The 72,089-nt window shown below is 37.6% G+C and overlaps 1 protein-coding gene and 1 long non-coding RNA gene across 3 annotated transcripts; one reads left to right on the top strand and one right to left on the bottom strand.

Annotated features, from left to right (window-relative positions):
- Positions 1-27,722: 27,722 nt before the first annotated feature.
- Positions 27,723-51,012, bottom strand: LOC148222346 (uncharacterized). The gene is made up of 5 exons (XR_015806198.1): positions 50,604-51,012; positions 38,019-38,278; positions 33,896-33,948; positions 31,660-32,034; positions 27,723-30,081 (listed from the first exon to the last, which is right to left on the bottom strand). It is a non-coding gene; the product is annotated as an uncharacterized LOC148222346 (long non-coding RNA).
- On the top strand, positions 50,250-70,521 carry ZNF507 (zinc finger protein 507). Of its 2 annotated transcripts, XM_014882148.2 has the most exons (7): positions 50,250-50,328; positions 52,940-55,068; positions 56,182-56,287; positions 60,719-60,833; positions 63,075-63,179; positions 66,233-66,367; positions 66,495-70,521. In XM_014882148.2, the coding sequence occupies exons 2-7, from the start codon at positions 52,945-52,947 to the stop codon at positions 66,856-66,858; spliced, it is 2,949 nt and encodes a 982-aa protein (XP_014737634.2). In that variant the 5' UTR covers positions 50,250-50,328; positions 52,940-52,944; the 3' UTR covers positions 66,859-70,521. The 2 variants fall into 2 exon arrangements, with proteins under 2 accessions (XP_014737634.2, XP_014737642.2); XM_014882156.2 differs by lacking the exon at positions 63,075-63,179.
- Positions 70,522-72,089: the final 1,568 nt, after the last annotated feature.

Genomic DNA, 72,089 nt, shown 5'->3' with positions numbered 1-72,089 from the left:
GCATTATTTTATTAATGCTCACCCAAATAGGTTCTGAACAAGTCCAGTGTGATAAATTCTCATTATTCCATGTTTCAATCATGTATGGCCCACTGTGCCTACAGAATGGAGTAACTCAGAACCCTTTCAGATACCACTCCTACCATACCTCTTTTTTTATATACCTCAGGTGGAATATCTGCTTAGTTTGCATTATAAGCCATGTACTTTACCCAAAGACATATTGTACACAGTCATTAAGTGAAATGCCACAAATGCTAATATCTAGACTACAATATATAGGGAGACAAAAACATGCTAAACTAAAGGAAAAAATATTCCAGGCTGTGAAGTGTAACAAAAAAGGCCCATGATGACAGTTTCATCTGAAAATAGCAGACTGAGACATATTAAAATTGGTTTATTGTCTCCCTAATGAGGCAATGTATGTAAAGCCCCAAATACTCTATAATCAAAGTTACCAGCTAGTGTAAGCTTTGAAAAACAAGAAGCAAACCTATAGCTGATAATTAACAACTTCCTTCATTGTTGACTACCCAGGAAGGAGAAGGGTGTTTTTACTGCTGCTCTTCTCTGCTTTACTGCATGATGCTGCTCTAGTGTGAAGTATAACACTGTGGGCAGTGAAACCCAGCTCAGAACACAGGAACTGCTTCATTTTTTCCCCAAAACTCTTGAGAGCTGCAGTCAGGAAGGCCTACTTTTTGTACCCTAAAATGCTAATGTCATTTCTTTAGTTAGACAGAATAATCTGCATAATTAGAACAGATCATAAGGTTCCAAGGTTATCTGTAGCGTCATGAAGACATCAAGTTCTTTCTTATCAGAGTCTGTTTTCCCAGGCTAAGTATAACTCTTCCTTGTGCAAACATAAACCCTTAAATACTGCTTATCACACCTTAATAACAGAAAAAAAGCCACATGCAAAAAGCTCCACACCACCATGTACCAATAACATCTATTTAATAATGAGAGGGAATCTAAGATAAACATCTCCATTACCTTATTTTAATTCTTCCAAATTCCAAACAGAGATTTATAGCCACATTTTTCTGACCACACTGAAAAAATTAAGAGTAAAGAAGACTTTTCCAGCAAAGCCTGTGGAAGCTACAATACTCAGGTATATATATATATATGATTCAGGTCACCCTCTAGGTGACAACCTAAAGGACAGAATTTACAGATATTTTATCTGAACCCAGCTGCTTCCTACTGAAGGACATGACAACAATCACTTGGACTCCAATCTCCTACCAGGCAGCTACATCCAGAGCATCCTTTCATTCAAATCAGCTACTAACACTGCAGGTTTTATCAGTGTTCTTGGAATGTTTTCACAGCCTCAAAAAATCACACATGAACCTACACCAAATTAACAAAAAACATGGGGAACAAGATGTGAGCCATTGATTAAATTAACTATGTGGAGATTTTTTTTTTCCCCTAAGATGCAAGGGTTTTCAAAAATCCAGAATTATCTCTGGCTGTATATTCCTAGCTGGATGTATTCACTGCTGTGAGGGGTTTTTTACTTTGCCTTAAAACACCTCACATTTAAACTAGATTTGCAAAAGTGCCTACATGCAAATCAAAATACTACTTACTCATTTGCCCAGGGCAATAATTATATTTTATAAACTTGTCAAATATCCTTTGTTTCTTAATCAATCTTCAGGGCCTGTAGCAGACAAGCAGGTTTTGTGACTTCTAAAAGTAAAATTTCAGGACTATTTTTAAATATTTACATTAAAGAATGTGCATGGTCGTATCAACTGAGTATTTCAAGGCTCCAAAGAAAACTCTAAAACACTAATAAATAGTACAGAAAACTTAAATACAAATCCACCCAATCCAAACCTGAAAATCACTGGGAAAACCACGAAATATCTGAATATCTACTGATAATATCCCTTTTATTACTGATGAGAAATAATACATTGAATTCCGACATAAAAGCTTATATTTGAGACCTAGTGTTCACTGAAGAAATAATAGCATTCCCATGCTTCTGACTCTGAAACCTACATGATTTTGAGCTTTGGAAAGCACAAACTACAAAAAAAATAAACCATGTATTCAAAAAGAACTTGCACATCTCTGTTAAAACACATATATACAAATATATGTATTCATTCCGTGCTGGATCTAGCCATTATTAACATTAGAGAAAAAAATGCTTCACATTCTGTAAAACTTCATAAGATCAGTGGCTATTCATCCAGAGTTATGACCAAAGGATAGCACAACCAAAACTCTGTCATTGTGGATCCTCAGATATTTTCATATTCTGGACACCATCTAAATGGAAAGATTACCTCATGGATCTTATCATCTGCACTTTCACAGACCGAGTTCCCTCATGCTCATAATCCTGACTCATATCCATCACCATTTGGGAGCAAGTGTGGATCTTTCCAGGGCTTCAGAATTCCATCTGTCCTGCCTGAGACTTCCTGAAGTACAGATAAATTCCACTGAATAACACTGCAATATGGAGAATGTATACATTTAGAGCAGCATATGGAAAAGCAATATTTAAAAGTACTTCTCATATATTAAAAATATACATGTGATTTAGAAATTAAAAAAGTAAACTAGGGAGGAGGAAAACATCATCATTAGACTACAAAAATCTATGGCAAAAGTTTATGATTCAGATACAGGCTCAGTTGGGCAGAATATTCTGCAACACTTTATTACTTCAAAAGTATGTCCAAAGTACAAGAGACCATCTGTACAAGCAAATACGTATGGAACACACTCCGAAAACAAACAAAGCACCCCCATCCCCTGCACCCCCCTCCAGCTGGCCACTCTGGGCTCTTTTCCACAAGGAATAAAGTGCTGGCTTCAGCACAGAGCCCCCAGCGTGGTATTGGGCAGCTGATGCACAAGGAATCAGCAGAATGAACAGAACCTTTACTGTTTCCTGTGCACTCCTACTGCTTGGACTACACCTAAATCCAACATTTAAATCCTGATGTGGGCAAGCAGCTTCACTGCACAGTCCATTCTTGGCTGTTCTGTGATGTTTGCAGAGCCACCCTCACAACCTCCAGTTCCAGCCATCCTTGGTTAACATTTATCCTTGGTTTTTCACACCCATTCTTTTCACAGCAAATCACAGAATTACTGAGGTTGGAAAAGATCTCAAAGACCAGGGCTCAACCTGTGCTTGATCCCCACCTTCCCACCCAGATCAGAGCACTGAGTGCCATGCCCAGTCATTCCCTGGACACCTCCAGGGGTGGGGATTCCACCACCTCCCTGGTCAGTCCATTCTAATCCGAGCTCTAATGATCCTTTTGTGAAGAAATCCCTCCTGATGTCCAACCTAAACCTCCCCTGCTGCAGCTTTACTGTGTCCTCTCCTCCTGTCCCTGTTCCCTGCAGCAGATCCCAAATCCCCCCGGCTGTCCCCTCCTGTCAGGGAGTTGTGCAGAGCCACAAGGGCCCCCCTGAGCCTCCTTTTCTCCAGGCTGAGCCCCTGCCCAGCTCCCTCAGCCCCTCCTGGGGCTCCATTCCCTTCCCCAGCTCTGTTCCCTTCCCTTCTCCAGCCCCTCCAGGTCTCTACCATGAGGAGCCCAGAACTGGACAAAACCCTCAAGGTGTCTCACCACTGCCAAGTATTATGTGACAGAAGATATGGATATATCCTTTGCCTTCTTCAAATAAAGCATCTTCTTTAAAATTTTTTCCATCAACATACAATTTTCCCAGTTACCACATCTGTGGAATACTGAAGAGGACTCTCTCCAAAGAGTTTTAAATAAAGTACAATTTTATTTGGGGATTATTTTTTTTAAAACAATTTCTGGTTTTAAAGAAACCAAACACTTCTGAGACATATTTTTTGCCTGGATTGTCTAAAAAAAATACAATGAGAAATCCTGATGAATAAACATTCTCACACGAGAACTTGTAAAACATTTTCCAAATTCATCCCCTGTTGTCATGGACTCAACTCAAAGAGCATTGCACTTAATAGACAGCAGGGGAAAGATATGTTGAGGGGGGAAAAAAAAAAGAAAATCAAAAAAACACAAATTAAAAGCATACAATCAAAAACATACACATTTTTACATTAGAACTCAATCCCCAGGGCCTGTTGCAATAAACATTCAAATATCTGAAAATACAACACCAATCTTCCAGGAAAACACCCTCAATTCTATTTTGTCTGTTCTGATGTCACAAAAAATTCAAACTTGATATAAACTGCAAGTTTCATTCATTCAGCTTCATACTATTTTAAGTAGCCAATTTTTTTCTGCTGTTGTGTTTTTGGGGTGATCCAGTCACAGTTAACATTGCAGGTAGCACTGTCTTCAAAGCTGTAAAAACCTTTACTAGCACAAAGAAATTGCAAAGCAGGAAAAAAGTTTAAATTATTGCAGAAATAAACCTAGAATATAAATGGTGCTATAAAACCCTACTTGTTTCAGCACTTTTTTTTTGTACTGCACTGTCACTATCATGTGGCAATCACAGGAAATCTATTCTTCAAGAACGAGCTCTTAGCCACTCTTGAAGAGCTAAAAATGCCTTTTTTCCAGATGGCCTAATGATAATGGCTTTTCACAGATCAGCTGCAAAAGTTGGTTGTTTTGTTCTCACTTCAGTTAAGTAAAATTCCAGAAATGCCACAGTCGAGTTAATCTCAAAGGAAACAGATATAATGAACACAGAATCGGGGGACTTGTGGAAACTGTGACTTCAGTGGGAACGTTCTATTCCCTTCTGCAACCCCCAAACCTCGTGCTGTGAGGTCTTGCAGAGCTGCTCTGGCCAAAGTCAGGACTTAGTCAGGACTGCCTAGGACCAGGACCAAGCCTAGACCACACACAGACCCCGCTGGGAGCAGCTTTTTGTTACTGACCACGAGCTCAGCATCTCGGCTGAAGCCAAGTCCTGCCCTGCGAAGGGGGACACGAGGAAAAGGAGCCTCGTGCTTTAATTACAGCTCAGTAATTGTGCTCCAGGCTCTGAGCAGTCAGGGCACTTCCCTACAGGCAGCTGTGGGAATTTCCTGCAGGAAAAGCCTGAGCTCTGCCGTGCTCTCGAGCCTTTTTGCCCTCCTCCAGCAGAGATCCCCAACACTGGTGTCCTGACTGCATTTCTGCAAAGAGAACAACAGAACCACAAAGGGCACTGGTGACAAGAAACCAGGGTCGTCAGGAGCATCAAAGGACAGGTCATAAATTCCACATTCCAGAAACAGGGAGCGCAAATTTGGGAAAATATAACCCAACTTGTGCTGTGCAGCTTCCACTTCTTCCCTGTAAATCCTTCAGTGGCCAATGTCACAAAAAGGACACAAAAAGTGTCCTGGAAGGCTTCTGCTCTCTGTGTGTTGGTCTAATGGTCATAAATCTGAAGGTGTGAGGGAGCACTGCAGAACCGATTCCCACTTCAGGAAATTTCAGCTGGTCACACCAAAATCAGCAAACTGAGGTCACTGGGTTTGATCTGCAGCCCCACACTAAGTACATAAACCTTTAAAATACCCTCAGAGAACCTGACGTGTCTTGATGGGCATTTCCAGATTCACATCACATGTCTATTGCAAATAAGGAATAAAAGAAAAATCTCAGAGAGCCTTGGACTTCAACAGAAACAGAATCAGTTCATCCTACTAGCACTCGGTTGAAAAATCTTATTGACTCTATAACATTCAATTGCATCCAGATTAAAAATTAACTGAATTTTTTTTTAAGCAGGAGTAACACCAACAGCAATAAGGGGAATTCAGTACATCAGTGGTTTAATGCACTTAAAACACAAAACAAAAAGTAAGATTTTTTTTTCTTATATTCCAGAAAGCTTAACAAACCCCCCTTATTTTCTGTTTAAAGTTTCCTCTACTTTTAACAGAATAATTTTACTTGATTCTCATTCCATCAAATCCCTAGTTATCGTAAGGAAACATAGCTACATTTTCACCTGACTTAAAACACACAGCTCAATATTTCAAGTCAGATATAATAAAGTTGTATAAACCCAATATAGAAAGCTAAAACTATGTCAGAAAAACTGCTTAGAATATCTAAAGAACAAAAATTATAAAACACAGCTTGCCATTTCTATTAATCCTTCTCTTTATATTGCAATGTTTTTGAAAGCTTTTTAACAAAAATAATATAAGTACCCAATCAGTGATATATATATTGTGTTTAATATATTTAAATACTCAGTGTACAGTCTTTAAGGAGAATCAATTCTATTAACGCAAAATTTTAACAATATTTAATGTGGGTTTTCCCCATCCAAACTCTTCATGTACGTGTTTGCTTGTTTAAGCACAAAATCCTGATAAAATCACATCTTTTTTTTTTCTGATAATTCCATCATTAAGCACACTTTAAATGCCTGATACTGAACATAAGAAAAAGCAGAACTAACACAGGAAGAAGCAGAAGCAGAAATAAATTTCAGCTGGAAGATTCCTTCCCTGAAAAACCATTTCTTTCCCAAAAAATAGACACTATATAAATGAAATTCATATCTGAATATACTTGCAATACATCAGTATTTTCAACAACAAAATGCAAAGGCAACTTATTATACCAAACCCTAATCTAGGAAAGACTGAAGCACTAAAAAAATTCCCGACAAAACGAAGAAAACATAAAAGATGCTGAAAAATATCAGAGTTCTGCAAAGGCAAAAATCAGTTTGGGAGGACTTGGAGCAAAGCAGCCGGGCCAGAGGAGAGAGCTGGAACACCTGAATCCAGCTGTGCAGCCTGGAGCAGCAGCAGCTCCTCTGCAGACACAGAGCCCTTCCCTGCAGCACACCACAGGCTGCCTGCTGCTGCTCGCCCTCTCTCCTCTCACAAATGTTATTTTAACTTCTCAGCATAAAAAAGATATGATTCCAATGTTTATACTATGAGCTACATTTATCTTTAAGAGCAAGATGTTGAGTTTAGCTCTAATGATGAAAAAGGCCTTTGAAAAGGAAAACTCATCACAACTCATTATGTACTATAAAGGCCACAATTTAAGGATTCTGTAACTCCAATGATGACCATTTTAAAAGTAGATTTATAGCAGAAAATAGTTAGATACTTTTACTTCAGTTATAATTTTCCATTTTGTAATTTAACACTCCTTTAGTTTATATTTGCACATTAAAAATATAGCTTGAGGAGTCCATCATTAAATACTTTTAATAAGTGCAATAAATAAATTTTACAGTGTGCATAAATCTAAGAACAAAACACAGTTTAAATTGTTAATCTTACACTTTTTCTCATTAATTGCAATACATAAACATATGTTTTATACAAAGATATTTGCTACAAAATAAGTATAATAAATACAGTTTACCACATGTATTAATCTTAATAGTTACAAGCTGTTAATCTTATATATTAGGTAATAATTGCAATAAATAATTGTTTATTATCTTGATGTCTGCTTGTCTTGGGTTTTAGCAATATGCAATAAAGAAATGCAATTTTGAATAATTTGATTGTAAGACTGCTGGGAAAATACTGTAAGTTATAATTAGCTGAGGGAGGATTTTGTTCACTAGATGAACCATAGAGATATAGTTCAATAACAGAAATATGCATTATTGCTAACATAAATAATTTAAAAAGTTAACTTCAGTTTCAAGCAATAAGATTTTTTAAAAGTTAAATGCAAATAAAATTAGCAAAATATTTCACATTCTTTACTTCTTTTATCATTTTGAGTTCACTGAAAGCAGCAACAAAAACCAGAGAAGCATTTCAGCCTCTTATGATTTTTGGCACAACCCACAAATATCTGTCTGCCACCATCAATATTCACCTGCTCAAAAGCAAATCATATTTCAGTATCAAACCATCTTCTGTCCACTTCTAGTGTAACACATCCTCTCATATTTACTAATCTTAATATTGTTTCTCTTATACAGAGCTGGTAATAATTTGTCACAAATATTTGTTCATCGTCTTAGTATTTTCTCACTTTGGAATTTGGTAACTTGCAATAAAGAAATGCAATTTTGAATAATTCAATTTCAAGACTGCAGGGAAAAAGGGTAAATTCTAATTATCTGAGCAAGGACCCAGTTGTCTCAGAAGGAGATTGGTGCTTCTTTTCAGTAACTTTAAAAGTTTGCTTTTTAGCAATTAAATTTCCTCTCAAATTAGGCTAAGAACTACAGTAAATGCATTTCAAACACATCCCTTTTATATAAACAAAAAGACAGACACAGAAACAAATTAAATATAGGTCCTGAAATCCCAAGGTGCTTGTGTAGGCATTAAAAACAGGATACATCGAGCATTTTTATGCAACAGGATTTTGTACACCTTTTTTTGGCTTACATATCCTAATAGAGATAAATAGAGAAATCAAATCTGCCTGTAAAATATATACCAAAAAACTAGGTAAAGCTGCTTCTGCACTCTAATCTGCCTCTGTTTTCAATCTGTAAAGTATTTCAAATGCAATCAGTACAGTAGAAAAATAAAATCCAGAGATCATAGTACTTCATGTTTATTACCAAAGTTACTGTCGTATACCTATACTATCTCTGAAAAATATCTACTGATAAATATTGATAAAAATACCAGTATTTGTAAAGAAATGCCATTTACTATTAAGAGGAGTCAAGCATTTCTGAGTTTTATAATATGTAAATTCCAAACACTCTAATACTGTAATAGTTGTTCTACCTATTCACCTGCTCCAGTTGTGCAAACAAATTGCTTGCATTTTGTTTAAGTGTAATCTAAAAATTATCAGTAAACCACCAGAATTTGCTGAGATAAGGAGAGAAATTTCTCATTTAATGATCAGAATCTCATGTGTGTATATATCCCCACTCGAATCTGCAAAGATGAAGCAAATAATTTAACTTTCTAGAAATTTTAATTGAAATAAATGCTAAGGTATTGAGCATTATAACGCAGTTTGATAAAATTGCCAATGCTAAGATCCCGTAAAACAGTGGTGAAAGAATTTATATGTAGGCAGATTTGCACAAGTGTACGGATATTTAAAGACCAGAAGCTAACAAAATTCAGAAAAGGAGTGTTAAAAATCAGAAAATATTAGAAGCGTAATCATTACAGAAGTTGAGACATGATGAAAACAACTAAGCCATAGTGAGGGGAAAAAAACCAAAAATACTCGAATTAAAACCTTGCTCCCACTTGCCTTACTGACACGAATAATGCCATTGATTTTAATGGGACCACGTGAATAAATAAAGCATGGAAGAGAACAGGAGAAGAGTGTCAGACCTATGACGGAATAAATGCAGAGCCCCTTTGCATCATGTCCAGAACACATTTCCACATTTCCGTCTAGAACTCGACTGGGTACGAGTACTTCAGGTACTTCACTGGATTTGTGCCCAGCGCTAACAGGAGAAAAGAAAGCGGGATCCTCTGCTCACCAAGGATAAAAGCAAAAGACCCTTAAAACAAAAGTGGAGTTTTTACATCAGATGAAAGGCATTTGTTAAACAAAGAGCTGAAGAAGTCTGCTATTCAAATGAAACACTGTACTACAAAAACACAGCGAGACAGGCATTATTAGAGGCTTCACAGCAGATGGAAAAGCTACTTTGTTGTAGCCTAAAGATGTAAAACGCAATACCAGTCCCTAAGTGGCACTGGTACAACTGTGGAAATCACACAGCCAGATGAAGCACATAAATTTCCCCCATGAACAATTGTTTTCATTTCCCTCCCACGGCACCGGGCACTGCGGGCGGGGAGCGCGGCGCGGCCGGGGCGCGCTCCCGCGGCGGGCACGCGCGCGGGGCTGCGCGGGGCTCTGCTGCCACCGCCCGGCCGCGCCCGGGACTGCAGCCCGCGGCGCCAAGCCCAATTCACACCCTGAGCAGGGCCTGGAGTTCAGTTCCTTACACGCCAATCGGAGCCAAAAACGGGCTCGTGCGCACCTCGGAATAATTATTTATTCCTCTCAGAGCAAATGAGGGTTTTTTTGGTTTTTTTTTTTACTATCTGTTCATGTCCGGAGTGTCCCTAACCAGATATGGATCGGAGCTACATTTCCAAATTCACATACGCTTGAACTTAAAATTAACCCAACTCGGGCTGCACGCTCAAGGACTGAATATTCAGTCACGGCCATGGACAAGTACTTGGAATTAAGGCAAAATAAATATGGGCTTGGATAAAAACGTGTATGCAAGAGAGAAAAAAAAAATCATTGATGGAGTTGGAAATCGGTTTGTGCAGCTCTGGGTTCATCCCTGTTTCCAGCTCCAGCACACGCCCTAAGAGGTCTCTTCCCCCAGCTGTTGGCACCACAGCCTCATCTCCTGAGGTTGTGTCTTCAGCAGTGGCTACAAGTGCTGCTCTCCACAAACCCAAACATACAGCAGCTCTCTAAAGCAACCTTCTTAAAACTAATAAATGCATTGAACAACTCTATACAATCCTCATCCAGTTCTACCATAGTAATAGAAAAGGTTTTGGTGAGGTTCATCATCTCAGTTTTTAGACACCTGCCAAAAATTTCTATTCCTATAACTAATTGATCGATTGTATTCCCAATTACATCAGCAAAAGTGGCATTTAAAAAACCAACACGTTTTTACCAAATCCCTTTTATCTGATGTAAATAAAGAGCTAAAGTCTGCTTTTCAAATGAAGGCCAGTGTCCTCTTCTGGACAATTAATTTCATGTTATAAATCTAATATTATTCATTTTACAGTAATGTAGTTATTAGTGGGAAACTCCATGAAGAGGATTTTTTTTTAATATAAAAAATTTACCCATTACTATTGTGTTTCTTAAGGAGAAAATGCTGTAATAAATTTAAAATTGTGTTGGGTAAAAACAAAAATGCGAGCAGAATTTCAGAAATCTGAATACGTCTCATAGAATAGTTAGATGTTTCATTATTCCATTTTCTTGTTTAACAAAATACCTTAAAATTCTCACTCATGTATAAATAAAACATACACCCTAGAAGTGGTGAAAGGCAGAAATGGCAGTGAGGTACCTCCAAGTAATTGAAGAGGTCACAGATGTCTAATTCTCATTTATGTTCTTAATTAGAGCCAGTTTACAGCTCCTTGTGAATAACAAGGCAATGGACTCATTTTTAGTTCGTATGGATGACACAAACTCCTCAGCTCTGAATAACTGCTCCTGAGTCAGCAATAGCAATTTCCCTGTGTCCCCAAAATAACACAGGAAGATCATCCTAGATAGCGACAGGAACATAAATGGAACACAATTACGTGGTGCCATTGATATGGTATTGGACATTTTCATCTCTTTGGGCAGCTCATGGCACCATCTCCAGCACCTTCTCAAAATTTGGCAACTATGTTTTTAAAAAGCAGATCGTGTGTATTTCCAAGTTCCCAAACCTGCTTCTATGCCACTTTTTTAAACCTCAAGCTCACAGAATACGTCAGATATTTCTGGCAAAGTAGCCAACAAAAGAGGGAAGCAATCTTATGCACTCCAAATTAAAACAGAAACAAGGAGAAGAGGAAGGAGTACACAGATCCTTGAAAAGCTAAAAATATCTTTAATTAAGGATGATATTCCATAAAAAGTGAATGACAACACCCTAAGTAAGTTGTACCACAGAAACCTCACTTCCTATTACAGGGCTGACTGCCTGTGTCCAAATTACTCCTCCTGGGTTTGATGAACAAAGGAAATACCTGCAGAGAAGCTGTCAGAACTGCTGCTCCCTTCATCAAGAAGGGACAGAGTAGAGAAAAATCACCCTACACTGGCTCTGAGAGCTCTGCTCTGACAAACAGCCACTGCAGGACAGGACTCTGCTCTGGCTTTTCTCCCTCCTTCCTTGCAGACAGGCTGGCTGGGCATGGACTGCAGAGAGTTCCTTGCAGAACTGCACAGAAATGGGACATTAGGGACAATCCTCCCAGCCTGGTCAGGTGCTGAGCCACGGTGCACACCCTGCATGGGATTCCTTTGGTTCCTTTCTGTCCTGCTTCCAGGGCTAACGAGAAAAATTTAACAGGGTTTCCACGTAGCAATGGCTAAAGCAGAGACAAATTCTAGATGTAAAACTCCGAGAGTTTAATTTTAGAAAAATTACCTAAAAATTCCTATTTTTAGCTAAGAAGTCACACGTGTCAGGTCTCATCTTGCATGCTACGTTGAGTGAAGCTGCTCCTTGGTCACAAGTTTTTGTTTTGGAATGTGCTTCACTACCTGTACTCCCTCCTCCTCCTCCTCCTGACCCATCTCTTTCCCCTTCACCCCACTGCCTCCTGCCACTGCCAGCTGCTGGCTCCTTGTCCCCAACCCTTCACTCCCCTGGCCCCCTTGTCCCCACCCTCCTGGCCCAGCTGCAGTGCCAGCACAGGGCACAGCCTAATAATCCTGAAGGAGTTGATTAATTCATTAATTTAGGCTTCAGGCCATTCCTGCTGTATATCCCTGGTTTCTGGGAACCAACACGTAGAGCCAAACTCCAGTCTGCGGTGTCAAATTCAAACATTTCAGGATCAGAAAACGAATTGACAATTTCAAAGATATTTATTCTGTAGGCAGGGAAATTTGAGTGTCAATTTCTGTCCACATTCCTCTAAGACATGTGAAACTACAGAAGTTCCTGTTCCCCCAGATCACAGTAATCAAAATGCTTTATTATCCACGTTCAGGATGTTTCATCTTCCCACTGTGTGGGTTTCACACAGTTTACTTCACCAACTCCCCAGCTACTTCAGGTCTACCTACAAAAGGATTTCTATACATGTGAAAAACATCACAATTTTATTGCACAGAAAAGCTGCCGGGGAAACCTTGCTATACACAAAAAAAATATAACTTTTTTTGAAAAAATGGTATTTTTTTCCCCGCTTTTAATGCTGTATGGACACATATGGTCTAGAAAAAAAATTCTTATGATAAAAATGGAAACCATGAATAACATGGCACAGCTATTAAGCAGCATATTACAGATCAGCTTGTACTGGCAAACCTGATACTGTTTATATATTTTCTATACCTTATTTTACCAACATCATTTGCTCTTCATTAACACTCCTTTATTAATTCTTAATCTCATTTTGATATAAAAAAACTCTACTGACTCTGCCAAAAAAATACTAAATACAATGTTAATATGATACAATGGAAAATAGCTAAAAAATAAAATTGAGCTCTAAGAAAGTTTTATATAGATTTCCTGTAGTTTCTTTGCACTATTTTCAACCCTTTTCACAAGGGATATAGCAAAATGGCAATGAAAAGTGAATTTCCTGCTGTTACAGCTACTTTGGATGCTCATGCTTCTGCTCCTGTGGAGCCAGCTAGGATCAATTTCAGGAAAATAGCCTTTATCTATACTTTTGCACAGAAAACACATTCCTGTTTTCAGGAGATGCAATATTTGTCTATGGACAGTATTTTGATCTGCAGCATATCATTATTGTAACTTGCATATAATTAAAGCATCCCATACTATCAGAGAAAGATTTACAAAGCAATTGAGGAAAATTATTTTTGCATTATATAGAACAGGTAGAGAACTATCTAGTTGAGAATATTTAAGAACATTTATGCACCATACACAGACCTGTCCATACACGTAGTAAAGTTTTATCTGCTGCAGGAGAAAGTGAGTTATCTGAAAATTAGTATTGTCACAACATTGGGCCTGAAGATGCTTGCACTGATTTGTGGATCATTCAAATTTTCCGAGCTGGTCAGGATTTTGGAACTGTTGCAGTTAATCCTAACCCAGTTACCAGGTGTGACAACAGAAGGTTACAGCCCACTCTTGTCAGCAGGAAGACAATGAAAGAAATCACTTGATTTGTTTTGGGGCACAGACACTAAAGCCAATTAACACATGAAGCAGCAGCACACAAATTTCCTTACTCCTCTTTCACTGAAGAGTTGGTAGTAACTGATGGGCTGCAATCTCTCAGCAAGAGTGTAAAGGCACATGTACACATTCATGCCAGACTTAATCTCATCACAGCTTGTATTTAAATAGCCTTAATAAAAAATAAATAAAATCCCACAGACTTCAAGGGTCCAAAAGCAGACCCATTTCAGTTTGAAAAAACACCAGACAAGATGCCAATGACATTTGAATCAGCTGCCTTTCATTCTATTCTATTCTATGCACCTTTTACTATTTCAGCTTTGTTGAATAAATGTGGACAGGCATTATATAAATTGCACATTCTAAATAGACATATCTGTTCTATAACAAATCACTGCATCTCTGCTGCAAAAGAACCATTAAATCAGAATTTGAGCTCAGCCTTACACGTCTGCAGCAGACCTGAGAGTAGATGGAGAGCAGCCTGGCAAGGTCTTTGTTTCAGTACAAATATAAACCAAAGGTGCACCAGGACAGACAGAAAAATTCCTAAGCTGCATTTCTTATCTCTTGAACTTCGATACACTCTACCAAAAGCATGGTTCCCATTTTGGATGCCACCTCTGAAGTGACTGCACAACATGAGCACCATTCTCAAATTCAGAGCTCTGAGCTGTGGCACAGAAACAGCCAAAAAGCAACTGCTACAGCTCATTTTGTACAACTTCACACCAATTTCCAGATATTTAAAAGGAAAAACGGCAGAAAATATTTACTTTTATCATTTTTAGAAGGTAGATGTGGCTCTTAATAAGGACTTCAAGTAGCAAGTATAGCAGGTGCAGCTTCCTCTCTATACACTCCATAAATCTGCTGCTTCAATATACAATTCAAAAAAGCCCCAAATTGCTATTGCTATCATGATAAACATTGGAAAGTTCTGCTTGACCTTTTATTAACATTTTTCTATACCAATATGGTTCTTGTGCTACAAGCACCCTAAGGAATTATGAAAAATACTTTTTTCTCTAGTTTAGCCCATGTGCACTTAATAGGCTCACAAATATAATACCATTATAAAAAAGAAAAACTGCCAACACTGCTAAAAAAATTGTCATAACACTAAATTATTATATAAATATAAAAGGAGTATGTCTGTAAAATATTCACTCAATGAACATCCCAAGGTGATGATTTTGCTATGTTGTTTTTATTCCTGGGAGATCCATAACACATTTGGATATGCCACATGTCACCACATGAATCAGGCAGTTAATGCATGTGCTTTTTAGAAGCAGAGATGTCTTCCCAATAGAATGTGCTATAAAAAAATGTTGAGATTCTGCTGCTTTGTCTGATAGGCATAATTTAATGTCTTGCTTATAATGCTGCATCTTAAGGAAAAATGTGCACTGTCCCATGTAGTTATTTACAATATATTACTAAATCTATGCAAATATATTTCCCTGAGCTTGGTATTATATAAGAAAGGTCAACAATGTTTGAAATATTTTGAAACACATTCCAAATATATTTTGTGTATAGCACTAATGTCCAATGTAAAAATATATATATCTTAATATATTTTCAGATATTTCTATTCATTTTATCTTGCTGTAGATTACTACAATAAATACGTGGGGTTTTTTGCTTTAAGTCTATAGAAATTGGCCTATCAAGCTATGGCTTTTCATTAAGAATGCTAATTATACATTTGTTAAAAATGCAGCATTTAAATTGCCACATGACAGCACTATTAAACAAAATAAATTTTAATAGTACTATTCAATACCATTCAATATTAAGCAGATACTCATTTAAGAAAAAATAAAGGAAAAATTTTGAGGTCTGTTTCCCATGCGATTTTTTTCACTATTTCTTCTATTCATATATTTTTCCACTAACATTTAAACATAATATCTTCAAATACTATTTACCTGTCCCGTTTTGGGATAAATACTTGTCCCAGGGGACAAGTGCCTTTTGTGAAAGTGTGGACATTTTATTTCATTTACATAACCCCTTGTTCATTTCTACCTTTACATCCTGATTAACATGAACAGGTTTTTTCCTACAAATGAAATTGTATCAGTGATGAGCAGGTTATAAAAACTTGTGCATATCAGAAAGCAGGAGTAGGAGTTATAAAGGGAATATGATGATTTTTTCTTTTTTTCTCTCCAGTGCACATGTATTTTATCTGCAGAAATAGCTTTTTTTTTTTTAATTCAGGACTTACAAGTTGTAATATAAAGTGTTCCTAAAGTTTATAAAATATCACTGAAATACTGCACTATTCCTATATTGCCCTATCAAGCAACTGACATATTTCCAAATTTTACATATCTGTGATTTCAAAATAAAGGTTCTGAAAATTCAGCATAGTCAAGTTGTATATATTAATGAAATTTTTAATATCTTTAAGTTAATTCTGTATCGTGTCATTTTTACAGAGAACCAAATCAATTCTGACATTCATTAGTGGCCTTACCATTTATTACCCAACATACCTAAAGAAGATCCATAGGTTTTCAAGAGCAAAAGGAATCTCCCCTTCTACCTATTCCAACTTCAAGTGCCACAAACTTGACCAAGCAATTCCCAGCTGGCTGAACGACTCCAAGCAGTGAAGAAAAAGCCACTTAAAAATCAGCCATTAATGCTAAACACAGCACTTGGCTCTCCAATACCCAGCACAGTCAGCTCGAGCAAACAGGGACCAGCAGATTCTCCAGCATCATATCCCATGGCCACATCCCAACTCCAGTCCTAAAACCAGGCCAGATAAAGCTGAACTCACGGGTTCAGCTCCAGGGTGGTTTCATTTTGTGTCCTGTGTCCAGCCCTGGGTGTAAGCCACCCATGGCCAGGGTGAGACACTTCCCTCTCACCTTCTCCCAGCTCAGAATTTCCTGTATCTACATTTCTGCTGAAGCATTCTACTGCCACTCTGTATCTTTTCCAAGCATTGCTAGGTATCTTATGAAATATTTAAGGCATGTAATGTCATTACTCTGTTGATGTTTTCAATCTCTGTGTGCAGCGCTGGTTATTAGAATTAATATTTTAATTTCTAACATGTTTCGGTCATCTCTGATGGGTTTTTACTCAACTGGTTCACATCCATTCTTACCTATTTCATTTATTTCAATATTAACCACGTTAATATTACTCATTTTTATGTTTCAACTAGTGATAAATTCATTTCAAAAATTAATTATATAGTTGATTTTTAATTCCAATTCCACCAAAGTGTAATAACTGTTATTCTGAAAGTATTCAGGGCCATATTTTCCATAGAAAAGTCCCTGACTTTTGTGATTGCTATACAGTCTGCATTTACAAATCAAATAATATAGTGTGCATGTAATTACTTAATCAAAACTACATACACAGCCACTGGGTCTGGTAATATAATGGAGCTTAATCCTGTTTTCAGCATAGGTATTCCTTACATTGTCTGCAAGTCTTCCTGTTTTCCCCCTTAGAATGCTCATGAGTAGTTTGTTTCTTTTTCTTTTTCCATGCTTAGCATGGTCTACACTGCATTGGATCTCCTACATTCTCATTCCTCTGAATTAGGCAATAACACAATCCTTTGAATTGATAAAATACACATGAAGCTGTGTTTAGATCTGGGATAGTCCTAGTCAAAAATTGTAATTAAGTCCCACTGCATGTTTAAACAAATCAAAACTGTACAGAACACTGATAAAAAAGTTGATGTTTAATACCACAGCAAGCACTATCAATTCAGCATACTAACAAAAGAAAGCTCTCAAAAGTTAAAATATACTCCAAAAAAGCCCTCAAAAAGCAACACTGCAGCAGGAACAAGCTATGAATATTGCCTACAACTGGCAGACTTTCTTTATGAAATTGTTTCTGGGAAAATATTTTGAATTGTGCCCATAATGTTTGCCAATAAGAACAAGATCTCCATTCAAGATTGGAGTTATTTTCTCAGCATTATCCTTCTCTCACATGTACATCTACATCACCACAATTCCACGAGGCTCACTGTCTGCATTTATCAAAGGCTGGAATTTTCTTTTGACGCCAGGGAGATCCACTGCCAACCCTGGCTCTCCTCATGCTGTTCACCCAATTCCGATCAACACAGCCAGCTCCTCTGGAATGTCACATCCCTCACCCTGTGAATGCTCACACAGCACATGGAAGGGATGTTTAATCCATTGGCTGCACATTTCAGAAACAATCTGCCCCTCAACTCCTATAGCCCCAATAAAGCTCTTTTGCCTTGATTCTCTCTTTGACACATCCTATTTCAGAAGGGGTACAAAGGCATCCTTTTCCTTCCTCCTTCAGTACCAAATCCACCCCACCTATTCCAACACTTTCACTCTGCTGTCTGTAAAGGACATAAAAAAATCTGCAAAGATTCCAGATATTCAACGAAGATATTCAAACCTAAACATTAGGAATTTCTGCAGAGGGCTTTAACCAACATCATCAAAAGCAACACATTGCCTTCCCATAGGAAAGTATAATTTTCATACTCTCAGAATAAATCTGCCAAATATGAACTTGATGTTGCAACATTTCTTGGTGAAGGTATGGTGACCAGAATCTATCGGTATATTTAAATAGCAAGTTACTTTGATATTATACTTCAAAATTAAACTAATTTAGTCAACTAATCTTGTTTATTTCCTAAATATTGTTGGTTTCTATCAGTCCGATGATTTTTCCAGACACTTACATAACAAGCATTAAAAAGATACATTTAGCAGCTACAACTGTTAACATAACAAAGGCTACAGAATCCAGAGGTTATTGCATTCTCCCAAAAGTACTTAAATAATAGCCTAAAATCTGAAGAATTACTTTAATACTTCAATAAAAATAACCCAATTCAAAACATTTTCAAGGAAACATAGCTCCTTGCTCTAGGCTACCGAATAATGGCTGAAAGAAAGTATATAGCTTGTCACTTCTGATTAGAGAACTGTGCCTCTGTGCTTTGAATGAGAGGCATGTCTGGTAATAGGAAGTGCAGATATTAAATTTAATAAAATAACGTGGAATACGATATATATGAAACTTGACCAAGTATAGCACAAAATGTAACATACATTACCCTGCTCAGTCAACTACTGTGGCCTAGCATCTAATGACAGACTTAATTTCTATTTTCCAAGGAGAGTACTACAAAAATATAATTTTCAGATTATACAAATATTTTATCAGACTACACAAAAAAACGTAACAAAAATTGCCTTACATATCTACATGAATACAGAACAGCAGTAGAAATTTGTTAGACTACAAAATGTTCAGCCTTAAAATTTCACAGAAAGTCATTAGGTCTGGTAAATAATTAGTTACAAAGACTCTGATGATAATGCATTACAGCATCATATGACCCACAGCATATTTCTTTCTTTCCAGGTTTAAGGATCCACTCAGTTTAAGGATTTATTTGTTGGGTCTTCTTCAGTTGTTTTTTTAACACACAATCAGGATACAGCATTTACATATTGCTTATACAAAAGGAAATGCCTTATCTCTGCTTTTGTCTTAATTCCGACATTCCAATGCAAATCCTAACAGCTTTGTCTTTCAATACATTAACCCTCAACATGTTTTTTCACAATTAAATAAGCTCCACACTGTATTTTCCATTTCCTTTCTAGCACAGAACTATGCTACCTGTGATATGACACATAAGGGATTTCAAAACAATTCCAAGAGCTAATCCCAGTAAACCCAGAATTAAAGTTCTTGTTTTCATATTTCACTTTCAAAATATTTAGAACTTTGACAGATATGACATTATGTTTTCATTAAAACAGTTGATTTCAAAATGCTGCACTGTGCAAAAACACCATAAACAGTTTATGATGAACTGCCACACTCTTAATTAAAACAATAAATCCAGTGCACAATATTTGTGCAGCCTCTGGTTTGACCTTTGCCTCTTGCTATCCACTACCAAAGCTGCTGCCTCATTCTGTGCACCAGATGTAGAAGGTTTTAAACCATGATCTGAAAGGCAGTAAAGATAAAATAAGAGAAAATGTGCCATTACTCTTTGCAGTTATGATTAATTCAGTTCATATTTTACAATCTGGTTATGGAGTAAAACTGCAGACTTTACATCAAGCATTTGCCATTCAATATACCAAATGTATAAAAATGCCTGATACTTTAGGAAATGGCACAAAGCTAATTCACAACCACCACATGAAGGACAGAAATAGGAATAATAAAAAAAAGGACAGTAATTAGCTATCCATCTAAAATAATGAAGCTATTTCAGCCACTTGGTCAGTCTTGGCAAGAAACACATCTGTTACAACAAAACAAACTAATGCTCCCTTATCTCACTACTATTTGATTTTAGATTAAAATATCCTTTAAAACAATCAGGTCTGCTCCACAAAGAGAAAACAAAGGTTATTAATTACTATGACATGCTGTAATGATCACAGATTTGTTGTATTTTCCTGGAAACGAGTCGAATGTAGAAACAACTCCAAGACCCAAATACAGGAAATGAGCTGGGATCCCGGAGTGCAAGCTGGTATAGGCAGAAATCTTGCAGACAAGAAGATACATTGAAAATCGCTTGTTCTGAAAATACTTATAGACTTATCAGTTTGTTACTTTAATCCTCTAGCTTTGTATACAGTAAAGCCTCCAGGAGCAAACATCTGTTTGGTAGATTCAAACATGACTATTCTATTGTATCCTTAATATTTCCCTTTTCTGACAAAAGAAATCAATTGGCCAAACGAATCCAATATAGTTCATTCTCAAATTTACAGGAAATTGGCACAAAAAATATTTCTGCCTTAGGATGAAAGGGAGAAAACACTCTATGTGGCCATATTAAGAAATTCAGGATTCAAATGCAAGTTCATTGATGGCCCAAGTAGTTAAAATTTCCTCTCATAGAATAATCCCCCACATAGCATTCTAGAGAAGGAGAACCTTGTCTTTGTTAGTTCTTTGATTTACCCACAGTCACAAAGAAACACCTCTCCCCATGGTTAACTCCCTGAGACAAGGTAACAAGACACCAGGTGTTTGAGGAGGTAGGGCAGTTCTCAGGAGCAGATTTTGAGTATTTCTTTTACTCCTCAATTTCATTTACAAATCGAGGGGGGAAAAATATAGGAACACACATAAAACTTTCCCCAGCTTTGTTTTCTCACACAATAGCCATTATGCATTCAAAATCCAAGCACATTGCTGTAGAAAGCCATATATCACTTTTCTACATCATTCAAAAACAACACAAAAGCTCACTTTCAATGCATGAGTTCTGCAAGGACACAAGAGGAAACACATATATCTACTTTCCTGCCCACTGAGAAATTGGAAAATAAATTTCAAAAGGCAAAACATTATAAAAAAAAATCCACTGGCTTAAGAACTCTGATATCTTTGTTAGCATTGGTAACTCTTCCTTGGATTAACATTTTTTTAAAGAGACACACAAAACAATTGCAACAAAAAGAACAAAAAACCCAAACAACCCCAACTAGAAACAATTTTAACTCCACAAAAATAGCTTCCAAGTACTTCTTTAGGGAAAAACATGCAGTTAGCACAGACTTCAAAGTTGTTAAGAAGTATTTTGCTGTGAGAGGTTCACTTGTTTTATTTCTATTATCAGAGGTCCTACAGAAGCAAATCTAAAACATTTGAGGAACATTAATAACATGAAATAACAGTTTTATATTTTAAAGATTCTTGTCTATCTTAAGCAAATTATTCTTCCAGATCAACATTTTCCTATTTTTCTTGTTTCTAAAGAGATGGTGGGGGATGCAATGATGCTTCTGCATTATTTTGAATTGTCAGCTAATTTCTGTGAAGCATAAAACACCCTTACAGACTAAGTATGCAACAGGAAAAGTTTTAAAGACTTCCCTTTATGAGATAGATATACTGCTATACTTCTTAAAAACAGCAACCAAGAAGGGAAGTGTTTGCACACTTTCACATTTACCCGAGTTCTCCTGTGTAAAATATGCAATTTATTTTAAAGGGCTGCAAATTCCTCTCCATTTTCTTTTGGTTGCTTCATCCAAATACATATCATGTTTTAACAAGGCCTCTCTAGCTAAAGAGCTGACATTTTTGCCAGCTTGTTGCTTTATATGTACTCTATTCTGAAAACTACAGACCACTCTGCCATAGCTTTCACAGGAATTTTCAAAGATAAGCAGAAGTCTAACTCATCACCAAATAAACGCTATTGTATCAAACGCTCCTCTCTAAATCTCTCACAAAAAGTAGATTATTTTTATATCAGCCATACATATTCATGAGCTGCATGCACATACCTTTTCTGGCAGGAAGGACTGAATGCTTTCCACAGACAGGTAAAAAGAAGCACAAAGAGCTCAGCAGAGCTGAGACACCCCCCTTACAAATCCTGTTCCCAGGTGGGCTGGGGCAGCACCAGTTGCACCCACTTAACCTGACGAGGTTCTAGAGCAGGTGTGGCATGGATGGGGAGGGGAGAAGTGTTGGGGAAAGGGGAATTTGAAGGTTGAGACTTTTATCTTAGTATTAAGATTGTGTGATTTGGTTATTGTAGTTTCACCTGAAACCTTTCAACTGTGCCCTGTGACCCAGCAGGATCCCATCAACCAGCTTGGCTGTGCAGGTGAAACCCATGCCAGAGTCCCAGAGCTCCTGCAACCACTCAGCCAAAAATGACCTGCAGCCAGAATACTGCACAGCTGCTGGGACAACTTCCAAATTACTAATTAATCCTTAATGCTTTCACAATACTCAACTTGTTCCTACAGTGTATGATGCTCTATGAACAAATATTAAAATTGCAGGAGATCACGGTCAAAATGTAATTTCAATTTAATGTAGCACTTTCCAAAGCAGAAATCTTGACCCTGACAAACTCACCCCTAGAGCTAAAACTTTCTAATGAACACCTGTAAACATATGCAAGTGATGACTGGGTTTTTTAATGTGGTCACCAAAATGCAAAACAAACAAACGTGCCCTCCTGCTATAAATCTATAGCAAAGAAAGCAAAAGTCAAAGCTTCCAAAAAAGAGCTGCAAGAACATTGAACATTAGCCAATAGCACATTTCCTGTAAAAGAGTTCTCAAAAACACTTCAGTTAAAAACTAAAACATGTTCGTTGAAACAGCAATTTCATGAACTTTCAAGTTTTAGCCCATAAAAATAGGTGATATTTGACAAATTTTCAAGACACTGAAAACCATTTTTTTTAATTGCAAAGGTTAGGCAAACTCAAATCAAGGGTGATGCATATATTGCTCTAACAGTATTTGCATGCCTACAGGACAAGAGTCCCTCCTTTTGGAAGAAAACATTTCTCCACAGAGTATATTGCATAGGGAGTATAATTTAAATAAGCTTTAAATAGGAATTTTGCCTTAAGATCTACTCCAGGTTCTGGTAGATGTTTTTCTGAAGAATATGGTCTTTATTCTGCATAACAATTAATTTGCCTTCCTTTTCCTTCCTGGAAGAAGGAGTTGGCCAGTTGTTGTAAGATTTGTGGTGCAAGCACCTTCACATTAAAAGGCTTTACCTTGCCAATTAAAGTTGTGGAGCTCTGATTTGGAGAGAGCACTGAACACATAACAGAAATTAATACTGGCACATCTGTACACAGCATACACATGAACATAGGGAAGTTAAAAAACAGGCAACAAAACCCTCTCCATCCTTTCCAACCATGAAACACCTGCACTGGTTATCTCCTGCTGGCTGCCATTAACCTGTGCAGAGAGAAGTTATGGCCAGAAGGATAAAAGAGCCAAGCCCAGCCATGAGCAGCCTGGGCTCATGGCAAATGCTGAACCAACCATGATTAGCCAAACTTCCAGCCCAGCCACCTGAGGAGCTGAATGAAGTCAGACAAAAGGAATGAAGCCCCTACAGGGAATTTCCATCAGGTCAGCTGACAGTCAACCAGCTGCAAAGGATAAATTATAAATTCAGCATGATGCAAGACCACATTCTTGCAACTCTTTGAATGATCCTGTGAAAAGAATGATGAGAGAATGGAGAGAAAAATACAAATTCACCTTCTTGTTCAAAATACTCACTTTTCTACTCAGTATTATCTTTCCCATAGCAAATTACTCTAACACTTCAATTAAGAGATATTAAATTTCATTCTAAATGAAAGTGTAAGGAATTCACATCCAGCAAAAGAATCAGCACAAAATATTTAAAGCTTCCAATTTTCATAACTGCCCATCTCTTCAGGATTTTATTTCAGTGGAACCTGCAGATGCTCAGATCCTTGAAACAAACAGGCTCTTTTCTCCATGTTATATTGAAATTAGAGATGGAGTCTGGATTACACAGTGCCCGACTTTGCCTCTAAATCAAGAGACCTTAAAAGTAATCACTGACAGATTTCTAAATTTAGAATAAGCATGATCCCAACTGGCTGAATAAACCAGTTCACAAATGTTACTTCAGTCCACAGATTCTGAAAGATGGCATCTGTTGGTCTTCAGCAGAGAAACATTCTGTGCTTTAAAAGGCCAATACATACAGTGCACTAATAACATTGGCAGAAACTAATCTATAACAGCAGGCTTTAAAATTTCTCATGGAACTAAAAAGATTAGGAATTTTTCTTTAAAATAAAAATTAATTCCTTAGGGGGGGTGCCAGGGACATATTAGCATTTATGTAAAATCATTGGGCAAATATTAAATGTGCTCACTAGCACACCATTTCTGAATTATGTATTTACAAAGTTCTTCTATGAGCTGAACTTTCCTATTATCTTCTTTATCCTGACTTGAATAGCAAAGGTTTAAAGAACTGGAGAAAATTAGATTAAGAAAAATAAAATACATGCTTGAGTCACAATGTTCTTTAACCTTCAATCAGAGACCTTGCAAGAAAACTGGGCATGTGAAGATCAGCATGTGAAAGATAGCATCCATTAAGGTTTATGCTGCAATGGCTTTAGGGTTCATGAATAACAAAAAATGAGCTCAGTCAGGAAAAGTGGTTGAATAAAACTGAGAAGAAATACAGTATCCACAGAAGGCCTAAGACTTCCACCTTCCTGTGAACTCAGTTAATGCTGTTCTCCTGTTAGAAAAGTAAGAAATTACTATTTGTTTAATTTTAAAGCAGATAAGTGAGGGAAATCTACATTTTATGGACTATTATAGTCTGTAAAATAGCAATCAAGTAGTACCTTCAGTGAATTCTAGTTCAGTAAACACACAAGTATCTGTCACATAGGGCTAAGAAATTCCTATTGCCACAAAGGAATAGGAAGAAAAAACCTGGCAATTTTTACATCTTATATAACCAAGTATTTATTTGACATTCAATAGGTGAACCCCAACATTCAGTGAATGTAAACAGGATAAATGCTCTAAAATATATACAAAATACTAGGTAGCAAATGAGTATAAGCCTCTCTGCCTTCCTGCTCAATTGTCAGCTTTAGGAACAGTCTGGGATCAACTAAAGGTCCTTGCACATCTGCATGCCCAGGAAGTCTTCAGGGGTCCCAAACATCAACTCATGGCAGCTGGTCCATGATTACTTGGTAGATGTTAGTGACTGATTTAAAAACACAGCTCTGAGGAAAGTATGTGAATGAAAAATAACCTTGAATTACATCAGGTAACAGCCAAGAGTCTTTGTAAAAGAAAGAGATATGCTTTGCTGATAATGTCAGAATATAATCTCCCTTTTTAAGACTGCAGAAAAGGACTCCTGTTTGCTAAAATGACTAAACAAATAATGAATTATTTTCCAGTGTTTTCATAACTTTTGTTTGAAAATATACATCAGACATTGAAGCTCCAGCAGTTATAAATAACAAGACAAGAATCTTGCAATAGCAATGTAACTAAAACTCTCCCTGAATGAATAATCTATATCTTTATGAGGCCGACCCAAGAAATCCCAAATACCAAACCTGGAACTACAGAAAACCTTTAATAACTATATTATCTTTGTAGGTAAAAGGAAACATTTTATATACCTCATGTGAAAGAGGTTGATCCCACTCAATATTTATATGTGAAAAAAATAAGTTATCATAGAGAATCACAATGAAGTAAATAAATTTCACTCTGAATCTTTGTGTTTTCTTTTTCTAACAGCTAGGTTTTTCCAATCTCATTTGATTCTTTTTTGTATCAATGTGGAAATGCAGAGCTGTCACCCAAAAGAATTGCAGAGAAACTGTTTAAAACACAGACAATTGGCCTAAGCACTGAATCCCTGAGACACTGAATGGTTTGGATTGTGAACCTTAATTCGTACTGCATCACCCAAAAACAGTGCCAAATGTGGACAATTCAATACAAGTTGCACTGACCTTCTGAAAATTTTGAATTTTAGTTTGAATTCTGTGAGCATTGTTTAAGAAAACATATCCATATTTCATGAGGAATTCTTCTTGATTTATCCCTGAAAAAAAAAATCTCCTCTTAAACAAATTAGCAGAGGCTTTAACTAAATTAAGTTACCTGAAAAATCAGTGCCACAACAAATAAATAAACATTGCTTTTAAAAATCATACAGAACGAACTGTATTTCATCTTTTTAAGTGTGTCTTACTAAGTTCCATCGCTGGGACAGTAGAAAAAAATAATAGTGATACATCTCCATCTAATTTTTTATGTCTTTCTCAGTGTCATTATAGGACTAACATATTCTCCCTCTCAACTTTTTTTTAATTGTGGTAGCACCACTGGGAGCAGGTGCCTTGAAGTGGGGGCACATACTAAGCCTGACCTCCCTATGAACAGCTCTGAATTCCCTGATCTTGTTATGAATATTTTTTCTTCAAATGCAAAGCTGCAAAATGCATGAAAGCTAAAGTAATTCAATTAAGTATCTATTCTGAGCTGGAAAAGACCATTTTGTTAGAAGCAGTGGAGCACTAGTTTAACCCTGGTGCTCAGAATTCCCAAGCAAGTCAGCACATTAAGCCAGCTCTTCAACTTAAGAACAATTACTGTCATTTATCAGCCTGAATAGCAATAATGCACAAATCGACAGCTTTCAAGAGGCAAAGACTGAGCTAGGTGTAATGATATGCAAAGCCACAGCACTCTACATTTTGAACTGTCTTCAGCCCATCAATACATCTCCAAGTACCTACAATTTATCAATACAAATGTGGTACCCAATGAAGGCAGGACCAAAAAGATAAATATGAACAGGGTGGAATAAAAGGTTCAAGAATGTTTGAATTTTATAATGATGAAGTGCAGATCACATTCTTACAGCATTTTACATGCAGTGACCTGATCACATCACATTTTCCTCAGCAAGAGGAAAGTAGGATAAGAGATAATCTTTCTTTCAGGTAGCTGTAAGCAGCTGCTTCGCTATTTTGCCTTTTTGTTGTTGTTGTTGCTGTTGTTGTTTATTTCTCCTTTCTTTTCTATTCTTTCTTTTTTTCCCCTGCCATTTCTATTTGAAATGTGCATCTATGCAGCAGTTGCACAGACATGGTTACTTTTATTGAAATATATAATTAACATATCATTATTTTATCTCAACAAAGCATATCATATCCAGAAAGCATCATTTGTGTCTCATTACCTTATAAAGTGATTTTAGTAGCAATTGAAGGACTAAAGGAATGTTGAAATTATCTAATAGTATATATAGCAAATAACATTCAGTTCATGAAAGTCTCAAGCCTATAGAAGTGATTTCCTCTGTACCTGATCTAATTTTGTGGAGGTTTTGTTGTTGACTCTTTTGGCTTTTTTAGCATTACAGTTCTGTGTGAACAGAACCTTTCAGCAACCAGAGCTATTGCAGTGCTCAGGTATTCAGATTCCCTTTCTCCTACAGGCAGGTCTGGGCATTTGGATTAGCAGCTCACATATACAAGGAATAAAAAGATTTCTATGTTTTACCATTTATATATATATATATATATATATATATATATATATATAATTATTTCACCTGCAAGTCTGGCAGTTCTACCTGAAACATCTTGTTTTATAATATCTTTTCTATTACTTCCTATTATTTTACCATGTAAATTGTTGCATGTAGTCCTATCTTAATTCAAGATTTCAAGGTATTCCCTTGAATTAAAAATCTACTTTGTAATATATTTTGCACAGGGGATATCACTATTTTCATCTTCAAAAACTTAATAATTTTATAGAAAGTACTAACACGTCCAGATAGATGAAATGAGGGATGGGCAGAACCAAAAGAGGGATTGCCAAAGAGAAAAGAGTCTTGTAGGTGAAGAACAGAGAGCAGGAGTTCTGGAGTTTATTCTGAGCTCTGCTACAAACTTCTCATAGATGAACACATCATGAAGACCTGTGCTTCCTCAGTTTCCCCAGAGACAGCTCTTTCCTAACCACAGGGCAAAGCTTCTTCAGGGGACAGGTGACAGTCACTGACAGTGGAAATCACAGCATCCCTGATCTATGGAAATCTGGGTGATATTCCTGAGCACTGGAGCAGTATTGTCTTCAGCCTTCATCACACAGCATTTGCTATATTCTGTGAGGATATACAGCTCAGAGTTGAGAGGACTTAACAGGAGCCTTCACATTATTTAAAATGCAATTTTAAAAATAAATACAATTTCCGCATGGTTTACTATCTTTGTAGAATTCATTCATCTCCCTCTGACATTTGGGAAAGGGGGTATATTCAAATGCTTTGGGTTTATTTTTTTTAAATTTTTTTTTGTTCCTGGCAACTTCTTTCATAAATTTTTTACCAAGGTTGTTCCCAAACCTTCTTACCAAGGGGGCTCCTTACATGTTCCTAAGCATGTCTGTCTTTCAGACAGCAGCTGCTGCAAAGTGTGCAGAGATCCAGAGATCCCACATCTCACAGTGTGAGAGGAACTGAACCTAAAACATCCTTCCACTGTAACCTTTGTGTTACTGCTGATTACAACTGTCCTCCAGGTTGGTAGACTTACCAGTTAATTATCTGAGTGTTCCTTCAGAAGTAATTCACTACCAAGGTTACTGAAGAAATAATATGTAGGACCGTCCCATTTCAGGGCAAAACAAAGAGAAACCTACCACTGATAAAGACAGCACAATTCTGAGAACTCAAGAACTGCTGTATTTGCTCCAGTATTCTACTTTCAGCTCAGTTAGCAATGCCAATGGAAGAATCCACCATAATGGAAACATAATAGCATTATTTTCCAAGAAGGTGAATGGGAAACTAAGCGGAACACAATGAATGCTTATTTTGATTTATATCTCTCTTACTTGTTACTGCATTGGCAACACTTACAATTTTTCACAGGTATCCTGTTACTTGGTATTTCTTCTCATCAAGCCACTTCTGCAACTGTATTACTATATTTTTAAAATCTAATTTTCTCTTTTTAAATTATGTTTCTAACATTCAGTAATTATGAGAACACATTGCAAGTTCAAAGCCAAAAGTTTCAGAATACTAAGGGAAACAAAAAGAACATAAAATGCATTGTTTTTAAAAAAATTCTTCAAGCCAATATAATTTTATTTTTTATAAATCAGAAATGCAGTGGTCATTTGTCTGGAATATTCCTGTAAGTAATGGCTCTGAAGCTGCAGTCTCAATAGAACTTTCATCCCTTCTCTTCCTAACATGTTTGTGTCCAACCTCTCTACTGTTACTAAACTCTATTACTCCTGTCTAAGAGCAGCATCAGAAATGCAAATTTACTATAAAAAAACAAGGCATAAAGCATTACATTGACAAAAAAAAAAAAAATTATTCAGAAGAAGAGGAGAATACTCTCAAATAAAAGTGTAACCTGAACAACCTAAATGACATGTTATTGTGTCAGGTCCCTTTGCTCCTTTCTTATGTCTAAACTGACTGAGAGTTTGATCTCGCTTCCTCTGAACTCAAAACAAAACTTCCATTTTTTCTTTGAAAAAGCACAGGAAGATCTTCTGGAGTGAAATGATATCTTCTGCTCAAAAAACTTCAGATTTATCTCTTCCTTGGCTGATGTAATAAGTAGAAACAAAATGGTAAGAAAAAAAATAAAATAGTTACAGTTTCAATGATCAATTAACTTATAAAGGGTAGTGTACAAACAATAAAATGGGAGTCAAACTCTCTCAAACTGAAGAAAAACTTCTTGACTCTTGTTACTCCTGAAAGTATCCATGCAGTAATTTAGAAGACAGTGCAAACTCACAGACTGACAAGAACAGAGGGCAAATCAGGGCTAATTCAGGGATTCAGATCCAATGTTGATATATTTGCACACACTACAACCCAAACAGGAGGGTTTTCTTCAATGTCATCTTATTACTCTGCAAGGGAGGAAAACAGACAGTTCAATCACAAAATCATAATGCTTAAGCAGCATGAAATCATAAAGCTAGCAACAAAACAGGTGAAGCATGCTACATTTATGATTCATATGCTTCCTTTCACCCTAGCACAGCACTGGTTTACTCAGAGCCCGAAATGGCCAGTCCCTGCTGGTCTCCCCAGCACAAGAGGAGTGAGCAGTATTGTCCTTCTGGGGGTACTTACTGCACTGCACTCCATCAGATAAAAATAATGCACACGAATACTTTAACTGTTTAGCCAACTGTACACGTCGGTTACAAGGTACTCAAAATAGGATTGCTCTTTAGACATGTACATAAAGCTGAATGCATACATATAATCTTTACTGTCACATTTTAGATCCACTGAAATTGCTATACAGCTACAATATAGTTTGGTAGGTTTAGCTTGCTACAGACATCCAAATTCCCTTAAAAATGGATGTGAACCACTATAAAAAATTATTTGCAAAATCATATCTATAAAAGAAAGTCTAAATATGGACTTTGTTTGCCCGTTTAGTTTGCTCATAGTTTCTTCAAGTATTTTGTGATTTTGAGATCATCAGTGTTAATATTCTCAAAAACATGAAGGGCAAATGCAGCTTGGAAGAGGTGTCTCCTTAAGACGTGTGTAAAAATCCAGGGTAGAATCAATTTAGAGAAAACTCTCAACTCTATCTCATGCCTCCACATGGTGAAATAGGCATTTCCAGCTAAGATATTAAAATAAGAACATCACAAAATAAACTGGGACATTTCCTCTCTGTGATAAGGCTGCACTGAACACAGAGATGAGGAAATGGAAAGGACAGTTCTGATCAGCTCAGGTGGGCTGGAGACTGCTTCAGTCTCTGCAGCAGCTCACCTGGGGAAGGAACTGACCTGCAGAATGTAATCCAGCTTTTATTACCCCACATCTTCCTGACACGAGTCAATTCCTAACAATGGGACAGTATTTTCTGGAGTGACTAAATAATCTAAAATAACTGAACTAGGCCCCCAACTGCCTTTTTATAAATTTCAGCCATGTCTCATATACTGGCATTTCTTCATTACAAGGTAAATACACCTGCTATACTGCCATCTGTTGTCAATCAATAATCCACAGCATCAACAAAATTTCTACATTGTTTTCAAGATAACATTGTTGCTCTCAAAAATTATTTGAACCAGCTTGTCATGTATAACGTGAATGTAATAAAGATGTCTTTTTCAAGATGTACTTACAATGTTCTCTAGCACATGAAACTTGTTGCAGTCAAAAAGAAAAGTTAGTGATGCAGGAAAGAAGGGAGTATTTATTTGCTAGTGACATCTGCATATCATTTTCTGAATGCTAATTCCGAGACACCTTTTAATATTTTCTACCTCAATCAAAAATTCTTCCATTTCTCATTTCAGTCAGATAACAGAATCACTGTTTCCTTATGAAGATCCTCCCCACACACACTATCCTGCCTAGTTCCTAGAGCTACAGTAGCTTCCAATCAGCTGAATGTTAATAACCACGATAGAAATTGCAAGTTATTCAGAATTTTGAGGCCCTGACCTTACCATTGTCATAGGTGAAACTCCACTTGAGCAGCTTATGGTAAATCTCTCTAGAATATATCAGGGGTGGGGTGTTTATGAATTACTTCTGTCATCTTGGTATCTTTCCAATCCAAATCTTCACCTCAGTGAAATTCCCACAAAAATAGAGGCAGTCTTCACAAGCATGGTTTACTGATCACTCTTCCTGAGAGGTGATTCCACCACCGTTCATCAGGCAACTCTGGAGTAAGAGCTGGCTTACTGATGTTAGATCTATGGCAAATTAATATCCAAGAGTACAGCACACAAGAGGCAGTGTTTAAAAAAAGCAGATAACTCATGGTCACATGTTCCTCACCTGCAGGTGTCCCAAGGAAATGGACAGGCTCCTGTCAGCTGAAAATACAACTCAAGATCAACACGAGAGTGAAGAGCTATAATTAACTCATCAATTAACAACACAGCACTGTACTTACTGAAATGGCTCACAGGAGTAAAACCCTGGCTTGATGCTGAATCCCAAAAACCTGGGGGTTTTGAGCTTTCTGTACTTTCTGGCACTGACCCCCCCCCTAGAAAACACTGCTTTTAACCTGAGGACATACAGAAAACTTCTAAATTTAAGTAATAAAATTAAAATCACGAGTGTATAATTAAATAAAAGTGTGTACTTTCACATAGCAATGAGTTTTAAATTTAAAGATTTTATAGTATAATAAGTATAGAACAAAATGAAGAATTTTGAGTAGTGTCTCTTTCAGTATTCATCTTCCTTCTCCTTCATGAGTTTCAAATAATAATTTCTAGTTAAATGATTAATGTCAGACTGAAAGTCATAGAAATTTAGTTATTAAGTTAAAAATATAAATAAGTGTTAATTCTCTATTAGACTGTTAGGCTTTAAAAGCCTTATAACAACTAGATCTTCCTCCATTTTCACTCACTTCTAGCAAATGGCTAAAATTACTGCTGAATGTTCTATACTTTTTGATAAAATGTAATAAACAATCAAGCCCGAACACAAAAAAATCCGTTTGCTTTGTGTATTTTTTAATCCTGGCTCTAAGTGAAAACAAAAAAACTACTGAAACAACCCACTAATTAAGTGGTGCAAAACTCCCACTGCTGTTACAGCTTACAAGCCACAGATATCACAAAAAGACAAGCAGAAGGCAAATGCATTACAGATTACAAGCAGCTGATACTCCTGGAGTTCTGTGTGTACTCACCACAGTGACCAAAACCTTCTGCTTTAAAAGGCTTGACATGAAAAGCCATTTATCAACCATCCCACTAAATCTGACTTCCACAACGCTGTAAGGAGATTACAGGTGTTCTACAATTAATTTTAGTTACATATTTAACTTGTAATCACGGGCAAGTGATTTCAGCAGTCACACATTATGTGACTACACCTGTGGCTGACATAACAATATTCCCTGGCTGTCCACTGCTCACTGGGGCCCTGTCTGGCACTGACAAAATAGAGAAATCGAAAAAATCCGGGTTATCCTTAACTTCTGGATCAGCTGCAAAGGTGTAATCTAAGGGGTTTTTCTTGCTTTAAAGCACAGAAAGCAAACCATCAGCCAGAATTCAAACAAATGTGTCAGTGAGCACTCAGGAATTCATCAACACAGACACCCAAGTTGTCTGTAAGAGGAAAACATTTTGCAGTTACTCTGTGAATTAGTCTGATCACTGGTAAATTCCAAAAGGTAAATGGAAGGGGAAAATTGCTATATTTCATTTCCACCAGATTTTAATGTAGACATGTTTGCAGAGGATTTTTGCATAATAAAACACAAATTCCTGTTACAGAACACATTCTGCTCTTTCCATTTTTTCTTAAAAATACAATACAATCTTACATTACACAACAAAATGTATTTTCTCAGTGATCAGACATTAGTTTGCAAAGTTTTTACTGTTACCTAACAGGAACAAGTTCCATGCACAAAACATCAATATTTTAGCTTCAGAAACTTTGTGTTACTTCCCATGAAAGACATCCACCCACATTTAGAGTGCAAAAGGTTTCAAATGTTTCTTCAGCATTACCAAGGGTCATGGTGGTAACGGCAGACAAGGTACGGAGACTGCACTGCTATTAATTATTACTTACAGTACATAGCAGTAAATTAATTGAGCAATAAAAGGTATTGCTATGATTTATCAGAGTATTAAAAACTCATTCACTGGATTTTTTTTTTCTTACTCAACTACTGAATTCAGTATTATAAAGCAAGGATTTTACCTTTTCAGTTTAATGAGGTGATCCAGTTTTGGAGCAAGTTAAATGGAATTCTTCTGAATATTAGGAAGAAGAAAATAGAAATTGTGTTATCATTAGAAAAACAAAAATCACAGGCAGATATTTTTAAAATATAGCCTTAATCTTAAACGCATGCAACTGCAGAAGTGCACAAAAAATAGAAAAAAAAGATTGTTTAGGAAGTCCAGCATTTGGGAAACTCAAAAAACCCCTGGACAAATAACAAAAATATATGAAGTCCAACTTTAACAAAAGGAAAACAACAGGTAACCAGATAGGGTTTTATCATCATAATTTTTCATAGTTTATGAAGAAGTATTAACTGACAATGATATTGCATTTTAGTGCCAAAAACCAAACATAATTCTGCTTCATGACCATTCTTTTAGAGATTTTTTCAGAAATAAACCATCTCTATTAAAAAGGGAAAATGTAACTAATACCTGGCAAACTTTTGGATTACAATATTCTCAATATTGTTCTACAAAAAAAATCCTGAACTATTTTAAACTTCTTATCATTAATACTGGTTTTGGGACTACTACTTTTGTGCTAAAACTGCAGAAGCAGCCAGTATGGTACCAAGATGTAAAGACCTGAATTACTGAGCTCAGCACTTTTGCCTGCATGTATAATGCTCACAGATACATTATGTGTAAGAAAAACAATGTATTATTGCATAACATTCTTAATTGCACTTCTCCCTGCAGGACTCCATCGAAACACGGCGTGTTGTATCTCAATAAAAAATATTTTGTAGGAGGACTTTGGAAAAGCAGAGAGCTAGTAAACAGATAACTATTGCACATATAGTTACAATGCATTATATATATTTAATAACCTAAATTTTTCAGTTGACAGTGCAGATTTTTAGTGAACCTGAATGGACAGTAACTCCACATGTTTCTATGTAGTGCTATCTTTACCTGCTCTTATAAAGAAGATAAGCTATTAGCCCAAATGGCTGATACTATTTCCATGCTCACAAATACTGCCTAAGAATTTCTTCACCTAAAGACATATTTAGAGTTCATTGCTTTCCAGATTTGAATTTATATAAACAGTGGAGAAGAGGGAAGTTTTCTGAACTACATTTCCAGAGGAAGTGGGTGAGTTTGTTCTCCAAAAGCACATTATCAGCCTGGAGGAGAGAAACAAAGGAACGTGCTATGTGAATGGCTTCCCAAGACTGCTGTGGGACAGCATCTCTCATGCTCCTAATTTGCTGAAAGTCTTTGCTATTTAGGTATATGCTATTTAGAATATGCATGTGAAGAAAGAGAAAAAAAAATTCTAAATTTTACAGGTAAAGTAGGTCCTTGGGACTTGTGTGCAAAATCGGAGAGGCAAATTAATATCTACTATAAAAACTGTGAAGCTTTCTTTTTATTTCCATGACAGCAATTGGGAAATAACCCTTGTTCAATTCTACAGGAGGATCACCTCTCTGTTTTCCTATCACTGCTTTCTTCACTACTAGAACTGAGCAAGGACTATCCAAACAACACATCTGCTGAGAATCTCTGACTGCTGTGAACAGTTCCTTCATCCACACCATCAAATCCTGTTTAAGTTGGTTTCCCTTAGAAAACTCCAGCTTAGGCAGAAGGGAAAGCAAAAGAGGTGGTGGAGAGGAGACCAGAGAGGAGATGCTGATGGCTGGATTTGTATTGGTCCTTCCAAGGTTCCTACTCAATGGAAGCCTTTCCACAGTACTGTCTAATTATTCATCTGCTGTTTTTAATACAAGATATTATTGCAGCATTTCAGCTGGAAAGAGAGCTTGGAAAAGCATCTGATGTTATCTCAGTCACTGCAGGAAAAGTCCTCACTCTCACCATGCTGATCTAGAACAAGGAATGTCAGCCCTTACAGAATCTTTTAAAAAGTCACTGCATCCTTATAGACAAAGCCCAAGCTCATTCATATCAGCATCATCAGTCCTACATGAATAAAGAAATTAAGAGCTGATTAGTATAAAGCTGATCAGTGCACCGTGCCCAGGTACTGGGATGTTTCTGGCCAGTTCTGCAGCTGCCCCAGCACAGGGCAGAGCTGAGCCCTCAGCACCTCTGTGGGAACGAGTTCGGGAAAGGGCAAAACTGCCTGGCAGTGAGGGAAGGGTGAGGAAAAGCACGATGGAAAGCAGGAGTGGAAAGAGAAGAGCAACCCTGAGAAAACTGGGCCTGGAAGAGTCCCTGGTTGGGGCTGGGGTAGGCACAGGAGCTTGGAAGGAAGGACTGAAGTTGAGCCAAGGAAGAAGAGGAGGGGAGCAGAGGCTGGTATTGTTTTTATTTTGTCTCTGTTTCTCACCATTCAAATCTGTTTCATTTGACAATAAATTAAATTAATTTTCCCCAAGTCAGGTCTGATCTGCCCAGGACAAAGAGATGTCCCAGGAAGACCCCAAAGCTGCCTGCAGGACAAGGTCAACCCTGCACATCCCCAGGCTGATGAACAACACCTCTGACTGCCAGCTGAGGGGGAATAGAACAAAAAACGGGGCAGAGGTAAAGGTGGTAAACATAAAGAAAAGAGAATACTAGATTTATCTGAAATCTTATCCCTACCTGGGATATTCTTGACTTTAAGTTCTGCAGTCAGTCTCTGATATATTTGGATATTTTGATCATACATCCATACTGCCAATATTTATTTCAGTGACACATTTGGGCCTCTGTACTCATTTAGTTCTATTCTCAGCACACAACCAGAACCCTAAATATAGTCCCAGTCTGTCTGTGGGTATCATGCTGTGCAGCTACAACAAGCATGCTTTATTGCAGTAACCCTTTCTTCTACCCTTGAATTGAGTGAGCACTTGGAAGGATCTGTATCTAAAAATTCTCGATTTCTCTTATTGTGTCAAATCCTGTATATAACTATTTGCAGGGAAAGATGTGAAACTATATGGATATACATAAAGAAATATGCTTTCCAATAAACATTGTATTAATCTGACAGGGTTTAGATAAAAACAACCAGAAAAATAAACTAATAAAACACACCAAAACCATATTTTCAGGAGATATATGCTGAATAACCTTAGGACACCTCCTGTCTGCTACACAATTAGCTTCCATTTCCACAAAGTTTTTCCAGAATCATACAACTAATTTCTGGTTACAAACTCTTTAAATGCTACCTTTAATGCCAGGCCCACCATCCTGCCCAACATATGGAAAAGTAATGGATTTTTTCTAGTTTCCCCCCTCCTCATTCCTTCCACCCTTTCATGTCTCCTTTCCTTAAGTAACCATAAAATTCCACCAAGGATGTTCAGTTAGATTTTTTGTCCATTAGTAATGACACTCCTGGCTACTGAGGAGCACCAGTCTCATTCCTGCAGCCTGGATTTGTGTAGCAGTTGTGATATTGATCTAACAGTCCACAAAAACACGGCTCTCAGTGGTTACCATAATTGAGCAAAACACGTCCATTCTGAAATTATTAATACTATCACAGGGAGATTAATTTCCTTTTGATGTTCTTCTATCAGGAACTCTACTTTGATTCATTGATGTCACAGAACAAATTAGTGCAGTACATAGCCAACAGTATGATATTAAAATCGGACATTATTCTGCCACTGATATCAAACAATAAAGTAGCAGATGGCTTTTTTTTTCAGAAATGGCTTTCATGTCAGAGTAAAGAGCTGCACAAACCAAAATTATTTCTTTTATTGGAAGTTGTTCTTGTTGGTTGCATACCTGGATCAAAATTTTCAATGTCTGAAAGGACTACATTATATGATAAAAGGTCAAACATTCAATGGTATTGAGAAGACAAGAGGTTTCATAACTTTCTATGGTTTTTTGTTCTTTAGCCTCAAAGTGGCAACAAATCATAACATTTGGTAAAAAAACAAACACTGACCAAACTGTGTTTACTTTTGGACAAAATATTTGCCGAACATTCAATTTTAATAACATGGTCTTTTTATACAAAGATTTACTTATAATGTGCTACACTTTCCTGAAAGAAATTATTCGTTCATAATCAATTGAAAGTAAAGATATTTACTCTGGCATCAAAACCGAATTTGTAAATGCAAGCACAACCATTCCAATGTTCTTCCTTGCAATACTCAGCCTGAACTTACTTCTCCAGTGGATTAAAGACAAATGTTAGGACTTGTCATTTGTTTCAAAGGAGGTAAATGTGATTCAGGGTCTTTCTTCAAGCACATCTTCCCATGATACTCCTGGTGTTTTAAGGACATCTGCATCTCTTTATTCAGCACAGCTGCTCCTCAGAACTGAAGTATCTGAACACTCAGGCTTGGGGACAAGTTCCTGTGCTGAGGAGCTGCCCAGCCATGGCTGACACATTTCCTCCTGCTGACTGCAGAATGCACAGGCACTGCAAGAAGGAGCAGTTGTCTATGAGTACCTTTAAATGAATGAATTAAACCAAACACAAAAGTGTATTGCACGTTGTATTCAATGCTGAAAATGGCAGGTAACTAAATGCAGGGTTTGTGCAGCTATTCCTGCTCACCAGCAGAAGGACAGAACATCAGATACAGCAGAATCCTGGAATTTCAACTGCACAGACAGGGTTAGAATATGCACCACATTTATTGTATGTCAAGTGGTTGCTTCAATAGCTTTGTGCAGTACAGTTTCCAGGAGCTTGGGAGAATGAACAAAATAGAGCCACTTACTTGGACCTCAGCCCATGGGCCTGGCAAAGAAAGAGCAGGGAAGCATACTTACATATTTAATAAAAACAGAAAAGTCAAAATATAGAATCTAAATAAAGCTACAGAATCTCCAAAATAGGAATAGTACTTCAAAACTTTCATTTAAAACCACCTCAACAGAGGAACACGTGTACTGCTAAGTGGATTAGCAGCAATACAAGTCCTATGGAACAAAACAGGCCCTCTAACAACTTGCAATTTGCATTTCCCCATGGAAGACTGGTGATTAGTTTTACATTAATTGCAGCATTCTCTTAATACTATCCCAGCCAGGTTTCACTGGCAATCAGAATCACTTTTTTCATTATCAATTCTTACTAGTTATTATATGTATCTAATGCTAACATATGAGTTCAGTAGAGTTTTTCCATTATTCTCATTAATATGGGATCTTTTGAAAGCTTGGACTGCTTATGAAAGAGATTGGGGGTGGAGGCTGGAGAGGATTAGCCATAGTTTATATTATCTGTCACAGAGAAAGTATCTGTACTGGGCTTTTTAAAGTCATGTAAACTCTGGGCCATGATGTCAGCCTTTAATACTCCCACTTGTTAAAAAGTAGACAAATTAATTTAGAAGAGCAAATACATTACAAGTAAGTTAATAACTCTAACCCAGGTATTTTTAGAAAGTTCTGTACAGCCAAGGATTTTCTTTCCTAAGCAAAATGCTTAACAAGTTCATAGCACTTTTCATATATCCTTCTCCAATTTTAACAAAATCCTTTGAAAAAATAAGTATCCAGACAGGCACAAACACAGGATAAGTGTTCAACTTATGGTTTCTGAGGTATTGTGACTCTTTCTCTTCCACACCACAAAACACCTCAAAAGCTGTAATCACCATCGTTCTTAGCATAAATGTTTAGAACATATGTTCTGAATGTTTAATGGAGTGGGAGCTTCTAATAAAGCTAAATTAACAAAATCTCCAGTTTTTGGGGTTACCAAATGAAATCAAGGACCAGCAAGATGGTGAACAGTGAAATGCATTCTTTACACACTGCAACAAACACCTGGCTTTGCCAGCAGCAGACCAAGTACAGTGTTTTATGTAGAACACAATGTGGTTTGCTTAGCTTGGAAACAGTGGAAAAGAGCAGAAGCTTTCAAAACACAGAGAAGTAGAACTTAGTGCTCTTTGCCCATAAAGCTGCAGAATGCAGGTCCCTCTCAGCTGTTAAGATTGAAGAATGACTTGGAGTAGAACAATAATGTCAGAAGAACAGTGAAGTGCACACTAGACAGCCATAAGAACTTCATTTGACTTGTATTGGCAATTGATTTAAGTGGAATTGCAACCACCCATCAAGGTCAAGAGTGCTTTCTTGACATTAGAGACCTCTGTGTCAACTGTAAATGTACAGTGGTCATCTATTTTTTACAAACATGTTCAAATCATTATAAACCATGTTTTAGAATGATTGTTTTAATGTTCTAGGTAATGGGATTATGCTGAATTGTAGTATTGCTTGCTGAACAGTTTGCAATTTATTCTTTGCTATACAAATTACTCCACAAAATAATAAAATACCCTTTATCAGATAGAGCACAGCTTAACCAAAGAGATGGATCACACCAGGTACCTGTCATTTTAGTTTAACAATGGTACTATTAAGCAAACAATGTTATGATTTCAGGACAACAAACATTGATTAACATTACTGCAGAGCATTAGGCAAATGTTACACTAACACTTGAATAAAACCTAAAATACTGGTTCCAAGTCAAAATCTCTGGAATATCCTGTCACATCTATAGTAGATTGTTCTCCCACTGAAGTTGAGGGCAAACTGTTTATTTGGACTCTGTACACTTACAAAGATCCCCCACTGTGACAACTATTTTTATATTTCTCCAACAAAATGTGTTCATGTTGCTCAAAAGACAAATATAAAGCACATCTCCCTATTGGGATCCTGATAATCAAGGCCCCTGACCAACAGAGATAAGGGGTACCCTCTAAACATCCTTTCTATATGGTTCTAAGAAATTACTAATTTAATTTCCAGATTAACTATGTTCAGCTCATATATATATATTTACTTCTTTACTCCTATTTCTGAGGTAAATATATTTTGATGATAAAGAGCCATAAGGTTAAAATCAGAAAGAAAAAATAAATAGGCTCACAGGGAATTACATTCCTCACAGGAATACTGCTGTTATCTCAGTTATTCTGCTTTTTAGTCACTCACTGCATTCACATCTTTGGAAATTTTGATAAACCACAATCCCAGAATGGTTTGGGCTGAAAAGGACCTTAAAGCCCATCCAGTCACACCCCTTGCCATGGGCAGAGACACCTTCCACTGTCCCAGGCTGCTCCAAGCCCCAGTGTCCAACCTGGCCTTGGGCACTTCGTGTTCCAGGGGCAGCCACGGCTTCTGCGGGCACCCTGCCCTGTGCCAGTTCAAAACCATCCCCCCACTGTGTGCCCCTGTAAAAAATCTCTCTCCATCTTTGTCAGGCACTGGAATCACAGAAGTCAGTTCAAGAAACAGAGAAGGGTGACAAAGAGAAAATGACAGTATGGACCAGAAGTAAAAGACCAGATCTATGTCTTAGAGAAGTAACAGTGTTTGTATCGGCTCCAGCACAGCCCAAACAGCATTTGTGTGTTGTCATCTCTGTTGGCTTGTGGTTCGTGATTCTGTTCTTTAAACTTCATAACACCTCATTGTGGAACTATAATTCAACTTATATTTTTGTTTACATACTTTTATACTTGTTTATATTTAATACTTTTATTTCCTTAGTTGAAGAAGTTGTCAACAAACAAGTGGAAAAAAGTGAATATAAGGTTAAACAGATCTAAATTTCATATCTTAAAGACTGAATAAATTCAAAACTTAAATGAACAAGAAATATTATTTTTCGTTGAATTACACTGAATTATTTTATCTATTACATAAGCTATTTTTAAGCAGTTATTGGGACTCCTTTAGCATCTGTTACATAAAGGGATTCCTTCACACTAGTTTTTAACTGATGCAAACACACCACTATCATTATTTTTCTGCATTTGTCAGGGACAATACTTTTAAGTGTTGCTGCTTCCCCATCATTACACTGGATAACAGAAATCTAATTTGGATTCTAGTCCAGGCTTGGGCTGGTCCTGCAAAGCAGCAGCAATGTCCCACACAGCCAGAGCACCAGGAGCATCCCAACACCCCAACTGCCTCCCAGCCCAAAGCTGGCTTAGAAGTTTGTAAATTCCTTTTCTTCCAGTGCCTCCTATTTGACTAATTACCTAATCATAATTGGTAACCTTACAGTAATTGACAGCATAGAAATGCAAAATAACCATGCCTGAAAGCTGACATGGGCAGAGTTATATCACCCAGCATCCTGGCTTTCATACAACTATTTCATTACCTGTAAGCTTCTCAGTAATGAATATGCTATTAAAAGGGTTTTTTAATTTTCATGTTTCTCATGTTGTAATTCTCCAATAAATTTCCCTGACTTCCAACATAAATAAGTTTCATTATTCCTCATTATTAAAAGAAACAAACACATTCTCCTTCACTGAAAGGGTGTCATATAATTAGATGACCTTCCTACATAAAATCATGAATGAAAAAAGACCTGACAAGTTGCATAAAAATATTTAATCAGACATTAGGACATTAAATATAGTTAGTCAAAACACAAGACATTATTGTACTAACAAATGCTTTCAGAAACAGTCTTTTACAATACAAGAGATCAAAACAGACTTTAGTTTTACTACATCATTAGACAAGTCCCAGATTTTCAACAATTTATCACCAATTTCTTCATTTGGTTGCTTTAAACATGCTTTTAAAACATACTTGATAACTAGTAAAAATTGTATACAATGCAAATGACATTTCAGATAAGTTTTATTGACTTAATGCTCTGGTAATAAAATTATAACAATCAGTATTATTTTGATTTATTGCAAATTTTACTTTCACCTTTAATGGACTTGGTACATGGCAGAATTGAATGAAATGCTGCTGCCACCTCAAGGTCACTACAGAAAACTGTGATGGTTCGTTTTGGTCTACTCCTATGTAATAAACTGTAGGATGATTCAATAACTAAGAACTAACAGGCTCCTTTGTTTTCATAAAGTTGTTTGATGCTCACTATGTGCAGATTTTCCGTTTGCATATTTGCAATTAAAAATTGATTTTGTGCCTCTGTGTACTGGAAGTACAGACACAGACACACAGACAGACACAGGACCCGCAGGCAAGCACAGCACTGAGGCTTAGAGGAAAAAAAACCCTTTGGATGCCAAAGAATGTACATAAAATGAGCCAAACCATGCAGTCCTAATTTTACACAAACTCCTGAAGGAGAATTTGGACTTAGTAAAATTGCAAAGGAAGTGTCAGTCCATTACCTTTCCAGGGTTTTGTTTGTTTGTTTGTTGCTTTTTAAAGCTTTCAGATAAAAACCACAATAGGATGAGCAAGTCCAGTTTACCACATTTATGTTAATATCTTGATAGAGATTTTGAGGGGACAAGTGCATAGTATGTTCTGTAGCCCAAATAGGAAACTTGTGCAAACTTTCTTATTTAAGATTCTGTAGGGAAAATTAATACTCCAATGAAGAGCCATGTCTTTATTAAAAAATATCTGCAGAGCTGTGTGTTTCTATGGATGCTCAGAAATAATATAAGTTTGTACTCCCAAAAGTTCTACAGGAGCGTAGCAAAGGCCTCACACCATCATCCACATGACAAATATGTGGTCAATTATATAAATTTTGTAAAATTTATCACGGTTAGGTTAATGTGACTGCTACCCTGAAGTTATCTGAAAAATGTCACACTCAAAAATTACAATGTACTGCTTAAAACCCACCTCAAGCAGCTTTGTGCTTGATTAAAAAACTCTATCTAATCCCATTTGGCAAAAAACAGGTGGCAATTCAAGTAAAAAAGTCTGCAGGAAATCAACCTATGGAATTTAAGGAAAGTTGCCAGGACCATGCATTGAAGGACAGAGAACTGGTCCATGATTCCCTTTAATGATATGAGAAATACCCAAAGGCACTTCTTATTTCTTGATTTAAGCTATCCAGTTTCCATGCTGAGCAGGAAGTTTTAATACTTTTATTCTGGCCACCGTTTGTAATTAATATTGAAATTAAGTCATAGATATACCAGAGTTTCACACCTGACTGGATTTCCAAATTTTAGGTGCTATTTTATCATTTGGAAGCTAGCATATAGTACACACTCTGGAGGTTTTTGCTTGCACCAGAAATTAGGGTATCTTAGTCCATGCTTGAGTGATTTAACAAGGAGGAAAAAGTAATCCCTTTTAACTACAATTGTAAAAAAAAAAAAATCACCAATTAAATCAATTATAGGAATATTAGCTATATTAGAACTCCAGGGAGTCCAATTCTTTTTAGGACATCTCCTTTCACAAGTGAAATATTAATTTATGTAATGCATGATCTGATTCCAGGCTTACTGCAGCTTATCATTGACAAATGAATTCTCCTGGATGTGTAAATACACACTGAGGACAGACACTGGGGCATTTCTGAATGGCAAATGTAACAACTGGGATCAGTATGTACCTGCTCTAATGCAACACTTCACATACAGATAATTTCTCTTAAGAATGCAAAAGGCATTTCTGTATTTTCACTGACTGTAACAAGATAAAGAGAGGTACTTTGCTGTCATTGTTGTTGGAGTCTTTTGTGCATATGACTCCCCCTGCTACAACTGACAGTAAGAAATCACATTCTGCACTCCCTGAGTTGGATGATGGACCTAAAGCACTGTTTGGAGTAAGAGCTAATATCACTATCTATGCAAAGTACTAAAAGGGAAAAATAATGGACATTACAATATCGTACATCATGTGGCAAGACTCTGTGGACTGCCTTGATATTTTCTCTATAGATAAATAATTTTTGTCCCTATTCTAACTGGAGTTTCCCATGGCCAATTCAGCAGTAAAATCCCACCCAAAATCTATGATTTTACTAGTTTCAAACAGATCTGTCCTCAGTACAAGTATAGAGACCACATTTTATATTAACGCAGGTGTAAGGAAACTGCCTGTTCTGGCCTGAGACTTGGAGACAATGGCAGAACACCTCCTAAGAATCTGCAAGTTTGTCATTTCCCTCTCCAAAAAAAGAGAAAAAGATGGCAGTAAGGTCCTTCACACTCAGCTCCACCCCGGGTTTATCCTGCTTTCCACTCACTGCAGACCTTCCAATAAGAGACAAATGTGTCAGGGCATACTTTGACCAAGTCCATAAAAATCATCTCCCAACACAATAATAGCAGTTAGAAGTGTGATTTTGGGTGACATTTTTATGTAAGATTTAATATAGAATGCAGTTCTAATTATGTTTTGCCAATATCATTTGCAGAAATAAACTTTCACTTCCTCCATGGATGAAACCAACAGATACAGCAATCGTGAAAAGCACTGCTGTGCCATGGTAACTTCGACATAAATTATGTTATATAAGTTGCTGTTGGTATAGTTGTATCCAAAAAATAACCTTATTTACTGCACAGAACATTTTAGCACCTTGCCTTGAGCCAATGTGAAGCTTTCCACAAGGTTTCACTCTTTTCAGCTTGCCTGGTTGTCTCTTCTGCTCAAGACCAATGAGAAGTGAATGTGTTGAAGATAATAACAATATTCCACAGAATAGCATGAGGAGAATTTTGGGGGGAAAAAATTATATTCTCTTATTCCCGAGAAAAAGTTGTAAATATAAGTGAAGAAGCCGATGAGAAAGAAATATAGAATTTTTTTCTGTAAAAAGCAATTCCAAATAAGTGACTTATGGTCAAATAACTAAGATTCAAGGGAATGAGAGTAAGTTTGCAAATAATAGGACAGATGCTGTTAAATCATCTCTAAATTGCAATTACGTATTTTACGTATACACTTACTTGCACACATAAAATTAGATTTACGTAGAGCTTAGAGGTGGCCCTGAATCACAGGGTTTAAATCTGGAGTCAAGCCTATGTCTACACTCCCATAAAGCTGGGGGAAGCAGGGCATTCAATACAGGGATTTTTAGTCTCATTTCCCATACAAAATCAAGTAGATGTGATTCTAGGAGACAGAATAAGTCATGCAGGAAAGCAGAGGCAAAGTGTTTTCCCTTTAATTCACAGAAAAGTATACCTAAAGTACAGAGTGGAAAAAATTTCATCATTTGATAACCTGTCATGGAAAAATACAAGGTCTAAAGTAATGAGAGATTCACTGATTTGCAGTGGTATCAGCACTAAAATAATTAAAAGACAGATCAAGGAGAAACAAAAGACAAAAAGATAAGAAGTAAAAATGTCATGGTTATTCTCCAAATATATGACATATATCAGATTCACATCTTTTTAGCAAATACTAATAATTTAGATTGAGTAAACATATTAGTAACCATCTTCTCAAAAACAGGAGATACGTATCTAAATTAAATTAATATAAATCAGCCCCTAGATGTCATTGTTGCAGCTGAAATATCACTTAATACAGAACTTTCCTAATTCTCTAGCAGAAAAGGCTGTGTAAAGCAAAATAAACCATCTAAGTAATATAAATTCTGCTCAGCTTTAATGCCTCACTGCCAAAGCACAAAGAGCTCTGAGGCTGTAACAAAAAGATAACTAAGTCTAACTGCACAGAAGGGTTGTGTGTGAGGTTTGGGTTCTGGCAGCAGAGAAGCACAACCACCCCAAAGGAAATTGCACTCTAAACCTTATGCATAAAGCATCACACACCTGTCCCAAGGGAAGATTCTTCCAAACTCACATCAACACTGGCCTCAGTATTAAAAATGTTATTTCATATAATGGTTGAAATATATTGAATAATATTGAAATGTCATTTCAATATTTACATCTCTGATTCTATCTGGAACAGTTGTACGTGTTCTCTCATTATATACAAAATCTTGGGTTTAAAATACTCATTTAATTCTTGCAAAGTTTTGTTTTGTACCCTATAGTGTAGCAATGAGTTCCAGAGCTTGATTGCACTTATATAAGAAAAAAAAATCTAAAACTTCCTGTACCTGTTTTGAAAGTGGAAAACCATTACTCAATTTCACTGAATAACTAATTAATCTAATGGTAGGAGAAGCATATTTAAAGTGCAATTTATTTCCTTTAGACTATTTATTATCCATATATGTCAATCACATTCTACTGTATTGTCTAAATGCAGACACAGCGTTCATTCTTCCCTTCATAATTTCTCAGTACTCCTAACAATTCTCAATCCACCTGCAGCATTTTCTCTCAGAATACAATATAGTCTTATTTCATAAACAAATAACACTTTTTTCCTAATGCATATTCTTACTACGCTTCTTTCAGTCTCTGCATTTTCCTATATGAAGCATCACATTTGTAAACTTCTGTATTTAGAGGGTCAAAATGCTCCCTAAGGCTCCATTTCACAGTAAGGGTTTCCACAATGCCAGTCTGATAAATCAAAGTAGTTGTACAACACTTGTACACCTGTGTGAAAATGTGCAAATTCTTCCACTTTCTGAGGAATCAAACATTTCATTTTTCATGTGATAGTGAACTATATTTCATGCACTCTAAACTTTTTTTTTACCCAGAAACAAGACAGCTATGAGAAGATACAGACAATATGAAACACATTCTGTTAGCCAAAAAGAATGAAAAAAACTAAATCCAGGTTTCTGTGTTGTAGCTAGTCTAGAAAGATAGCAGAAAATTCCCTACTTGCCAATAGTATTGTAATGTGACTGAAAATTCCATCTTTTTGTGGTGGATGTAACTCACAATAAACCCAGTCAACACTAGGCTACCAAGAGCCGAAACTTAGGTGAAATATTAAATTAAAATTCTCCTTCTCCTGGCACTCCACAGCACTCATGGCACTGTTCACCCAGGAAGGGATGCACCAGCCAAAGCTTCCCTTCCAACCAGGGCTCCATGCAAGGTTCACTTCTGTTGTACACAGAGCTACAAATCATTTTATTTAATGCCCACTCAATGAAGTCAGGGACTCCAGTTATATAATACATTATAATAATGTGAAAATTATAAAGCTTTTGGAATGGGTTGGGAACTGCCAGGCACGAAAATGTAGAAAATTCATGGGCTAAATTGGATTTTTCATTGACAATTATATAACTCATTGCTGGTACAAGTCATTAATGAAAACAAGCCTAATTGTTCATTTGATGACTGAATAGAGTTTCAAGACTGAGGCCACAAAGAAGAAACAGGCACCATACAGGAAAGCTACTACGTGTAGATTTATTTTAAAAGTGTACACAAAAACCTGTGCACACTTTGCATGTTTTTACTTCAAGATTGTATCTTTGCTGATGTAGCTCGAAATTCAGCTGGTGTTTCTAAACTATGTGTTACTCTTTTAAATTAAGCTTGTAATGTTTACCATAAAACTCATGCCACCGACATTCTGTACATATTTACAGTACTTAGGAAGCAATTTTGTATAAACTTTTACAAAAACATCAACATTCTGAACATATTATCCTCAATACAAGAGTCTCATCTCTACTACTCAGGGAGAGGTGCCTTATCCAGATTTCATTTGGTTCATGTCTCCTTCAACTTGAAAGCAATGAAAATGAAAAATAAGAAAATAACTTTGTGAATTAAGAAGCCTTTCAAACTAATGTAAAAGTATAAAATCTAAATCTGTCTTTTCGTACAATCATACCTGCACAAAGAATGAAATCTTTAACTTACTCCAGGTTTAATTACAACAGAGAATAACAGAGTGTATGGAGATGATTACTCATTATCAACCCAGTATTTTTAATTCAGATCTATCAGATCCTAGCATATTTTGATTGGAAAAAGGAGGGTGAGAGTCCTGTATCTACAAGTGTGATTCATCTCAGGGAACTGGTTAATTAAACTATGACATATACAGACATGGAAACAAAGCTTTTAAAGGAACAGGGTACATGAAAAATAATCATTTTCTATGAGAAAAAGGCTCTACTTAATGTGGCAGAAAAAGCTGAAACAAGTTGCCATTATTATTGCTAGTACCTTTGATCCTGTGAATACTATACAGCCTAAAGTTTTAGGGTTTTTTGTTAATTAAAGGCATATAACAGGTGTTAAGAAGATAGGTTGTATCCTTGCATTTTTCTGACTGCAATTTATTTTTTTTAAAAAGTCTTATCAAAGACTTTACCAAATCAGAGATTGTAAGATAGGACTTGAATTGTCTTAAAACTTTGTATAATGAAATAGAGCTTCATAATTCAAAGAGCCCAAGAGAAAAAGTAAAATTAAATATACCTATTGAAAGGATGGTCAAATCCATCTCTTGAATAATACCTGATCTGACAATATTTTAAAAAGATCATATACTTCAAAAAGACCATATATATATGTGAACCAATATACAACCATTAACAAATCTCTCAGCTGTGGGAGGAAGTGACCTTGTAAAAAGTTCTTACAATTTTTCCAGATCCCTCCAAATCCAAATCTCCACATCAATACATTTCAATCCCCGTTCTGGAAATGAATATTGGATTTTACTTGCCATCACCTAGCCACTTTTGAAATCACTTTTGAAGCTCATGGTTCCCCTGACTTTTCAATCTATATGAAATATCTCACAAATTCACCACATGTAACACTCCTGGTACGTAGCTCCCAAAGTAGCCCCTGCCATTCAGTGTACATGTTAAACTCTGAATTTCTGCCCACTTAAAACTGCTAAACCTTCTCGACAGCTTCAGACCCAAAACGTGGAGGTTGTTGAGATTTTAACTGCAGGTGTTTACCATCAGCAACCATGCTGGGAAAAAAAAACACTTTTTGAGAGAGAATCTACAATTTTTGGAGCACATCGTGCTGCCAGGCTGGGCCCTGGCTATGGGAATATTGTGGAATCTGGGCTGACAAAAGCCAGATTGTAATGCGACAGCAAATTCCATCTTTTTGTGGTGGATTTATTTCACAAAATGATCAACTCCAAACTTAGGTGAAATATTAAAATATTCAAAGCCGAAGTGGAGCTGCAGTGTCAGCTGCACCCGGCCATGCTGGGCGGCTCTGGGACACACCTGGGCTGTGACAACAGCCCGGTCCTGTGTCACACTGTATCACACACATACAGATACAGATACAGATACAGATACAGATACAGATACAGATACAGATAGATACACACATACATATACACTCCTGTCCCGGGTCACACACATACAGATACATAGACACACACACACACACACACACACACACTCCTGTGCTGTGTCTCGTGTCCCCTCGTCTCTGTGTCACTCACACACACACACACACACGCACACACACTCACACACAGACATATAGACAGACATATAAAAACACACACACAGACATACATACATACACACACACACACTCCTGCGCCCTGCCTCGTGTCCCCCCGGCCCTGTATCACACACACACACACACACACACACACACACACACACACACACTCTCTCTCTCTCTCTCTCTCTCTCACACTCACACACAGACATACAGACATACAAATATACACACACAAGCACTCCTGTGCCCTGCCTCGCGTCCCCCGGCCCTGCCGCCCCCCCGCCAGTGTCACTCCCCGTCCCCATGGCAACGGGAGGCGGCAGCGCCCCCCGCCGGTCACCTGACCCAGGCCCGCGGGTCACGTGATACGGGCTCCATCGTCGCCATCTTGAAGCGGTGGCCGGAGGTGAGGATAACCGGGCTCTTTCTCCATTATTACCGGCAAACAGCCGTCCGGGACGGTCCGGGACCAGCGGCGGGTGGCCGGGATGGCCGGGCGGCGGCGGGCGGCCGGGTGCCTTGCAGGGTGCCAGGCGCGGCGGCGGCGGCGGGCCGGCCCCGGGGCGAAGCGCCGCAGCCCATGTGCGGAGCCGCGGGCGGCAGCGGCTCCCGGCGGAGCCTAACCGGGCCCGGGGCTGCCCCCATTCCCTCCCGTGCCCTCCTCTCCTCCCCCCTCCTCACCGACTGGCCACCCCGGCGGGCCAGCTCCTCGCTGCTCTCGGCTGCTGCGGCGCTTCTGCCCCGCTCCCGGAGCGCTGCCGGAGCCGCGCCGGCGGCACCTGCGGGCACGGAGCGGGGCTCGGGGCTCGGTGCTCGGGGCTCGGCCGTCCCGCAGGAAGGAGGGAGGGTGGCCGGCCGGGCAGTTTGTCTGCCCTCGGGAGCCCTGATACCATCACGCCGCCCTCTCCGAGTCAGGTTGTACTAAGTGTGGTTGGCTTTTCCTGCCCTGGAGGCGTTCCGCCCTGCCTCGCCGCGCTGCTCCGGCGGGTGTTGGACACGGCTGGAATGGGCAGCTCGGAGGCGATCTCCTCCAGGCTGCATTTTGCCCAGACACGGTATTTTAATTACTGTGTAGGTCCCTTGGACATAATTCTCGGGCACGTGGGACTCCTGGGGATGGCCCTTTGCAGGGGCAGGAGCTGGACTCGATGATCCTTGTGGGTCCTTTCCAACTTACTCCGTGATGATTTGTGTACAAAAATGTGTTTCTTACCATCCCTTTGATTTACCTGAAACCCAAAGTCTGCAACAGGAAGCATTAAACTGAGCAAAGACATAACACATACATACAGCAGTTATGCATCTGGTAAGGGAGATCAGCTCCAAGCATCCGGATCAATACAGGTGACGGTAATCTTTCTGTTTGCCTTTCTCACACAGCAGCAGTTTATTGCAGCATATTTATTTTATGATCTTTAGTCAAGGATTTCTCCTCTTAGTTATGCTGCTTTCAGGTGTTTTCAGGTAGGGAAAATACTTGGCTACTTAGCAGTACTAAAAAAGTTTTAAAAGTACCAAGGGTAATTTAAGGTAGCACCTATTTTCCTTAACTCATTTTCAAACCGAAAATATTTCAAGTAGACATTACTTCTTTGAACATTCCATTAAATCTGCTTTCAGAAAAAGCAATTAGGGGAAAAAGCAGGTTTGTTCACTTTTCATAATGGTTTCGAAACGTGTTACAGACCATTTGAAACAAACAGCAAAGTATTTTTATATAACTGAATTAGGGTGGTTTTCAAATAATAGTTTTCAACTTGAAGTATTTAACATGAGGTACAGATGATACTAAAAAATCAACATTGCTTATGTTGATAACTGATGATAAGCTGAATGGCAGATGAAGGTAAATTGAGTAGTTCTGCCCAGAATTTTTCTGTACAAAGTGGCAGTACAGACCCTGCTCTCATGTGTCTGTGCATTACAATGCTGTACATTATCCATAAGTAGAAATGAGTTGATTTCATGGTTTTTAGGACCAGTTCTGGAAATTCTTTTTTGGCCTCTGCATCTTTCTTGCAAAAAAATAAAAAATTCCACATAAATTAACTGTGCATATTTTTTAAGGATGACTGATAAATACCTCTCATCTCTTTATGTTCTCAGTTTTATGCATAGTATATAAGAACTCTATATAAACACATGTGTGTATGTGTAGTGGCACTTGAACAGGTTATTTCTAGACACATTTTCTGAGGTAAATTTAACTGTAAGACCTTTTGTCCAGCTCCTTCACCCCCCTCCCCACAGCTCTGCCCACATCACAAGGTACGGTTTTATGTAAACTGGCTTCTAATTTGACCTCCAACACTATCACATTATTGCCTGTGGTTTATGGTTTGATAGTTTAAAGGAGGGGTAATTGGAAATAGTTACTGTCTGTAGCCTTCCCTCAAAAGAGAAAAGAATTGCTCTTTATAACTTCAGTACCACTTGAATTTCCCTACAATTAAGAAATTGTAGAAACAGCTGCAATTAGTAAGTTTTGTAGAAGATGACTTTTATAATGATAAGTATGATTTGTCATTTGAATGGTCTTTAAAATAGTCATAGTGAAATGACTAATGCAAGTAAATGCCAGAATTACTTTCTTCTAACATTTCAAGGAAAAAAAATGCTTATTTTTGTAAATTATATTGTTGCAAATTGTCATTTGCTTTAGGAGCATCGATGCATCAAAGCACATTAGGAATATATTTTCATATCATACCGTGCTTTTAAACATCAATATGCCAGTTATTGTCAATTGATATTTTAATGTTTAGCATTCAGATGTGTAGTGCTTGTAAAAAAAAAAAGCATAGCTGTAACACTGTTCTTCAGCTAACACTTGAAAATACTTGTCTTGCCCTTTTACAGCTTGGAGGCAGCCTGTTGGAGATTCTGAAAATTTCTATTATGTTACTGCAGTTGGGCTTCTGTGTTTGGTAGAGAGAGAAATGTAAATTGTACTGGGCTGTATTTTCATTATTGTGCAGGTATAAATCTTTATTTTTTTATAACTCCCATTCTCCTAGGTATTATGGAAGAAGGAAGCAGCATTGCAGTATTGATGCCAAATATTGGGGAGCAGGAGGCTGTGCTGATTTCTGAGACAGTCATTGGCCCAGCACTGCAGAGCAGTGACGACCAGAGAAAATGTAAAACTGACCCCCTGATCCACGTGATCCAGAAGCTGAGCAAAATAGTGGAAAGTGAGAAGTCACAGAGATGCCTTTTAATAGGGAAGAAACGTTCCCATGCCGATGTTTCTGCACAGTCCTTGGACGCAGACGAGCTTTGTGAAATCCCAGCTAAAGCAATCGAGCTCTCAGTGATTGCTACCAAAAAGACTGAAGAGTTACAAGCAGATTATTTTGTGACTGAATGTCTTCCACAAAGCAAAAAAAAGGTGACATGCTACCAGTGTGGGCTCTGTAAGTTTCTATCGCCTTCACTCTTAATTCTACAAGAACATATAAAACAACATGGGCAGAAAAATGAAGTGATATTAATGTGCTCAGAATGTCATTTTGCCTCTAAAAGCCAAGAAGAACTTGAATCCCACTTCCAAAATCACCATGAGACTGGTGGTAAAAACAGCATCCAGACAAAAGTGCAGCAGTGTGTCAATGTCACAAGTTCATTTCTGCAAGGGCCAGTGGAAGGAAGTGTCAAATCGGGGACAGATCAGACAGGAAATCTGGAATGTAAGGATACAACTCAGTCTGTTCCTGTGCCTGAAATGGGTAGGAGGAAATGGTACACCTATGAGCAGTATGGCATGTACAGGTGTTTAATTTGCAGGTACACCTGTGGTCAGCAGAGGATGTTGAAAACACATGCTTGGAAACACGCAGGGGAGGTTGATTGCTCCTACCCCATCTTTGAGGAAGAAAATGAAACCACCAGCTTGTCAGAGACAGTTGTAACTCACACACCTCATAGTGTGGATACAGTTGTCCTTTCTTTGGAAAACAATGAACTTGATATCCATAGTGAGCCTTCTCTTCAGCTTCAGATTTGCAATTCTGAGCAACTGTCGTGTAAATCGCCCGTAGGAGCAAACGTAAAAGAGGAAGAGATAATAAGTGAATCTGTGGTGCATTCTCCTACTACAGAGGTTGTAGAGGAGACTGTATCAGATACAGAACCAGACAATTTGATAACTGACAGCCTGCTGTCATCAGCACAGAAAATCATCAGTTGTAGTCCAAATAAAAAGGGTCACATTAATGTCATAGTAGAGCGTTTGCCAGGTGCTGAAGAAAATGTTTTACAAAAGCCATTCTTAATGAACACTGACATTGAAACAGAAAAAAACCTTATCTCAGAGGAGTCCTCTGTTACCTGTGAAGAACCTGATGAAGTTTATCATTCAGATGCAATTCAAGAAGTAATAATAGAGTGGAATAATACTGAGAAGAAAGATAATGAATTAAGTGCTAATAAAAATGTAACAGCTGATGAAAATGTGCCTCCTGCACGAAGGAGGACAAATTCAGAGTCTTTGCGACTGCACTCCTTAGCAGCAGAAGCTCTCGTTACAATGCCAATTAGAGCTGCAGAACTGACACGGTCCAGCCTCAGAGCTCTGACTGGAGAAGATGCTGTGGATGCAGGTGCAGGACAGGGCACTGATGGCCCATGCGTGGCTCATTCTAAAGTGGTGTCCTCACTTAAGGATCCTTCAGAGGAGTTCAGTGGCTTAAACCAAAGCGAATGTGCAATAGTTGAGATAAAGAAAGAGAGACCAGAGTTGTCAGAAGCACCAATTAAAATGGGCATCAGTATGTCACTGCTCACTGTCATTGAAAAACTGAAGGAGAGGACAGACCAGAACGCTTCAGACGATGACATCCTGAAAGAGTTACAGGACAACGCCCAGTGCCAAAACGCCGGCGAGGCAGGCGTGGCTGGGAGCAGCCTGGTGGAGTTCCTGCCCAGCGCCGAGCGGCCGTACCGCTGCCGCCTGTGCCACTACAGCAGCGGCAACAAGGGCTACATCAAGCAGCACCTGCGGGTGCACCGCCAGCGCCAGCCCTACCAGTGCCCCATCTGCGAGCACGTGGCTGGTGACAGCAAGGGCCTGGAGAGCCACATGATCAACCACTGCAAAGCTCGCATGTACCAGTGCAAGCAGTGCCAGGAGTCCTTCCACTACAAGGTAAAGCTCTTCCTGTGCCTGTCTAGAAGCGCTAAATAACCCATTTTGCTGCTTTTTTAATAACTGGTGATCCCTCTTTCTAACTTAATTCAGTCAGACATCCTGGCTTCGTTGTAATTACCATTAGGGATTATTGCCAGCAGCACGTGCTGTAATTTTTCTGCTCTACCCACTGAAATAACCTTGCTTCCTCACATAACTTTTTTGCCTGAGAATTATCTTCTGGACATAATGATACCGTATTGTTTTTCTGCCCACACATAGCAATAGCAGGAAGAAATGGAAACATCAAAGAACTTAATAGCTGAAACTTTAAAAGAATGCTCAAACATGCCTTCCTGTTGTGAGTGTGGCAGTTGGGGGTAACATGAGACACACTGAAGCAGAATTTTTTTTTCTTTTTTCCACTGTTGTTGCTCTGGATGTTCTGTAGAACTTAGATTTGAAAGATCACATACCAGAGCAGAATAATACACTTCTGCCATTTTCCTAATTGCTATTTTAAGCATTAGTGAGTGAGTTCCTATGCACTCAGCTCAGTATTCAGGAATACAGAACAGATTGCATCAGTATCCAGCTGTACAGCTGAACCTCTTGGAAGCAGTGGTCATGCAAATTTTCCTATATTTATTGTCATTTAGTCCTAGTTTGAAAAAATACCCAGGTAGGGTAGCAAAAGGCCATTTATTCTTTCTCCTCCCCAGGCAAGCAGAAACAGGACTGGTGTATTCTTAAGTCAGTAGGCAATATGAAAATTGAGTTAATTTTTACACAAGCCTCTAATCTTACACAGCTTTTGGAGTATAACAATTTTGGAGGAAGAACTGTGGCCACTTATCTGTGGGGATGGGGAAAGAAGGAAATCTATTTTCTAAAGAAACACCAATCATAGAATCCTCTCAGTCACACTCATCAGTCCTTTGTGTTACTAATTCATGGTATTTACTTGTTTTCTTTGTAGCAAAATTACCTGAGGGACAATCTGTATATATGTTAACATACATCTCCTATCAGTTGTCATTAAAGCTTGAGTAACAATGTCACAGATGATTGCAATATTCCAATATTCCATGTTTGTAGTGTATGTTTAAACATTAGGAACTGTTTTTTCAGAGCCAGCTGCGAAATCATGAAAGAGAACAACACAGTCTTCCAGATCTCTTCTCTACAGCTACAGCTAACAAACTAATAGTTTCCAATGAAGCAGATGATAGAGAAGGTACTGTTTATATTTACACTTGAAATTACGAAAAGTCTCTCATAACATTACTTCTTTGCTGTGTTTTGTGTAACTGGTTTTAAGATCTCCTGTGCTGAAATGTTTTCATCCCTGTTCATAACCTTAAATGTGTGTTCTTTCCAGAGGGCAAAATTTACCATAGTCAGTCTTGAAGTGGCATTTATTGTTAAGTGATACATTTTTAGCCCCAGTAATTAAACCTTGCATTTCTTCTTGTGAAAAACAACTGATATGCAATATTATTCTGGGTTTTTAAAAGAAAATATTTTTTCCTTCCTTCCTTCAGAAGCTATAGTATTTTCCAAATGACCTAAACAAAAGAAAGCCTTTTTTTTAAGTCACCATGGCAATGTAGTTTGCTGTCAGCATATGCATACAATGCCATTCCTTCTGAGTTCAGAAAATTTTGTTTAATTATGGTAATGTCCAAAACGAGTCATTTATTTTAGCTCTACCAAGGCAAATGTAAGACATTCTAAATATGCGACCTGTATCTGTGAGAGTTGCCAGGGTAACAGTAGGTATCATTTTCATAGAGACATAGAATGGTTTGGGCTGGAAGAGACTTAAAATCTTCTCTCTTTCCAAGCCCTGTCATGGGCAGGGCCAGCTCCCACTAGACCAGGTTGCTTAGAGCTTCATGTTTGTTTAACTGTGTATCTGCTTCTAATTTAATAGTGTTTGTTTGCAGAACATAAACAGCAACAAAAGGACAAAACAAAAACAAACCCAGCAAACCCTAAAGACATTAAGGTAATCAAATAGGGGGAAAAAAACCCCAAATTCTGAAGTTTATTAGAAAATGTGGCCTTAAAACCCCTTGTGTGTCCTGGAGAGCCACTATGTATTATTGCAGTGTGAATGCATCCTCTTCTCTGGTGAGTTACAGCTACTGAAAATATTTACAGCATTTTTATTTTGGAGGCAACACTGTAATTATTAGCATTCTGCAATTTTAGAGCATTATGGAGAAATACTAGTAATTAGATAGTCTCTGAACAACTGTGAGCTGAAGTATTTCCATTTTGTGCACAAAGCTCTTTTCTGTCCTAACTGTGCTGTCTCGTTTGTTTAGACAGCAAAATGTGCACTCTAATAGTACTTAGGTTGCAGTGGAAATTTCTGGGTTCTACTCTCTCCTCTACAGCTGCTCAGTGAGTGCAAAAGTTGTTGAAATGTATGCAATTTCTTGTGAAAAAAGACAGTGATCAGCCCAAGCTAGGGTGGATGGGCAATGGTTTGCCCAAAATAACTTGGCACATGTCAGAACAGATATGAGATCCTATCTTTGCCTTCTGCTCTCTTAGCTCACACTGCCTCCTTTTCTGGCTTTCAGTATACAACTGAAAAGTTAATTACCATATCAACCTCAGGTAGAATGACCCTTCCCAGCTTCTTTTTGCTCTCATCAGTGCAGAAGGCATTTAAATTCAGGAAATTTATCTGTAGTGCTAAGTACATCCCTAGGACCTAAACCTGAGAGAGCCATTCAAAGCCAGGGGGAGACAGGGCCAGGGAGGGTCTGCTGGGAGTGGGAATGTTTCCTATTATATAATGGGGGTTTTCTGCAGAAATAATAGTATAAATGTTTTAATGGAAGTGATGGGAAGTAAAACATTGTTAGTTTAGCAAGTTACAAATATCTACAAGCACAGCTTGGGCTATTACTTCTGACAGTGTTTTGTTTGCTGTAAACCAGTGTTCCTAAAGATGTGGTGATGCAGGAATAACTACCTTGCAATGACTGAAACATGTCAGGTTTGGAGAAACACTGTCTTTTGAGCTCAAGTCCTGGTATTGTGAAAATCAATAGTCCTATCTGCTTTTGAAATGAGGTTGTTTTAGTTTATATCCTGATCTTGTAAATTAACTTTCATGAAAGCAAAGACCCTGTTCAAGCAATCTGCCTGCTTTCAATTAATTTTGAGGTGTTTTTATAAATATGTTTTTCTCATTATTATCTTACAGAAGTATTCCAGCCATGCACTTTAATTGATTGTTTACCCCACATGAAATTTAGTAGTGTGGCTTGAATGAAAACAGTTCTCCTTTTAAACTTTTATTAACTCGTACTGTGGAATGCTTAAATTATTTCAGAACCAATTTATAATCAAATTGCAGCACCACTGCAGTACAGCAATCTCTTGTCAAACAGATGTCATCCCTATAAAGCGACACAAAACAAAGAAGTTTATGGCATAGCATCTGTTAATGTGAAAGATGCCTGAGCTGGAACAGTTTCATTTCTTGTTTATGAAATAGTTAGTCCTAAAAGTCTCTTTATTCATCATGGTTGTACAATAAATTAAGAGGAGCATTATGACACTGGATATGATCAGCTTGTAAATGTCTAATAATGAAGGAATAGGGTAATAAGCAGCATTACAGGAGCACCTGTTACTGCTGCTGCAACAAAGATCTGTCATTTCCATATTCACTTGTAGGAGACCCGATATTCTCCATCCAGAAAGCAAAACAGGCTCCAAACCCACAAGAAATAAACCAGTGGAGGGGGTGAGGGACACAAGTGCTATTTTGTAACAGCAAGAGATGATGTGATGTATTATAATTTATGTGCATTTTTGTGGAAGGAATAAATATAAAGTCGTGATTGGTATAAATAATTGCTCCTAAGTGTGTGCTGCTGGGTGTGAGCCTCTTAGAACTATGCTGTAGCTAAAATGTTTGCATAATGCTTTAAAAATCTCATTAGATACTGTTGGTTTTAAACTGCCTGCCCACTGAAATACCAAATTCATAACAGAAAATACATTTAGAAGCAGTTTATTCTAAAGCTGCAGAATTTAAGATGGAAAACCCCTTCAAGCAGAGCACTGCCCCTGCTGCAGCCCAGTGAGTGTCTCTGATCCATTTGAGGTCTCCTACATGAATGTGTTTTCATAAAAGAATAATGCAGAAATATAAATTCCAAAATCTTCAAGTAAACAATTACGATTGTTTTGATAATTTTTACGTTAAAGGAAAAACAAAACTTAATACATTTTATTCTATGAGCATATTGTAGGAAAAATTCCAATATATTTTGCTTTAAGGTTGACTTGCAAAGAGTGCCTGTTGTATATTACTTTCATATTATTTCTTATAAGAATGCTAAAGAGTGAGCACTGTGTCATTTTTTAAAATGAAATATAGGAAATATATTTTCGGTCATCTTGGTACACACAGAAATATTCCAATTTCATTTCACTGTCTTTGCATTCAGACTTCTATTTTATTTTATATGATATACTATGTATTCTTCACAATAACCCTCCAGGGTTATCAGCCTTACCTGATTACTTTGCATCTTGAAACAAAAGTTCTAAATTTTGGAGTGAAAGTTTAATTAGTTGTAATTTTCCCTTACTGTTGAAGTTAGCTGTGTGACTGTATTCATCAGAATCATATATCTAGAACCCTTTTTGGCATCTTTCAGTGTCTGCCTGTAGGAAAAGAAATGTCTCCTTAAAAGAGTTTTACCATCATGACTCTTAATTGTTTTGATAATGAGAAAATTCTGTCTAAAAAACCAAAGTGCATGAGGTACAGCATGATAGGCTGGAATGGGAAAATTACCTGCATAAAAAAGGCCATCCCTCTTCCCAAATGTTAATATCTTAATTTCTGAAGCCATTATTCAGTGTGGAAGCAGGAACAGGGCCGTTAAAGTGTACACACTTACATCTCAAAAATATTCCAACTGTGCACTCGTGGGCACATATTCTCCTGTGTTTAAAGAGTCATCAGCCTTTGTCTCTGCAACCACTAATTTTTCAAGAGTCTTTTTCATTCTGGAAGGAAAAAAATTACTTTTGTTACAATTGCTTTTTAGTAATTTGGATAAGTTCCAAGTTATTTATTAAGACATCTGGTCAATATCTATTTTTTTATCCTCTCATATCTTTCAGAAAATATGAGTGTATGTTGGATGATAAAGCGGATTTAGAGGCTTTGAGAGGTCTTTTGTTTTTCTTCTCTGTGTTTGCCAGTTTGAAACTCATCCATTCTCAATCCCTGTCTTTTCCTTTGATTTGATGCATTTTGCAAAGCAGTGAAACTGCTGGGTTCAGCAGTCCCACATTTTATCACCTTTTGCTGTAACAGGATTTTACCCAACTGCAGGGAGAAGGGAAGTGTCCACATAGAGAAAAAAATGTCTTTTCTTAAAGTTTTAATAATTCCTATAAATGGCAGGGCAAATGCAGAACAGTATGGTAAAATAAACCATACCTTTCTTGCCTCTGTCTGTTGTCTATTTAGTACTTTAAAAGTATTAAATGTTTATGGACATTCGGAACTATTTAAAATGTTAATTTGTGTTTCATAATTCAGTGGTGATGAAATTATAATCTGAGCATTCCTTACAAGGCTGAGTGCAGCTGTCTAAAACAATGGATTGTGTTTCCATAGGAAGCAAGTCTCCAGCTCAGAAGCTGTTCAGGTGTGACGTGTGTGACTACACGAGCACCACGTACGTGGGTGTCCGCAATCACCGCCGCATCCACAGCTCGGATAAGCCATACAGGTGAGTGCTGGCCCTGCCTGGGCCACTGAACTGCCCTTGCACTTGGGACAGGTGCTGGTAAACAACTACAGTCACATTATTTTACTGCAAATTACTGAAGGAGCCACATTTGCTGGCTGATTCAAACTATGTAATTAAGATTTGCTAATTTTTCCAGAATGCATCTTTTGCTGTGGCAGTCTGCTGCTTGTTTTCAGTTTGAATTATTCACATGTGGAGAGGAAGATAATTCTGTTATAATACTGGACCTTGGCCAACAGTAATAATATATTTCTCAAAACCCTTGCACACCTAACTTCATGTTGGATTTGCTTTATTGCAAAATGTTCTCCATTGTCATATTACTGCTTTATACATTGGCTGCTACTGAGTATGGAAAAATTCTGTCCTTGTCACCAAGTGCCTCATCTTTTTCACTGGTTTCTAACAATAGTAACACACTCACTTAGGATCATATTTTATAAATTTTCTACAAGGGTATCATATGGATTTATATAGGAACTTGGATATCTAAAATCACATGTAATACTACAGCTGAGGTCCCCAGCAAAAAATTAAATCCTGCATTTTCCTGTTGGTTGCTGCATAAATTGCCCCAAATTCAATCTGTGCTCATTCAGTGTGGATCTCTGTCCCTCTCTAGTGGCTAGAAAATAGATCTGAGTCAATAGAGTTTTTGAGCTGATCTTTAATGTAAACTTCTGTCTTTAGTGTAAATTCTGGAAACTCAACACCTTGAAATGCTGAGCTAAGCCAGGGACTTTCTCTTTTGGATAAACAAACCTTGAAAACGTTTTGTATTTTGATTTGTGCATTATAATGATATCCCATAACACCGGCAAAAATTCACAAGATGTTTACTTAGAGAGCAAGTGTGGAATACAAATGGATTGTTTTCTCCTCAGAACCTTCACTGTTACCATTATTTATTACTTAGTGAGGTTGGAGCAGCACATACTGTAGAGAGTCTTGTACGTGGTAGTTTTCAAATTGGTGTTAGCAGCCTGTTTTGATTTAGGAACCCTTGGAAATTTTCCATTGGTGATACAGACTGCTGCATACTAAATACAAACCAACCCATCTGCCTTGCTTCTCTTATTATTTTTTCATAAACCCCTTAGACAAATCTGAAAACCTGGCAGGATACTTAAGCCACAGTCTGAAAACCATAATGATGCAGTATTTATGGTATTTCTCCTTCTGAAACATGAATTCCTCAAGCCTTCCATAGTATCAAACAGCAGCCTACTATACTGCTGCCATTTTGAGAGCTGTAAACATATTTTATTATTTGTTTGACAAAACTTGCTGGAAACTAAGCTGTAGAGCCTTAAATGATACATTTTTGTAAATTTGATACATCCTGGATTTTAACACTGAACTATTAAATCCTTTCAAAAATATAGTGAATATTCTCAGGCTAAGTATCCTGCAGTCTCTAACTGTTTCACACTATAGAGCAGACTTTATAACTGGACATTTTACCATTTAAAAAAAGAAAACCACCTAAAATTCAAACAAATACATAAGAGTTTTAGCTGAGCTTGATGGTTTCTGTTTTAATATGGTCGATACAGGGAGGTTGTGCGGTAGTATATTGAAATTTATTAATAACAGGGAATTTGTGTACTTTGGGATCTAAATCCATGGATCCGAATTTAGATCCAGACCGCTTTATGTGTTGGTTTTATACAAAGATATTGTGACAGAAGTGAACAAAAATTAAAATTTGAATGGCATGATGTGACATGCTTAGGGCACTTAAATCTGAATATATTGATCTTGTCACTGACTTCTTTTTCAGCAATAAAGCCCTGAAACTTGGTGTTCTGTTACTTGGTCTGGCTTTTACAATGTCATGAGAACATTGGTGCTGCATTAAGTAGAGCATATACTGTCCCCTGCAGCTCTTAGGGTCACATGTGCCTTTGGAAGGGCTGCACCCAGCCACCTGCATCCTCACCTTGCTCACACTCACTGAGGCTTACCCACATCAGGAGAGGGGCACGAGAGAGATTTCAGGAAGAAAGATAATCTCTGCCTAGTGATTCTGAAAGGTGGAGGCTTTTTTGGGCTGCACAAGATTGTCACTGTCCACCAGCAGGTTAACATCATCACTTGGAGTTGTGTCCATGTTGTTAGTCCCCAGCTGTAGTCTGTCCAGGCACTCTGCATTCTCGTAGCTGTTGGGCTTTGGAACAGTGAATTGTCAGATTAGTTCACTTGTTGTTGTCTCTTCAGATGTCGCGTGTGTGACTTCGCCACCACAAATATGAATAGCTTGAAGTGCCACATGAGGCGGCACCCCCAGGAGCATCAGGCAGTGCAGCTCTTGGAACAGTACAAGTATGTAACGGGGCTCATGTGGCAAAAAGCTCTGGCAGTGGGGGTTTGGTTACCTGAAAGCAGTGCTCAGATTCTATTGCCTTCCCTCCTAGAGTCAGTCTTTGCTCCAGAGACTTGTTTGGGGTTGTTTGGGTTTTTTGGATGGATTTGCCATGGCATTCCCAGGTGATGCTTCTGCTGGCTGATGAAACATGTCTGTGACTTCCCTCTAGGACAGTGTTCTGTGTTGTGCCTTCCAGAATGTGGTGGTTGCACACAAACTGCCTACTACAAGTAGTTCCTGGGCAGTATTAATTACATAACCATGCCTGGAATTGTTTAGGAGATTGTATGAGCCGTGGCACTTCTAACACTGAACATTATAGACAGGTAAATTCCAGCATCCAGGAACATTCCCTGGCTTTGTTGAATATCCCAGTCTAGGCACAGCCTTTGCATGTACATGTCAGTTGGAATCCAGATCGGCATCAGAACAAAGTTAAGATTTACTATGAATAGTCATTAAGTGATGAGTGTCCCTAATAGTCTGTCCATAGATATGGGTGGTTTATAGATACATGAGGACGTTGCCACAAATATATGTAATTGTCTGCTACTAATTTGCAATAAAAAAATACAAGTTGGGAAGGGAAAGGAAAGAAAATCGGGATGATTCTGAATATTTCTTGTTGGAAAATTTTAAGGGCAATATGAATAATCCAAATAAAGCACACTCACATTGAGGTTTCTTCTCAAGAAAAGTTGCTTCTACAACTTAAAAGTACTTCCACTGCATTTTTCCCCAAAATGTTCATAGAAGTATTAAGTTCTATTTGCTCAGCTGTCATACTTCCCACAGTATTACTGAGTGCTCTTAGTATTACCACTGATTCCTGGAAACCTCCACACTTTGGTCCCTGATCCCCAAGGAATTAGTCTATCCAAAGCTGCAAGAGAATTGTTTCCCCAGTGTATCAATGTAGAATACACCTGAACAGTGAAGTTTAATAATTCAGCACAAATCAAGAAGTAGGACAGGTCATGCTATGGAATTGAAAGGCTTCTACTACTTAAACTCTGTGGTCAATAATTTTGTTTCTCTGAGAAAGTGTTGCATATCCTGTAACTATACTGTAAGTATATAATCATTAACTGTAGTGCAGCATGCTAAAAACTGTTGGAGTTTCTGTGTCTGATTTCAACTGGATTCTGAAATAGTCAACAGTATTTTGCTCAAAAGTGTTCTCACCAATGTAAATTCTATTAGTAAATCACCTGAGTAAATTAATGAGCTTCAAAAAAACGAGAGTACACTGGGCTGTGGCTTCATTGATTATGTTCCCAAACCACTGACCAAGCAGTGTTAGTGGCACAGAAGATATTATGTATGGTGAGATTAGTGGGCACACTAAATGAAATTAGGATTTATTTGTTCATCTTTTGTTTTACAAAATATTTTGGCCTAATTTTATCTATAAATTAACTATAAGCTCTGCCTTTTCTCTAATGATGTATTTTGTAACAGCCTTGTTAGAGATATTAAAATTCCCAATCTGAGAATACACTCACCTATCTTTGAAAGCTTCCATTTTCTTTGTAAGGCTCCAGTTCAGAAGGAAAAGAGACAAACAGGGTCCTACATTCCAAATCAGTAGAGAAAAGTGAGCTAGAAGGACACACCTGTTGTTCCCCAGCAGGACAGAATTACCTTGCTCCATAAGCAAGGTAATGTACCGTGCTTTCACCTAACTTGGGGGATTTTTGCTGTTCTCTGCAATCTTCTGCTGAGCAGGAATAGTTTCCTGTGTATGATTATTTGCAGGCATTTAAGGTCTATACCCTACTGTCATTATGAAAAGTCATAACACCCTACTGAATTTTAGTGTATAATGTGGTTTTGTGTAGGCCTTCCTGTGTTTCCCAGGTTACATTTCTGAAAAGGTCGTAAAAATGTACAAAAACTAACTTGGATTGTGGTAATTTTAACAGACTCATCATACTAACACACTGGGATGACATTGCTTGGGCAGAGATGCATTCCTAGTTAGAATTTATTAGCATGAGGTCACCTTCAATTGATTCTGATCTTTTCCATGGGATTTGGGGAACTGAAGCCTTCTAAAGTAGCAGGCAGCTGAGCAAAATAGCTTTTTTTTATCCAAAAGACAAAAAGACAGATCCTGCTCTGAAGTGATGCAGTATCACTCATCTCCTTCATGCTGAGGTGACTAATTTATCATCTTAAAAAACATGTTAAAAAACCTCCTCTGATGTGTATTCATGCATGAAAAGGGTTATACAGGATTTGATCAGTCTTGGGTTATTTCTGTCCATAAATACACACTACATCTCCCTGTAAATAAGATTTATTCTTCAAGGTTTTGTTCTTTGCTGCATAAGATGGTGTTTTACAGGGAAATGGCAAATTTAGTCTTGTGGTCCTGGAGCTGATGGAAAACTCAATGGAGAAAATGATCACCTGTCTGAATCTTGATCTGTGAATATTTTCAGAATGTGACACTGCCCTCAGCAACCTGCTGGCCCTGCTTGAGGGGCTGGATTGGACTATGTGACCTCAAGAGGTCTCTTCCAACTTCAACAACTCCGTGATCCTTAATAAACTAATACCTGCTATACCAGCAAAGACTTATTTAGTTCAATTGATATAATTAGTGCTAATTACACAGTTCCTGCTTGGTTCAGAGCAATGGCAGAGAGAGCTCACTACCTCCCTGCCAGATGCCATGTTTCATTCATATTTCACTCAGCAGAAATACTGCATTTCTGCAGTGTTTAAACAGTTTTATCAGGCCAAACAGATAAGACTTCAATTCAGCTGTTCAGAAAATAAAATTAGATTAAAAAGTTCTCAGAGCCTAAAAAGAGTCTTACATTTCAGGGTGAAACTTTGCAAACTAACATGACCTAGATATGAAACTGAAAAGGGGGACTGAGAAGAAGGTTCACACGGATATCTCTGATTACTCATCCTTTTGGAAGAACTGAACCATTACTGAACTTACAAAATTTAACTTTTAAATATTTCTCTTTTTCCTTCTCCATTTTTCCCCCAGATGTTCTCTCTGTGGATATGTATGTAGCCATCCTCCATCCTTGAAGTCCCACATGTGGAAACATGCAAGTGACCAAAATTATAACTATGAACAAGTGAACAAGGCTATTAATGATGCAATTTCACAAAGCAGTAGGTATGTCTGATTTCTGTCGAGCCCTGTTATCTCACAAAAGACACAAACCTGACCCAAAATGAAGTTCCTATCAAAAACCAACAGCTGTAAATTTTAATATTTGTTTTGGTTTTTATTATTATTTCAGGTTTCAAGGACAGCTCACTGACAAAACCTTATTAGAAGGCACAGATGAAAGTACAGTTCCTGTACTAGGAAGTTCAGACAACTTGGTGTCTTTTACAGAGTCAATTAACCAGACTACAAATGAAATTTCAGGTTCTGATGAAAATGAAAAACCTAGCTTGATGAATACCTCATGCAGTTTAGAAAAGAACTCCACTCTACCCCATCTTGGCACAGAATACTGTGTTCTTCTCTTCTGCTGCTGCATTTGTGGTTTTGAGTCTACCAACAAAGAAAATCTGCTGGATCATATGAAAGAACATGAGGGTGAAATCATAAACATCATTCTAAACAAGGACCACAGCACGGCTCAGAATACAAACTAGGTGAAGCAGTAAGTTAAGAGAGGATTTCCTAGAGTGAATATTTTCTTTCTTTGCTAATTTTTGCCTGACAAACTTGCTAAAGAGAAGAATTGCAAACAAAACTTGATTTCCCATCCTGAGTTCTTGTTTCAGTAGGAGTACAGTGTTTTAACCATGGACTGATGAATCATTTAAGAGATAAATATAAGGTGTGGAGAATAGATCAATCCATTTTAACCTGTTACTTATTTATATGGTGCCAAGAATGTAGGATCGTTGTTCTTTTTTCTTTTCCTGTCAGGTACTAGTCAGTAATAATGCATTAGAACAGTACTTTAAAACCCAAAGGTGTGAAAGCTTTGAATCACTTGAAAAGCTTTTTTTCTTCCTCCCTCTTTGTTGTTTTCTAAGTAATTCAGCAAAGAAGATTTTTACCCTGGTTTTTGAAAGATGATCTGGCAACAGATCAGATGAAACTGTTACAGTATGATCTGGTAAACCCCTGCCTGCCTTCTGGAAGGTGGGGAGAGCAGAGGTGGGCCTGGCCATGTGTGTGTTGTGTGCACACACAGTTCCATTTTTCTCAGTCTATTTTTAAGGCTTTACAAACTCCCAAGTCATTTTCCAACAAAGACTGCCATCCTTTCCATTGATTTAGAGCAGCAGGAAGTGAAGGGCCTGGAAGCATTTTGTTAATAACTGTTTGATTGGATCCTAACTACAAAACTGCTATTTTTTCAACTCATAGTGTGCAACAGATTATTTTTTATAACAATAACCTGTTGTTTCTTCATGGTTTTCTTGACACATTGAGATGAATTATTTTAACAAAGAAAAGCTTATAATGTCACTTTCCATTTGTGGTGATTACTTTGCAGTATGGATGAGCAATGCTTTTAATGAGAACAAGATATTAACAATAATTGCCACAAAGTGATGTAGACTAAATCTATGTAGATTCCAAAACATGTAGGTGAGCACAAACTGGGATTTTCAGGAACGCCTACGTGCTTTGGCAATGTTTGAAATGCCACTGGCTGGCCAAATTTCCCACTTGTCTGTCAGAGCTGTAACTGTAGAAATAACGAGCTGGAAAATAATCTTCCTGTAGAAAATCATATTTTAAAAAAGAAATGGCAATATCTTTAGCCAAAACTGTATCCAGTCACTTACTGAATAAATTTTACTAGTGCCTATAGTATGGGTTGATGAAGGGAATTAAAGATTACTTTGTTGTCCAAGAAACACATAGAAATCTGGCCCTTTTAAAACCTTCACCTTCTAAAATTAATTGTGTGGGGTTTTTTGTTTGTTGTCTTTACAGTTACAGCAGTTGGCAGTAGAAGATACTCATCTGTATTTCAATGTGGAATATTATTATACTGGCTAGTTACCTGGCAACTTTGTTGAGCTTATTGATTAAGTTGGCTACTTAATTTTTTGAAAGATTCATTAAGTGTAGTATCACTTCCAAAGAAGCCCTTTGGCAGCCAGATTTAAACTTTCTTGTTCAGACATGTATTCCTGCTTTTAATGAATGGCAGATGCACAGCAGCTTGCCTAGTGCTGACACGGGCATGCAGTGACCTGATTTTTAGTAGCTCAGTACTTACAGAGTTCCTCACTCTTAGGAAAACAGTGGTTGCTGGTTCCTTTATTTACACCCTTCTAGCAGCAGAAATCAGCTGCTGCTGTTAATCTGAGAGGCTGGCACATGGAGTGTCTGGATTGTGCTAGCACTGCTTGGAAGTGGCAACCAGGAAAAGAAAACAGTAACAGAAGTCACAGCTTCATGAAGCAGCACAAAATGTAGAGGCCAGGGTAAAAGCATCAGGACTTCAAGTATAGTTGATATTTGTTTTCAAGAGATTTCCTGAATTTTACTTCTTCTTTTGGATTAAATAGGTATTATTTTGTTTATAAATTACATAGCAGAAAGTATACATTTGACTTGAAGAATTGGTCAGGATATAAGGTCAAAGCATTTTTGTGTTGAATTTTTGAGATACTTTAAATACGTATGTGAAGTTAATTATACATTTTTTTCAGTTAATAGTTATTTTTTATACTCTTACAGATGGAATTTACATTTGAAAAGCACATTATTTATTTACATGATCCCAAATTCCAGTGGAGATAATGAACTTTCAATGGGATATTAATGTTGTCTTACTGACACTGCTATTTTACCTTCAGTATAGAATCAATGTGAAAATACTACATCTGGAATATATCTCAACTTTCTCACACAGAAATTCCATTTGTTGGAAGAATTAAAGGACAGTGAGATTCCTAGTAATGCTAAACTACCATTCAGTATTCACAGAAACAATATTTACCACACTCTTATTTTTGTGTAATTATGTTAAAGTTGCTCAGATAGTGAAAGATAAAAAAGGAGAAACTTGCATTCATAAGCTAAGAAGGAGAAGACAGTGAACCAAAATTTCAAAAGCCAATAACCTCGAAAATCAGCATGAAGAGCTCTGGTGTGTGTGGAAGCCACACTTGCAGCATTCTGTGCAGTGCACCAGGAATCAATGTCACAGAATTCCTAAGCAGGATGTGTCTGTTCACAGTTTTTCTTTGCCATCTTGTTGCTTTGTTCTTTTTTGACCATGTGTTCCTGTAAAACAGAAAGCTACTTGCCTCTAAAAACCATTATCAGTCCTGACAAATGCCAACAAAGAATTCTTTCCCATATGCACAGAGATTTACTTTTACTTTTTTTAGCTGTCTCCATGCTGCTTGCAATTAAGTTACCCACTCACAATTCCCAGGGGGCTTTGTCAGAAGTCCTGCATGTGAAATAATTATAGACTTCGTTTTTCTGAAAACAAATTGTTTCTCAGGTTATCTGCTTTCAAAAGTGTATGGCTGGCTTGATTGCATGTTTTGTAAGGGGTTTTAAGCACATTTCAAAGTCACTGCAAATTTCCCCTTTCTTTAAGCTTTTAAACTATTTTTGTCTCTTCAGTCACAGCACTACCAGGTGATCAGCTATTCAGGTGCTGTTTGTTTAAATTAGATTTTATTCTGTGATACAAACTGTAACAGCTTTGTTTGCAATGCCTGTTCTTCCACTAAAGAGCAAACTTCATTCATACTTGGCTATACTGAAAAATGGCTGCAGATTTCATCTTCCCAATTTATGCTTGACCTGGAAAAATAGAGTGGGGTTCAGTCGGAGTTATTGTATTTTCCTCTTTCATAAGCACTTATTTAATCATTTGAAGAAATGTACAGTTGGTGCTCAAAGTAACATTTGTTAAGATATATTTAATAGAAATTTACATTTGCATTTGATATTCATGGACATGGGTACATGTATTTTTTTAAGAAAAGGTATTGTAACACTATGGCACTGCTTTTATAGCCAAAGTATAAAAAATTTAGAAAACTGACATGTAAAGACTGCAGTTAATTCTGATACTGTATCTTATAAAATAGGATGAGTTTTGTTTTATAAAGTTATCCAGCACATTAAGCTGCATGCCTTAAGCTCTCTCTAGGATTGTGTTCCTGATAGGCAACTCTTTGGAAGGATGAAGCAAAGTCTGTAGTACTACTTTAACTACCTTCTGGAATACTGTACAATGGTAGAATAATTTATTTTGCTTTACAGGAGTTTGTCACGTATTGACTTTAATATTGTATTTTGGTAATAAACTTTTTTTTGTTAAACGCTTTAGTCACTTTTATTTGGCCTCTATGAAATATGAATATGGAAAATCCAAACACTGAATCAATGTTTAGAGAGGGAAATCTGTTTGAGTCAAAAAGTATTTGAAATACTTTACTGCCATTTCTTACTCTTGTGTGAAATTATTAGTGTTAGTTGTTATTACTAGTTTAAATACTGCTAATGCAAGTTTCATCGAAGTAACTGGTGAAGAAATATGAAACTATTGAGTCAAAATGTTTATAAGCCTGCTTGCAGTTAGGGTGCCACCATGCCGAAGGAAAGAACTGCAAATTCGAAATTCAAAATCAAACTAGTAGGAATTTTTTCCCTAATTTAAATGAGTGAAAGCCTTAAACAGCTTTTTTTCAGGCGATTGACTTCTGCTTTTCCATCACATAAGCTAAAACATATCTTGAAACCTATTTTTAAATATACAGCATATTTCTTGGCCTTGCTGGAGCTTTTCTTCCCATCTTTCTCAGGAAAAAATAAAGTCAGTTGGTGTTGCTGGGGAGAAAAGAGAGTATGGCCAGGATACCCACTACTGATATCAGCATGGCTTACAGTTACATAAACAAGCAATCTTTTGCCATTTTCTTGTTATTATTAGGGCTCTGGGCCAAATATGTTAAAATAAAAGCTGGAATTACAAATGGGTTTAGATGCAACACTACAGAACGCTGTGTCATGCAGCTTTTTCACATTTTCTGTAATGCAAAACCTGGGAAAAAAGCTTTTTGTAGTAAGATGTAGCAACCAGGCATTATCCTGTTCCCTGGGCTAGAACAGCAGAATAATAAAGCACAAGAGCCTCCTCAGAAGTTTCTTGCCCCATAAATGTGTGAGCACAGACAGGACTGGACACGGGGCTGGCTGGGACAGAGCAGCACGACAGCTCCTGTGATGATTGTGACACCCCTGGAATTTGGGAGAAAAGGAGCCAGAGCCCTGCCACATAGCAGGGGGATTCAATCACTGTGTCCTGGATCTTTGGCAAGTGTTTGGGGTTGGAATTGCTGCAGAAAGCTGATGCACCACGGTGAGCTTTTGTTCTGCATCCCTTCACGGTGTGTTTGGAGAAGAGCTGTCACATGGAGGTACCATTAGACCTGACCTAAGATTAGCTAGGTAATGAGATTCACTGCTGGTAAAACCAAGATTTTTCTGCCCAAAAGCACAAACTTCAGGAAGATCTTTAAAGGTTGAGAAAAGTGAGAACTCAGAAATTTGGTATGTTTGCCATTCACCAAAAGGCTGCTGAACAGCAACTCAAGACATTGCAGGTTTAGACTTAAAATTTACTGGGGCAGAACCTGAGTCCTGCTTTTCTAGTTCATGGTAGCTCTTTCTACAGTACTGAATGGGACAATCCAAAAGAAAACGCAGATAAATTGAATTTAACGTTTCTTCCAACCATTTCCTGTACACAATGGTTTGGAGATGTTTGGCACTTGCTGGGATTATGGCTAACTTGGTACTAACATGAACATTCCACTTGGATCTAGTTGGAACAGAATGAGCAAACAGAATATTGTTAAATATCGTTTTTGTTATAAATATAAATTGT

The sequence above is a fragment of the Sturnus vulgaris genome, chromosome 12, assembly GCF_052056855.1.
Source record: "Sturnus vulgaris isolate bStuVul1 chromosome 12, bStuVul1.hap1, whole genome shotgun sequence".
Classification (NCBI taxonomy): Eukaryota; Metazoa; Chordata; class Aves; order Passeriformes; family Sturnidae; genus Sturnus; species Sturnus vulgaris.
Note: the sequence above shows the minus strand (reverse complement) of the source record. Positions and strands in the feature narration are given on the sequence as shown.

Excerpts from the sequence above, each read along its gene's own strand:
- ZNF507 (XM_014882148.2), top strand. The coding sequence starts at position 52,945 with ATGGAAGAAGGAAGCAGCATTGCAGTATTGATGCCAAATATTGGGGAG. Across the intron at positions 55,069-56,181 it reads AGGAGTCCTTCCACTACAAG|AGCCAGCTGCGAAATCATGA; the intron begins GTAAAGCTCTTC and ends CTGTTTTTTCAG. Across the intron at positions 63,180-66,232 it reads CAGCTCTTGGAACAGTACAA|ATGTTCTCTCTGTGGATATG; the intron begins GTATGTAACGGG and ends TTTTTCCCCCAG.